This window comes from Lolium rigidum, chromosome 2 (assembly GCF_022539505.1).
Source record: "Lolium rigidum isolate FL_2022 chromosome 2, APGP_CSIRO_Lrig_0.1, whole genome shotgun sequence".
NCBI lineage: Eukaryota > Viridiplantae > Streptophyta > Magnoliopsida > Poales > Poaceae > Lolium > Lolium rigidum.
In genome coordinates, this window is record NC_061509.1 from 273,789,081 (window position 1) to 273,850,028 (window position 60,948).

General features: G+C 46.3%; 2 protein-coding genes and 1 pseudogene across 2 annotated transcripts; 2 read left to right on the plus strand and 1 right to left on the minus strand.

Moving 5' to 3' along the window:
* Nucleotides 1-36,798: 36,798 nt before the first annotated feature.
* On the plus strand, nucleotides 36,799-41,670 carry LOC124693459 (clathrin interactor EPSIN 2-like). The gene is made up of 13 exons (XM_047226934.1): nucleotides 36,799-36,915; nucleotides 37,022-37,073; nucleotides 37,202-37,281; nucleotides 37,377-37,455; nucleotides 37,543-37,626; nucleotides 37,759-37,904; nucleotides 38,010-38,309; nucleotides 38,449-38,490; nucleotides 38,571-38,669; nucleotides 38,746-38,930; nucleotides 39,132-39,331; nucleotides 39,699-40,644; nucleotides 40,750-41,670. The coding sequence occupies exons 1-13, from the start codon at nucleotides 36,881-36,883 to the stop codon at nucleotides 41,307-41,309; spliced, it is 2,808 nt and encodes a 935-aa protein (XP_047082890.1). The 5' UTR covers nucleotides 36,799-36,880; the 3' UTR covers nucleotides 41,310-41,670.
* A 9,417-nt stretch (nucleotides 41,671-51,087) lies between these two features.
* Nucleotides 51,088-51,839, plus strand: LOC124688816 (protein FD-like). The gene is made up of 2 exons (XM_047222442.1): nucleotides 51,088-51,432; nucleotides 51,523-51,839. Exons 1-2 carry the CDS (start codon nucleotides 51,088-51,090, stop codon nucleotides 51,604-51,606), a joined length of 429 nt encoding a protein of 142 aa, XP_047078398.1. The 3' UTR covers nucleotides 51,607-51,839.
* Nucleotides 51,840-56,113: 4,274 nt separating this feature from the next.
* LOC124690953 lies at nucleotides 56,114-57,685 on the minus strand (annotated as a pseudogene).
* Nucleotides 57,686-60,948: the final 3,263 nt, after the last annotated feature.

Sequence of the window (60,948 nt, forward strand, 5' to 3'; positions counted from 1 at the left end):
ACTGATGGATACCTGATCTTTGCAAGGTTAATTTTCCTGGATCTGAACAAGGTTAATTCACAAACTCTGAATCCTGATCTCTGTGCTGGTCATTTTCCTCAGAAATTTTGTCAATTTGTTTCTCATGTGCTGAATGAATGCTGGAAGCAGTGTTTGGAACTTTGGATCCGTTCATATGTGGTGGAGGCTCGTGGCTTATTTCACATGCATGTGGCATTTAGAGACGTGTTTTTTCCCAACCGAGCTAGACCCTTTCCATTGATCGCTGAACAAAAATAAAATGTTCTTACAAAAGCAATAAGAGGATAACTGGATAAGGTAAGCAAATGGGATAGCAAGGCAAAGCACCAATTGAATATTACATAGATTTGGTGTGTTCTTTTGTGCTACCACAGAACTATCAAGCGTTAGGAGAAGATAGGATTTGTTCAGTATCCATCTATTGTTTGTTTGCACTGATTTGCCACGTAGAAAACACATACATACTTGTTTATTTAATTTAATATGGATGAGCTGTGGTGCACTTATATCCCAAGAAAGTTACCGTACATCATAGAGGATGGTAGGTTCAGTACCCATATGCTCACCCACTCACTTAATCAGCTTGAGACCACTCTCTTTCATTTATCCTGCTCAGTGGGTACCCGTAGTTCTGGAGAGGGCCCGTACCACCAAGTGGAGAAATAAGGGGCTCCTCGATGGATAACCGGAAACCTTGCATGGTTAGCTGCAGAAGGAATGAGATGACTACAACAAGTCCAAAGCAGAGACGTAGGCATGCTATGGTAGAAAGGGGAAAGAGGCAGTTGTACCATAGCAATACAATTCTCCTCCTTTCCCCGTCAATTTTTCGTGATGCCTCCTATTCCTACATACGACGACACGCGGCAAAACACCATGGTTCTTGGTTGTGTTCTACTTCCATCGTTTTAGCTTCTCGTTTTATCACAGACCACATGCATTTCTTTTTCTTCTTGAAAATAGTTCGAGTACTACCGTATTTGTCAACGTTGAGTAGAGAAAGTGCAAAGAGCCCTCTACCATCATCAACAAATATGTACTTATTAGGTGTGCTTGGTATGGTGCTCCCTTTCTGTGGTGGTTGGTGATGTATATACAGACGACTATATTTGTGAACTGAACTGGATGAAACTCTTCTCGATCTTTGTTGCAAGGCTAATATGCGCCTGTCTCTGAAGGTTAATTTTGCAAGCTCTGAAACTTGGTCTGTATGTTGCACATTTAGGTAGAACTTTGTAAGTTTGTTTCCCGGGTGCTGATGAATGTTGGAAGTAGTGTTTGAACGGAGTTGATATGTGGCGATGGCTGGTGACTGATTTCACGTGCATGTGCCACTAGTACATACACAACTCAGTGAGGAGTTAGTGCGATGCTGGCGATTGTTCATCGGCGACTCGATCTGGAACTGTGCCCATGCTGGCGGCAAATGTGAGGGAGATAGACTGTGTTTTTAGTGTGTTATTTGTATTTCTCCATGTAAGTTTATCAAGTGAATATTCAAGCAGAGGGAAAATTGATCATCGACCAATACTGGTATAATACTCATGTGCTCACTCAATCAGGCCGAGACAATTCTCCATCAGGTATCTTGCTCAGTGTGCAAATCCAGTGGTTCCGGAGAGGAGGTACGACCACACGGAAAAATAAAGGGAACATTGATAGGAAAACCGATGGTCATGGGTGGTTCGCCACCAAAGGAATAGCATGACTACACCAAGTCGAAAGTAGATGCGCATGCGAACCGTTGTAGAAGAGGAAAGAGGCAGCAGCACGCCAGCAATACCGTTCCCTACCTTTTTACTCTAATTTTCCGCAATGCCTCATATTCATATGGAGACACACCTTAGTCCTATGGACACATGGAAAAAAAAGCTCTATGATTGTTGGTTTTGTGTTCTACTTTCGCCATTTTAGCTTCTCTTTTCTGAAACGACATGCAGGTTTGTTAGACTACTGCAGTACTACTTCACATTACCAATTTCTCTTATTGTTACTTGCTACATGTGCTGGCACTTCGCTTGTATATATGGTGATGAAGGTGTGCAATGAAAGCTCCATGTATGCATTTCTTTTTATTCTTTAAAATAGTTCGGATACTACTACCGAATTTTTTAACGTGAGTAGAGCATGTGCAAAGGAACACTCTACCATCATCAACAAATATGTACTTATTTTATTAGGTGTAATTGGTATGTTACTCCTTTTATGTGGTGGTTGGTGATGTATATATAGAGAAATGTTATAGGTTTGTGAACTGAACTGAATGGAACTCTTCTCGATCTTCGTTGCAAGGCTAGTATCTTTGTTAATTTTGCAGGCTCTGTATCCTGGTCTCTTTGTTGGCCTTCCATGTTCAGACCTTACCCAAATTGTTTCTCACGTGCTGATTAATGTTGAAAGCATTTTTAGATACACTGATAAGTGGCCCCTTATTTAACATGCAAGTATAATATTTGGATATGGAGAGATAAGATGGAACATTCCATACATACATGCATACCTGAGTGAGGAATCGGTTGGGTGTAGGGTGTTGATGATTGTTCATAGGCGACTCGATCTGGACGGTGCACGTATGTGCAGGCGGCGCTGGTAGAAGTGCGGTGTCATGCGGCGAGGCAACGTTTTTTGTGCACATGAGCCATGCGCCTGGGGGGCGTGCGATGCGAGTGTCAGTCGTCACCACGACATCGGCGAGTGGAAATGGGAGAGAATAGCGGCAACTCCGAATGGCGTTGGCTGGCCGTGGCGGGCCATGTTACTTGGGCTGCTCTAATGAGCCCATGGATAGTATGGGGCCTTCTTCTTCCATTTACTTCTGAACTAATCAATAGCAATTTCGCAAAAAAAAGAACTAATCAATAGAAGCTTGTGGAAGTAAGATGTATTGAACACAATTTTTTCCCCATTGATATACATCCGACACTAAGAATTCCTCAGTTGTGTCTATTAGAGAGACTGTTGCCCATGGATGTACCACTGATACCCAGAATTCCGCTCAATTGAATCATTTTTTTTTACCAATTTTGTTCGAACTTTGTGAGTTTGTTTCCCGTGTGCTGATGAATGTTGGAAGCAGTGTTTGGATGGTGTTGGTAAGTAGTGATAGCTGGTGCCACAAAGCAGTGTTTGGATAGCGTTGGTACGTAGTGATAGCTGGTGTCATATGCCTTCCCGTGTGCTGATGAATGTTGGATGCAGTGTTTTGATGGCGTTGGTATGTAGTGAAGAAGTTGCATGCTGAAGATTATTCAGCGACTTGATCTTGAATGGTTCTTGTTCTATAAATGCGAGGTGGATAGAAAAAAAATTACTCCCTCCGTTCCAAAATGTAAGGCGTCTAAGGATTGGTCAAAAGTCAAACTTTACTAACTTTGACCAAATATTTAGGAAAATGTATTTACATCTACAATATCGAATGGACATATTAAAAAATATATTTTATTATGAATCTATTCATATTGATTCAGTACTGTAAATATTTATATTTTTGTGTATAAACTTGGTCAAACTTAAAAAACATTGACTTTTGACTAATCCTTAGACGCCTTACATTTTGGGACGGAGGGATTAGCTTATTGTTTGTGCTTCCATGTACTTTTTCTGAGAGAAGTATCAAAGTAGCGGGAAAATATAGGATTTGTCTAATATCCATCCATTAGTTGTTTCCATTACTTGCTACATAGCAAACCGAAAATTGCATGGCCTTTTGCAATTAATCACCCATCCCAAGAAATATTCAAAACCAAAAGATTGTAATGCCAATACGCACTACGGATATTCTCACTTACTTAATCAACTAGGCAGAGACCAGTTTGAATTATGTCTCTTGCTCATCAGGAACCCCTAATTAATGGGTCCGGAGAGGGGGTACAACCACACCGAGAAATAGAAGTCTCATCTCATCGATAGGAAAATCAAAGGCCTTCTAAGGTTAGCCGCAAAAGGAATGGCATTACTACAACCATGGATGCAAAAGGAAAAGTCTAAGGATGCATTTCTTTTTCGTGAATATCTTTAAAATACTTGAGTACTTCTGCATCTCACAACATGAGTAGAGCATGTGCAAAGTAGTATCCTCCCATTATCAACAAATATGTATTAGGTAGCAAACCTAATACAAATATTCATTAGGCCCGGTACTGGAGTTCATCTTCTAGATTGTGATGTTACGGTGGAGAAGGACCCAACTGCATCCAGAATTTTAGTTCATGCCACTTCGCTATCATGTATAGTTCAATGAAGATATATAGTACATAGAGAAGACCAAAGTTTGTGGTGGTATAAAAGACAATAAGAAGGTGCCTTCATTGATGAGGGGGCAACTATTGTATCCATAGCCGCTCAATGGAAGGTGCATTCGTCAATCTTTTTAAATTATTTTAATTACTTGTGCATCTCACAACATGAGTAGAGCATGTGCAAAGTAGCACGCTACCATTATCAAGAAATATGTATTAGGTAGTAGACCTAAAACAAATATGCATTAGGCCCAGTACTGAAGTTCATCTTCTAGATTGTGATGTTGCTGTGGAGAAGGACCCAACAAATATGAGTAGCTCCTTTGTGTGGTGGTTGGTTAATGGTGATGTACATAAAGAGAAGGGTTGGCATTAGTGAATTGAACCAAATCAAACTCTTTTTTATTTTTGTTGCAAGGGTAATCTTACCCTGTCTCCAAACATGGTTAATTTGCAAGTTCTGAAGTTCGTGCACCTTCCAAGGCGCATTCTCGTTATTTTTTTTTTCAAATTCTGTAGCTTGGTTTCTTTGTTGGTATTATTTTTCAGAAGTTTGGCATTGCGTTTCCTTGTGCTGTTAAACATTGAGAGCATGTTTAGAAGAGTAGACAGTTTGGGCTTGATTTAGCAGGCATGTAGCAGATTTGGATTTGTTGAGATAGCTGACGGAACATTACATACATACCTCAGTGAGGAATCTGTCGGATGGTGACGATTGTTCATCGGCCCCCGATCTGGATGGGCGGGGCGGCCCTGGTAGACGCGCGACGTAGTCCAGCACTGGTGCGGTGATTTTCGCCATGCGACGGTGGGGTTGGCGTGCGCTGCGATCGCCGGTTTGTCACCATGGCGCCGGCGAGCGGTAAGGGGAGAGACAAACGGCGGACTCGGAACAGCCGCTCTGGTGGGCCGTGTCTGGCTGCCGAAGATGTCACTGATAACCATGCGCGCAAAGCAAACCATGTGTGCAGTGTAGGCCGTTGTTTGGGCCTCGAAGAGCCCACGGGCAATAGTAGTACGTTGGATGTGGCTGTCGTTTCGGTTAGCCGGCTGCTGCTGACGAGAATGCTTCAACGGCAGCAACAGTGTTCTAGGCTCTGCATACTGACGAAGTGACGATGACGAGATACTGATAGCCATCGATCCATACATGCGAGACGAAAGCACTGACATACCCGATTGTCCTAGTTCTAGCTCATTCTATTTTTTACACCTGTATTTCCAAATAGTACTAGCGCAGGAAAAAAGTTAATGACCAGACTCCCTCGTCTGCAGAAAAATACCTCTAGATACTGCCAATGAATGGTCAGGGAGACTGAAAAATGGAAGCGTACACGGCTGCTGGGCGACAATCAACGTCGACGCGGGCTTTGTGAAAGAAGCTGGTGAAGCAAAGCCGAGGCCTGATACTGTCTGTATTCAGGACATTCGTTCATCCAGCAATGTTCAGATGTAGCAGAAACTACGGGAACCAGTCAAAGTGGTGACGGCTAGAAACCATCGGCACAGACCAATTTGGCCATCGGCGGCCACCGTCTGCACCTCGCCATCGGTACAATAAAGTCTAGGCACAGACCCATTAGCCATCGGCACAACAACTTGCCCCGACGGCTAAGTCATCGGCATAGAACTAACGGCCGTTTGGGAATTCTAGCTTGAATTTTTTCAAAAAAAAGTTTATTTTTTTCAAATTTTCTTAATCCCTCACATGAATAATTATTAACTCTAACTACACTTAATCTTAAGTCAGTTTACACTAATGGTTTAACTTCCCAACTGCTCACTCTCCCCACACTACTCTAACCCTACCACGCTTAACATCTCCATTCCTTCTGGTTGAGATTCCAAAAAAAAAAAAATACCGCCTTGTTGATAATACTATCATATCTATCATATTAACCCTTACACCGTAATAACACAACTCTTTATAATTTTGAATTTTAAACAATTATTTAAATTAACATCAATGATTAAGTAAAAATAATCTTAATGCAGAATTAAATTATTAATTTATTTTAAAAAAATATATATATAATCCTGATTTTCTGGTAAAAAACTAAAATCTTCCTGCTTTCATATTTTCATTTAGAATTTTGAGAATCCGAAAAATGGCAACCGGGACTGTTTTACCGATACATGACGCAATTTTGCGAAAAAGGTTGAAATTCATTTTTGTTAAATTCTCTTGCAACTAGATGACATGACACATGGAAATCTCGAAGGATTTTATTTTTTGATTTTTCATCATTTTCTGTTATCTAGTTAAAACTTAAAAAGGCGATCCACGCAGGGGGTGGGGGTGGGTGAGTGGGTGCATGGAGGGAAAAAAAATATGTCGGCGTCACCTCCCGTCACGGCGGAGACCCCTGTGTCGATGGCTTTACTGTGCCGACGGACTGACCAAGCCTGTGTCTACTACAGTTTTTTGTGCCGATGGCCACCATCGGCACAAGCTTTCCTGTGTCGATGGCTTTGCTATGCCAACACCCTTCTTTGCGGCCTGCCTTATTCGGGGCCTGTGCCGGCGGCCCCAATAAAAAGCCGTTGCCACCTTGACATGTTTCTGTAGTGAGAAGTTGAATCCCTTGCTTGTTTAGCTGGAGCTAAAGTGGCGGGAGAGAAAATTCACATGCATGTGATTATTGAATCAGAATCTGTGGAAGTAATAAAAAAATTGCAGCTCCAAGGAACTTCTGGCCACCATTTTTCGATAAAAGTAATATATTAATATCGAGAGATACCAATTACACCCAGCCTCTGCAACAACACAAAACCCTAACGGTAGTACGGATGCACACAACCAAAAAGTAAAAAAGAAAACTAAGAAATAAAAAGTCCTGCTAGAGTATTCAGCCGTAGCAGCAATAATACATTCGCCACCAAGATAACACCTGAACTCCAGGCTCTCTAAAGGCAATGCCTCCAAGAAGGAAACTATGCACAAGCACCGTCGTCGTTCGATCAAAAGACCTTAGGTTTTCACCCTGAAGATAGTCTCCGCTCTCAAAATAATGCCTTCAAAAAGGCCATTGCCAGACACAACCAATTAAAGACAAACATTGAATTTTCACTCTGAAAGGTAAGACTCTGAACTTCACCTCTGTAGGCGCCCCAACTTGCATACTACTTCCGGCCACCATGGATGCAAGTGATTGAGGAAACTGTACGTGTATGTGTTCGGATGGTTTAGGTGCAATCAACAGTAGGTGCGATGGCACAACATAAAGAAAAAAACAAGTCGGTAGCTCATCAGTTAGAGCAGGTCTAACAGACCCCTTAAAAGCCCCAACCCCGTAAAATAACCGCCGATATACGGGGTAGAGCTCTACCCGGCCGTCTAGCAGACCCCGTAAATCCGCCCCCGGTATCGAATTTTTACAGTTTTGGGTACGGGGCGGCTCCTCGCCCCTTACAAGTACAGGGTGGGAGGCTGAATACAGGGCGAACCCCCTAGTCGTGGCGGGCTGAATTTTCAGGAAATCAACTGTTCATCGCGCCGGTCGCGGCCGAGGCGGCGTCGCGTGACGGGGCCGTGGCGGCCGGAGGCCGGTGCATGGCATGGCGCGACGAGCAGCAGCAGGCCGGAGGGCGCGACGAGCAGCAGCGAGGCCGTGGCGGGCGGGGCGGCCGAGGCTCGGGCGGCCGAGCGGGGCCGAGGCGTCGCGGGGGCGGCCGGAGCGTCGCGGGGCCGGAGCGGGGCGGGGCCGGGACGTCGCGGGGGCGGCCGGAGCGGGGTCGGAGCGTGGCGGGCGGGGCCGGGGCGTCGCGGGGGCGGCCGGAGCGGGAGACGAGGCGGCCGGGCCGTGGCGGGGCGTGGCGGGCGAGGCGGCCAGTGCCATGGCGGGCGGGGCGGCCGGCGGCCGGTGCGGGGCGGGGGCGGCCGGTGCGGGGGCGGGCGGCGGAGCGGGGCGGGGGCGGCCGGAGCGGAGACGCGATTTGGCCATGGCCTGCAGTGCCCAGAGGTGGAAGAAGAAGAGAAGGAAGATGAGGAAAGAAAAAAAAATTTAATGTGGCATATTCTTGGAATATGCTTTTTTACCGTTTAGGGATACGGGGTCTGCTAGCTTGTCCGAGTTTTTGGCCGGCGAAAACTGGATACAGGGCCCTCTACTCGCGTTTTAAGGGGCGAAAAAATACGGGGCCTGTTAGACATGCTCTTAGCCTAGCAAAACATCCTGATCACTTGATCGGTTTAGCAGGAGCGAAACACCCGAGTTTTCGACAGGTGCTCCAAACCCACCAATATTCTCATAGAGAAGTTTTAAGGCGGAAGCAAACGGTCACCAGCAAGAAAGGAGTCGCCTGACGAAACTGCAACCGTTCGCTCCCCTCGGGTCGTCTCCTCCAGGCGACCGAGGGGGCAAACCCTAGCCCGCCGCCGCCCAGGCCCCCCTCCTCCCACCCCCTCCTCGTCCCCCCCGGAGGCGCTGCTGGCCGAAGGCCACGGCGTCGGTGAAGGGGGCGGCGGGGATTTGACCCCGGTGCTCCGGCCTCGGCCCTTGGCAGCTCGGCGCGGTCGCGAGGAGGGAGGCGGTCACGTCGAGCTCGCCATGTCTGAGGATGCTGCTCGGCGGCTCTTCGTCCTCCTCTGCGTCTCTCCCCAGGCCGGAACCCAGCGGCCGGCCCTTCTCCTCGTGGCGGCGGGTGGCTCCCGGGTGTGGGTTTGGATGCGGTCTGGCGGCGCGGAGTTGCTGCAGGTGGTGCCCAAGGTGGGGGCTTTTGGACGCCGGAGCGGCGGCTCCGGGTGGTGGCGACGGCGTCGGCTCTACGGCGAGCGGCGGCCGTGAGTGCTGGCCTGCGTCCTCGGCCGTGCGGGCGGCGGGGTTGCAGCGAGCGGATGGCGTGGCGTGCGGGCCTTTCCGTCGGCCTTCGGCGTCAGATCTGGGAGATCTCCGACCCCGACCTATGAAGCTCTCGTTCCCCGACCGGATCTGCGATTTGGCCGGGTGAATGGTGGTGGGGTGATTGGGACCGGGGGAAACCCCTGGCGGCGGTGGCCACGGCGGCTGCCGACGCCATTGGCGTCGGTTCCCTCCTTGGAGGCTTCGTTGAGGTCCCCGTCTTCCCCCACCCAACCCCCGCCTTGGGTGAAAACCCTAACCCCTACGTGGGCGGTGGCGGCGCCATGGCGTCGTTCCCCTTCTTGAAGGCACCGTCCGGGGCTCGTCGGGATGTTGGCGAGCTCCCGTTTGTCGGTGTTGGTTCTTGGCGTTGCTTCATCTGCGGTGATTTGTCGGGCGGGAGGTTGCTTGTCAATCTCCGGTCCCGTGGCGGTTGTCGCTTCTCGTTTGCCGTTCTTCCTGATGCGTCTTCGTTCGTCGGCTTGCGTGTTCCTGGTGGCGGTACTGTGGGTTGGAGGTGCTTGTGGTGTGTTGTCTGATGCAGCAGCTGATCTCGATCTCTTCAATGGACCTCAACTCTGCTCTGGAGGGTTCTTGGGGGAACCTCTCTGATTCTCGACGGTGCGGCGCTCGGCGATCATGAGCGAGAGGGATGGGATCCCTCTTCGGAGTCAGAGACCGTGAGCGGGTGGAGTTTATTCATCTCGAAGCGATGCGAGGATTTCTTCCGTTGATGGCGCCTCCTATGGTCCCTCCTCCCATGTGTCGACATTCCGGAAGACGATGGTCTCGGCGCTTCAAGCAAAGCTTCTTTCTTATCTTTCGTGTGCTTGTTTCTTTGAGGCTTGTAAGCTGTGTAAGCTGTGTAATGCACTATGTATCTGCCGGAAATGGCCTTATTAATTTAAGGCAGGGCTACGACCTTCTGTTTAAAAGGAGTCGCCTGAATCTACCAGGGGTTTAATTTAGCTTTAAGGGTTTAATTTAGCTTTAAGTTTTCCTCAATATTGCTACCCAGCCTGCTGCTATTGTTGTCATTGTATAGTGTTTTTTCTTCATCGAGGGATAGTTCTCACCAAAGATAACCTGCAAAACTAATTGGTCGGGAAAATAAAACGTCTGTATTTTGTCCCCCATACTAGACTATAAACCTTATACCAACCATTTAGGGTTGCGAATATATTTGGCAACTGCCTCAATGGTGTGGATCCTAAGTTTAAACTAGTTATTAGGATGGAGCAATTGCCCTTATTTGTTCACTTTAGATGTTACTCCCTCCGTTCTACAATACTCTAAATTCTAGGCCAAAAATTTATTCTAAAATACACTAGCTTATATTCAACAAGAGGAGAGAAAAGGAAGCGGTCCTCCATTATCTATTGGATGTCTCTATTTTTAATGTAGCTTGGATTGGTTGCCAGCGATTTTATTGGACTCCTGCGTTGGCGCTTTATTGGGCGCGCCGGCGTGAGACCAATTTTACCACCGGCCCCCAAATTGCTATTGGGGGCGCTATTCGGCTCCCCGGTGGAAATGCTCTAACATCACACATTTCAAAGATGAATGAGTCCACAAATTAACTATTGTGGCATTCTATATTACTACATCCATGATACTACTCACTATGGAGGTAGTAACATGCGCATGTTAATATCCTATGTTACACTCCACTATGAGTAGCCTAACATCCTCCAATCGGTGATTACCTAGATCGCGACACTGCCTCTAGTAAGCCCAATAAACCGGTATGGAGAGAGCATAAAAAAGGAGAAAATATGCATTTATTACCGAGTGTGTGGTTATATTTGTTTGGTGTACTTTATATGGTATCCTCTCATATTGTATATTTGTACTGCTTCCTCTGTGCTACGAAAGTGTAGAGATTCGTAGCATAGAAAATAAACATTTTCTACCACAAGAACGAATAACAAGTCAAGATCTAATCTAGTAGATGGTAGCAACGAGGTGAAGATCAACATACCCTCGAAGATCGCTAAGCGTTAATGAGATAAATCTCATGGTTTGCAAAAGAGTGTAGAAGATCTTGACGGTGCCACAACCGGGCAGCACCTCCGCACTCTGTCACACGTACAGTATTGATGACGACGTCCTTCTCCCCGTTCCAGCGGGCAGCGGATGTAGTAGATCCTCCTCCGAATCCCGCCAGCACGATGGCATGGTGACGGTGGTGGTGGAGATCTCCGGCAGCGCTTTGCCGTAAGCAAAGGGGAGAAGAAGGAGGGAGTAACTAGGGTTTGGGAGAGAGGGGGCGCCGGCCTGGGAGCCCCTTGGTGGTGCGGCCAAGTGGTAACCAGCCCCTCCCCTCTCCTCCCCTTTAAATAGGTGGAAATCCTAGGGTTTATCCCAAAACCACATTGGAGTCCAACTCCAAAATTGTATTGAGCCTCTCCTTTTACTGAACCCTGAAGCACCGAGCAAGCTTGCAGCCACTAGTTATGCACAGGTTCAAATCTCTGCAAGCACGACCTCTTGTAAACCTGCTCAAGCAAAAATAGAGCTCCATATGATGCTCACGACAACACAACCAGAAAGCAGGTAGAGTTTGCGGAACACGCAGGTCTCATTGTGAGGTAATCCCTGTTTCGCGAGTCTATGTGATGTCCATACACTGCCACGGATGAACAGCCAGGTTGCCATTTTGCCGAAGAACGGATATGTGGATGGTCCATGGCGGGCTTCCAGGTAGGTCTGTGTTACTTGGGCCTCGAGGAGCTCATGGAGTCTGGTATGTCGACCTGGTTGAAATTGAACTAGACCATAGATTGCGCGCGTTGCCGCGCCCGTCCTTCTCGAGGGATGAGTGATAGAAATGGTAGAAAAAATTGGACAATAGAGACATTTTATAAAATCTGAATAACTGGAATTAGCATGCCTTAATACATGTGATGGCACTATGCAAAAAGTTAGAACATTCTATCCTTTAAAAGGCTAGCATCTCGTACTCTTCCACACAATTGAACTCTAGGAAGACAGTGTAGAAAAGGCCAGCATAAATATACCACTAACAATGACTTTCACAAGAAATTGAACTCTTGCATTAAGTTAACTGCCTCCTCAAGTTTGTACGGACTAAAATACTAAATTATATATTCGAAAACGAACTGACATCATATTATAAAACCAGCTGATCTAGTAAGTACACTGGCTTGCTGAAGCATGTGATCATCCATATCTAAGGAGGGCATTATATCCTCAATTTCTAGAGGAGGCATCAACTAACCGGCAAAGAACATGTGTATCCTCTCGACTTAACCGATGTTCCCGGGTACCTATCATGCAACAGTTAGTCTGGATCATATATGTAAGCTCTATACTGTAAGAAAGATCATACATGAGAGAAAAAAAAAGATTACTGTGAAGATTGTATGGCATTGGTATAGTTGCAGATAAGAGGAACAATGTGGAAAGTAGTAATAGTTGTAGCAGGACAATTATTACCAGTTCATCAGATTTAAATGAATATTGGAAGCGTTGATGCGCACGATGCACTAATACAACCTAATTTAGTAGCTAAAACTGAATGTGAAAATGAAGTGCAATACTTGAACTACTGATGTCTAGAGCTGCTCTGTTTACCAACCTGTTTAGAGTTTGGGATCTTGTACGTTGTAGAAGGTAGGCTCAGGTGTGCAAGTTGAACGAACACAAGTTACTTCATTCCAAGAAATTTCTCTTATATCTTCTCCAAGATTATTCTGTGTCAAAGTAAAAAAGTGAGAAATTTAAAAACTTCTATATTATACACAAAAGCACTTCAGAGATATTGTATAAGACACACCATATTTTTTGTAAGACGGTAAATGGCAGTAAAAAAGGCATACAAGATGTGACACTCATGACAGAAGAAACGCAAGTCACTGCAATTGTTTCAAAAAGAAAAAACACAAGTCATTGCAATTGAAAAATCAGGGGGCATTGTCTTCTTATTCATAACAATTATTTCAATTCACTTGAAGGAAAAGTTGATATGAGAATGATTAAGTCTGCTGGCAACTAAAGATACCAATCAAGCACATACAATACGTGTTAAAATTTCCCATGTGCACGATTCACGATTGCACACACCAATTGGTTTGGAAGCTGAAAGCCTGAAGGTGAATTATTTACAATAATAATAATGCTTCACAATAATTCGATGAAGTCAGTTTGTTTAGTCCTCGTGTCACAGAACGAATATATGATAAGTTGGTACCACATACTGCGCATGAGTCATGACTCATGAACGAATATACTGCTGGGAATAATCGTGGACAACATAATTCAGTGGAGAGTTGGAGACTGAAGTACAAACGACGCACAAATAACAAGCGTATAGCCCTTATTAGCAAAGTAAGAAAGCAGAGCAGACAAAAGACTTCATCTTCCTCATGAGTCATGAAGGTGTGTGCTAGCTGTACCTGCGGGTGGTTAGGAACTGCTGCCGTCCTATTTTTCCTCACCTCTGGTACGAAGAGGCTAAGGCGGTAACCATCCCCTCTTCGTCCTTGACTCCTGGGAGTCCTGGTTACTCAGACGGACAACAAAAGATGAGCCCGAGAGAGTCGTCGAGCATGCTAGCTAGCCCGGCAAAAGCCTTCGCCTCCTCTACACCAGCGAGACGCCACGTCTCCTCTTGCACTGGCGAGACACAGCCGTCATCTCCTCATCAGCATCCTATGCGGCCTCGAGCCGCTAATGCCTCCGCCTCATCGCCCACCGTCGCAAGACGCAACCGCTCTCCCGCCCGTCCTCACCGTCTCGCCGCGGCCGTAGCTCTGGGATAATCACCAACAAACAACAGGGTTAGCACCAATGGTCCGAGATAAGGAAGGGGGAAATCAAATTCCTGCAAGTCATCAAGCATGGCTTATGGAAGAGGAGTTGAGCGGGCCAGAAATAGCCATCGATACAACAGAAACGGCAGGGAACATAAAGGACAGTGGAGGCTCACCTTCCAGACCATTAATCGCCGTTAATCAAACGAAGAAACGGCTGCGCCATCATGTCCTTCGGCTGCGCCGCCACAGTGTCAATATTCGCTGGGGAGAGAAACAGAATATGGAGACTCTGGAGAGGGGCCGCATATGGTGCCCATATCGAACGAAGGCCTGGTTAATAAATGGGCTATAAGAAAATCCAACGCTACTTTAACTGGATCTCGGCCCGACTCACCAGGAAGCTTCTAAATCGGTCCCAAGAGTAGCTGCCCATCGACGTTTGGCGGGCCGTTCCGTGCAGTGAGGAGAGAAAATGTTCTGGGACGCGCGCTGATGGCCGAGAGATCATGGCCGTTAACATATGGATCGGACGGCCGACGACACAAAATCACTGTGGTGGCTCCTAGCTGCTTACGTTTTACTGTTACTTAATAAGCTGGATGTGGACGGAGTGACGGCCGGTTCGGCTGGCTGGCTGCTGCTGACGGGAATGCTTCAACGGCATGCAGCGGTGTTCTAGACTCTGCAGACCGACGAGATTACGAGCCCCTGATAGCGATATGTACGTATATGCACGCCCTGACACACACGGTTGCCCTCTTCTTGCTGAGCTCGTATTCTTTTCTTCTTCCAGACCCGTATTTCCATGTAGTACTACAGGTACAGGTCGATGACTAGACTCCCTCTTCTGCAGGAAACAACCAGCACATACTACCAAAGGCATGGTCAAAATAATTTCTATCGTGATCCACAAACAGATACTACTAGAACTGGTACAGATTGCAAGGCACGAAGACCAGTTCGGTAGATATATTTTTCATTTGAAGTCGCTGTTGCGGGTGCCGCTCCTCTACCTACTACGTAGTACGTACTGACCTAGAGAGGCTGCTGCTAGTCTACCACTTCGAGCGCAAAATGAAATGATGATCACGTTAACTACACACATCACCGCCCCCATCAACCCATCACATAAGGAATCCATGATCGTCCTGGCTACGCGCGCAATAAACAAAAGTAAGAAAAGGGCAGCAACTGGACGTCGATCCCCGGCTATAACCAAATTGTTTTTTTTTTTCAGCAAGGAACCCTGACTGGCTTAGCTTTATAGAAGAAAGGTGCGCGAGCACCCGTCAATCTGAGGATTCGAGCCCGGGTGGGCAGCACACGCTCTCGCTATGCTAACCAACAGGTCAACGCCCTGCTCTTTTTTTTTCGAGAGTACGCCGAAGGCGTATCTTATCTTTATAGAAGGCAGAATTTGATTACAAGACAACTACAACTCGCTGCGAACAACAAGTGCAGCGAACTCCACTCCGGGCTAGTCCGAAGACAGCCACACCCGAAATTACAACTCCGACACAAAGAGCCTATCCTAAGAGGAATAACCAAACCACGTCTCGCACTACGCCGGTCACCTCCGAAGACCACAACCCCAACCGAACCCTCCTCATCAACGCACCATCAAAGTAGAAGATGGCGGAACTTGGTCGGTCTCGTGAAAGGTGTTGGCTTGGACTCACCGGCGACGTCGTGCATAGTGCCTCGGACGAACCACCATGGAAAGCAACGAGCACTAGAGGATCGCAACAAGATGTCGCAGGCCGTGTCTCCAAACACAAAGCTCCAACGGAGGAACGACAATGAAATGCCGCCGATGCGCCGATTCAACCGAACCTAGGCTTTCGCCCGGAGACAACACCAAACCAAAGTGGAAGCGGGGAAGCCATGGCATACCTCAGCGACGCCTCCAAGAAGGGGAACGACGCCCACGGGCGCCGTCGCCGCCGGCACCGACAAAGCGGGCTAGACTTTCGTCCGTATAGCCATGCACCGCCCATGCTACCCACCTAAATCGGGCCGCCGAACTTGTCGATCACACCGCCGCCGCCGCAGCTACTCGCCATCGGGGCCACAACCTCGCGGACCACCAGCACCAAGCACGACCGGGAGGACGCGCTCTACTCCTATCTCCTTCCTCCAACTCCGACGAGAAGTACACAGCCTCCGGCCACCCTCTGCACGAGCCAGACCGCCCACAGCAAAATGTCATCCACTCCTGGACAACCGCTATGAACCGCACCCGGCCCTCGGAGCCCAGAACGAGCCCAGGAAGGACCCAAATCGGGCCAAGAGGAACCCAGATCGGCCCCTGCGCCTCCGCCTCCCGCTCCGTCATCAGCACCACCGGAAAGCACCGCCGCGCAGCAAGCCGGCTGCTGCGCCAGGGAACTCCTCCCTGGGCGCACTCCATGGCCGCCGCCGCCAACGCCTTGGGCACGCGCGTCCGTCCCAGCCCGCGCTGACGAGCCACCTCACTCCCTCTTCCGCTGCACCCTCCGCGAAGCTACTCCTCTGCGCCTCCCCTCCGTGCTTCGGCGGCCCCCTCCAACTCCACGCACACAGCACCCTCTCCAACTGCGCCGCCCCGGGGACATCTCCCCCCGCGCGAGGGGAACCCGTCAGGGCGCGCTGACTCCTGCCCGCCTCCTTCGTCGGTCGGGCGCGGCCGCCACCGCCGACGGCGGCGGCAGCAGCTGGAGGGAGTAGATCAGGCGGGCTTCTGCTTTAGGGTTTGTAGCGGCGCTGGAGCGGCCCGCGCAAGCCGCCCACGCCCTGCTCTCAACTATAACTAAATTGTTACTACCAACGCCACGAAATGTCAGGTAGTTTCACAGCAAAACAGAATCTTCGGTGATTGTTTTAGAATTATAACCATTCGGTGCTTACGGCGATACGTTAATCAGGTCACCAAGAAGTAGAGCTGGATGCCTGCATTGTGACCTCTTTTGCCAAAAGAAAAAGAAAAGGAAGAACCCGATGATCAATCCCTAATCATGGAGTCTGCGTCGATCGGTGCTCGGCCGCGCGCAAGGACAACACCTGATGGTACCGCGCGCAGAAAAAAGAGGAGGAACAAAACGCGCGCCTGCTATCATGGTATCATGCTATGTCTTTGTCTGGGTGTGACAAAGAAGCGAATCGAACGTGTTTGTCCGAGAATAGTGTGGGGCACATACTGCTATATTTCACATGCAAGTAACATATTGAGCATGGAGAGATACAATGTAACATTTCATACATGCCTCAATGAGGAATCCATTCGATGCTGACAGCTGTTCATTGGTAAATCAACCAGGAATGTTGTCCGTGCTGGCGGTGCTGGTATATGTGAGGGGGTTAAATGTGTTTTTCTAGTGTGGTCTTTGTGTTTCCTTCTAGCACTTACTTTTGAGGGATTTCCTTCTTGCAGTTTTGTCCAATATAATGTTATTCTACCAAAGACCAATGAAGTAGCAGCCGCGATAGGGGATTTGTGTAATATCCATCCATGCATTGTTTGCGTTGCATTAATTTTTCAAGTGACAAATATATATAATTAACAATGCATGTCTTCCCGGGTCGTCGTGTGCTCACGTAATATTGTCATAGCTCACTGAAGCAAACAACAAATGTGCAGTTTACATCATCTGTCTTTCCTTCACATTGTGGAAGTGCCGGCACGAGGGTATCGACATGTGGAGACACAAGTGACTCCTTGATTAGTAAATAGAAGGTCTTGTTTGCTTTCTCGCGGAAGAAATTGTATGAGGACAACACAATAAGCAGAAGTAGGTCGTCCAAAATAGAGGTGTAAGCGATACATGGAAGTAGATGCAAGAATGAGGAGCATGGTAACAATGTAGTTCTCTTTCTTTTCCCGTCAATTTCCCACAACGCCTCCTATTCTTATGTACCACATACCACTAAACTCTATGGTTCTTAGTTGTTTTAGTTTATGTTTCTGGCACGACATATTCGCTACTACTTCATAGCACCGTTTTCTCTTCTCTAGGGTAACGAAGACCGACCAAAACATGTGGTGGTATAAAAAGAGGAGAAAATATGCATTCATTGTCAAGGGAGTAGTCAGTGTACTCCTAGATGTTCAATTAAAGATCTATGGATGTATTTCTTTTCGTCAAAATAATTTGTGCGATTCTGCACTTGTCAACATGGGTCAAGCATGTGCCAAGTACCATACTATCACTATAAACACATAGCTACTAGGTGTACTTGGTTAGTCATAGTCCAACTAGTATTATAATGCTAGCTCCATTGTGTGGTGTTTGGTGATCTACACAAAGAGAAGGCTATATATTTGAACTGGACCGAATAAAACTCTGAGTTAATGAACAAATGGATATTTCCTGGATCTTTGCTGCAAGGCTTGTTTGCCCCTCATCTCTGGACGTGGGTAATTCGCAAGATTTTTTCTGTCTTAGTCTTTGTGTCGTTGGTACGTGATAGCTGGTTCATGATATTACATGCATGTGCCATATGGAGAGACCGTTGATGGAACATCACACACATACCTCGGTGGATCTAGGGGGTACATGCGATTGCGCATCGACAACTTGATCTAGTGCAGTGCCCCATGTAGCGGCCCTTGTGTCTTTTTGCATTCATGGGGCCGTCACTAATGGGTTTGGGCAACGATTCGTGCCACGATGGAATGGCGCAACGATTTTTTTTTTTTTGGCTGAACTAGCTTTCACCGGAACCAGCAACAAAGGGACCAACATGCGCTGAGATGGCCGAAGTTTTTCACCATTGCACCGACGTGCGGAAGGGGGTGAGAAAAAGGGCAGCTCAGACATCGTAGGCTCCAAGGTGACACGGGTGGGAAAGTGTGCAAACCAGACGAGATGCGCAAGGCCCATGTTATTTGGTCCTAGCGAAGCCCATGGACACTGATATGACCTGGTTTAATACATGAGATGCTAGGTTCGGTGGCGAATTCTATACACCAACCAGGTCGGTGTTTACAAGCACTGCACCCCCCCTGCGGGTGTCGCAGGTATGTTTTCAGATTCGAAAATATTAAGATTCAAGAAATGTTAGGATTCAAAAAATGTTCAAATTAAAAAAATGTTTAGATTTTTAGAAACATACAGATTAAGAAATATTCACTTTCAAAATATTAATAAAATGTTTATAATAAAAATATTTAGATATTCGGAAAAAATCATTTTGAAAAATGTTCAATCTAAAAATATTCAAATTTCAGAAAAGTCAAATTTTGTGAAAAGTTTCATTTGAAAATGTTAATTTTTTTAAAGAAAATATTCAATCAGTCACCGCGTCTACTAGCACCGCCACCAAATACAAGGTCGAAAGCGAGAAAGGATAGCCAGCCACACTCGTACGTATTCGAGTTCTACCTGGGCCGCTTTCATCACAATAGGACAAAAAAAGAAAATGGAGTTTTTATTTATTTATTTATTTATTCAATCAGTCAGGGCGTCTGCGTCGGTGCACAGCTACAGCGACAGTTCACTAGCTACGGTAACTAGTGCGGAAAAAGAGGAGGAATAAAATGCCTGCCTGCTTCTCTGCATCCGGATGCGATCTGACCTCAGCTGGGATCTATTCTATTCTTCCACCGGGAAAAGACAAGGGGAGATCCCATTCCAGCCTTCCTTTGATCTCGCTAAAACAGACACAACAAATGTGCACTTCATTTGATCTGTCTTTCCTTTACATTGTGGCAGTGCCAGCGAGAGGGTATGTATGTGTGGAGATATAAAGGACTCCTTGATTAGTAAATCGAAGGTCTTGCTTGCTTTCTCGCAGAATAAATTGAATGAGCACAGCACGGTAATCACATGTCGGTCGTCCAAAATAGAGGTGTAAGCGATACATGGAAGTAGATGCAAGAATGAGGAGCATGGTAACAATGTAGTTCTCTTGCTTTTCCCATCAATTTCCCACAACGTCTCCTATTCTTATGTAGCACACACGATAAAACTCTAGGGTTCTTAGCTGTTTTAGTTTATGTTTCTGGCACAACATATTCGCTACTACTTCATAGCACCGTTTTCTCTTCGGTATGCTAACGATCACCGACCCAAACATGTGGTGGTATAAAAAGAGGAGAAAAGGTGCATTCATTGTCGTGGGAGTAGCCAGTGTACTCCTAGATGTTCAATGAAAGATCTATGAATGTATTTCTTTTCGTCAAAGCAATTTTTGCACTTCTGCATTTGTCAACATGGGTCAAGCATGTGCAAAGTACCATACTATGACTATAAACACATAGCTACTAGGTGTACTTGGTTAGTCATTCCAACTAGGGATATTCACTTTGGCTCATAGGAGCATTTGCTCCCATTGTGTGAATTTATATAAGTGTCAAAAAATGTTAAACTAAAAAATTTCATGTACATCTACACATTTTATGTTCGTACACAAGTTTTCAAAAAAAAACTATAAAAATGTGTGGCTCCAGTAAAAAGGACAAATTTTTATGCTATAACACGATTACGTACAAGACATTTTTTTGTCTTTTTTGTACACACCACATAAAATGTTATTTCTCCATGAAAACTTGTGCACCAACATAGAATGTAACGATGTACGACAAAAAAATTATGTCAGAATTTTTTAACATTTTTAAAATTGTTTTTTAATTATTTTGTATAATAGGAGCATTTGCTCCTATGAGCCAAAACGCCACCTCCATTCCAACTAGTATTATAATGCTAGCTCCATTGTATGGTGGTTGGTGATGTACACGAAGAGAAGGCTATATATTCGTGAACTGGACCGAATAAACTCTTAGTTGATGAATAAATGGATATTTTCTGGAACTTTTCTGCAAGGCTTGTTTGCCCCTCGTCTCTGGACATGATTAATTTCCAAGTTTTTTGACTTGGTCTTTATGTCGTTGGTACGTGATAGCTGGTTCATGATATTACATGCATGGCCCCATATGGAGAGACAGTTGATGGAACATCGCACACATACCTTGGTGGATCTAGGGAGGGTACATGCGATTTGCGCATCGGCAACTTGATCTAGTGCAGTGCCCAATGTTCAAGAAATCGTTAATCTTAACTTATCGAACGGCCTTACAATGGAGACTAATCGCTTATCGGCCAATTAATCGATTTTATCGGTCGGCCATTTATCGGCTTAGTTTTTGTAAATCTTAAATTTTAACACTAAATTTTCTATAATATGCTATACAAAAATAATATTGGAACATTGAATAGAAGTATTACCTTGATTTCTTGCATTTGAATCAATAAAAATAAAATTTGAGCTAATGCATAGTTCTACAAAATAATAGGACGAAAATATCGACTGCCATAACAAATTTCATCGAAATTTAACTAACAATCGGCCGAAATATCGGCCATGAGAGTGAAAATCGGGCGAAATATCGATTCTCGGGTAGAAAATCGGTCGAAATATCGGTGGAGCGATAAATTAGCCGATATGCCAAAATCTTATCGGTTACCACCCGATTCACGATAAATCGGGCGATAAATCGGTATCTCGACCGATTTTTTGAACAGTGGCAGTGCCCCATGTAGCGGCAACTATGGCTTCTTGCATTCATGGAGCCGTCACTAATGGGTTTGGGCAATGATTCACGCCACGATGGAATGGCCCAACGATTTTTTTGGCTGAACTAGCTTTCACTGGAACCAGCGACGAAGGGACCAACATCCGCTGAGATGGCCGAAGGTTTTCACCATTTTTTTTTTTTTTTTTTTTTTTTGACAGAGAAACGGCACTTTATTGATCACATAATATCAATACAAAGAGTCTTCCGAATAGACACCGGAGCAGAAAGGGAAATAAAACCTTGGCTAGACAAATCGCACGACCTAGCCAAAATATGTGCCGCCTCATTACAGGAACGCTTAGTATGTTTGATAGCAGCCGATGCAAAGCCGCGCAGCAGTCGTTTGATGTCAGAGACAACCACGCCTACCATCGATCGGTCTCGCTCGGCCGAAAGAGAACGTTGGACAAGGGAAAGGCAATCCGACACGAAGATCACATTGTGGAAGGCCCGATCAGATGCAATTTGCATTGCCCGCCTTAATGCCAACGCCTCAGCCATCTCGGGATCATGAAAACCCGGGATAGGCTCACCGACAGCCACAATGCATCGCCCCGGATGGTCTCGAAAGATCGCTCCGACCGCACAACGACGCTGCTCCGGGAATAAAGCTGCGTCGACATTCACCATGATCTCCCCGGCGGCGGCGGTGTCCACTTCGAGTATAGCTGGACTCACACTCGTGCCCCGGTTTGATCTTGTAGCAGTGCTGCACTATCATGTCCACATACGCCATAATCTTCATACTGGTCTCGCTTCGGATCGGGAAAGCTCTCGGTTATTTCTTGCATCATTTCTCGCCTCCCGGATGTACCAACAGCCGACAGCCAATACCGTAGCCTCCAGCTTCGTTGCACGCCGCAGAAACCGAAACAACCATAGTTTTGGCGACATAAAATCACGACGCGCAAGCTGTAGTCTGAACCTATCCTTCACGAACGCCGGACTTCATGTGCGAACGAGCAAGACAGAAAAGTGTGCTCAACATCTTCCTTTCTCGCCACGTGAAAACACAATCAACGCTCGCGGGAATGTGCCGTCGAACAAGCTGGACGCCGGTCGGCAGACGATCGTGCGCAAAGCGCCACAAGTGAATTTTCATCTTCCCAGGTGCGTCGATCTTCCAGACCATTTTCCATTGCTCCTCCTCATTAGCAGCCGAGGATGAGGAGCCCCCACCCTTCTTACTACGGGAGATAAAGAAACTGTCTGTTCTTGCTAGGTTATACGCTGACCTGACCGAATAAACACCATTCTTGGTATGAGGCCAACGTATAAAATCTCCCCATCCTTGGAAATTTGAATTTGCATAATCTGCTCAGCTGTCTCCTCATCAAAAAATGCATTGACAGTCTCAGGGATCCAAGTCCTTGATTGATCATCAACCAAGCAGTTTACAGATGCAACAGCGGGGATATCATTAATTGGGCACAACATATATGCTGGTCGATCAGGGATCCAATTATCGAAGTAATCTTCACCGATCTTCCATCACCAATGCCCCATTGAGCTCCCGGATCAACAGCTCTCGTCCGAACAATATGCTCGCGCCAAGTATAGGAGGCTGATCGGGGTTTAGTAGCATGCCGTAAATCGGTGTGGGGGAAGTACCTTCCTTTCAGTACTCTCGGCACACAAGGAGGAGGGTTCGGTCGGCAGTCTCCACCCTTGCTTACCAAGCATAGCTTGGTTAAATAAGACCATGTCCCGAAAACCCATGCCGCCGAGAGATTTGGGTGATGAGAGCCACTCCCAAGATCTCCAGTGTAATTTCCTTCTCCCTTCCTCAACACCCCACCATTGGGTTGCGACAGTAGATCTCATCTGTTCACATGTTGATACAGGGATTTGGAAACAACTCATCACATGTGTTGGGATAGCCTGGATGACTGCCTTGAGGAATGTCTCCTTCCCAGCTCTTGACAGCGGCCTATCCGTCACACCATTTACCCGCTTCCAGATCATATCATGGAGGAAGCGAAACGTTGCCGTGGGAGAACGCCCTACCGACGTAGGCATACCCAAATACTTATCATTGAGTATTTCACTTTGCACACCCAGGCTACTCTTCACTCTGTTCTTGATCAAATCAGCACAGTGGTCACCGAAGAATACTGAAGATTTGTCCAAATTTATTTTTTGGACCAGCGAGCGGAAAGGGGTGAGAAAAATTGCGGCTCAGACATGATAGGCTCCAAGGTGACACGGGTAGGACCATAGGAAAGTGTGCAAACCAAGCTGAGTCGCGCAAGGCCCATGTTAGTAGGTCCCACCCCTTTCAAAAGTAGGCCCATGTTGAAATATCTAGATTAAAAAATATTCACTTTCAAAAGTATTCATAAATGCTTATAATAAAAATATTTAGATTTTTCAAAAAAATCATTTTGAAAAATGTTGAATCTAAAAATTATTTAAATTTCAGAAAAAATAAAATTTTGTAAAATGTTAAATTTGAAAATCTTGAAATTTTTAAAGAAAATATTCAATCAGTCTCACGGCGTCTACTAGCACCGCCACCATACGAGGTTGAAAGCGAGAAAGTTATATTCAATCAATCCGTCAGGGCGTCTGCGTCGGTGCACAGCTACAGCGACAGTTCACTAGCTACGGTTAAGGGCATCTTCAACCGGGCGACCCAAACGGACGCGCTGGGCCGTCCGTTTTGGGCCGTTTGGGTGGCCGAACGGACACCCGGACAGCGCCCCGCGTCCGCGTGTCCGTTTGGGTCGCACGCTGCGCTCAACGCGCGGACGCACCGCATATGAAAATAAAAAAGGAAAACAGCCAAAAATAAATTTAAACTAGTGGGTAATTAAACTTAGCCCTATTTTGGGCAATTTTTACACAAAAGAAAGCCCTATATGGACTTTAAACTAAAAAAAAAAAACCTAGACAGGGTTTGCGAGCACGGTGGCCGCCGGCAGTACTATCCCCAGTAGTACTCGTCATCGTCGGCGTCGATGACGACGACGCCCCCCGGCGGCGACGCGGCTGTTCCGGCTCGACACGCCGGAGGGCACCGGGGACTCCGGCCGGGGCTCCCACTGCGCCCTTTCCCGGGCGGAGTGCGCGTTCGGCGGGCTCGCCGGCCCGCGCGGCCGTGCCCTCCGCGCGGACTCGCGTCGGAGCTGCTCCTCCGCCGCGGCTCGCGTGGCCGGCGCTCCTCTCCGCCGGGCGCGCGGCCCGGTGCTCCTCCTCCTCCCGGAGCGCCGCCCGACGCGTAGCCTCCTCCCGACGGCGCGCCGGCTCGAGGAAGGCCCACGCGTCCGCCCTGGGCGTCCTCCCGGGCCTTCCCGGCCGCCTCCTCCGGCGCGGAGGTGCGCGGCGTCTCGGCGAGGTGCGGCCATTTGGCCAGCTCGTCGAGGTCCTGCTGCTCGCGGGACGCCGCGAGCGCCGCCTCGCAGCCTCGGGTCGTTCTCCTCCTCCCGGGGCTGCGGCTGCGGGCCGGGGCCGGGGCGCGGGCTCGTTGATGTAGAGGCCGCCGGGGCGGCGGCCAGCCCGCCTAGCGGTTGTGCTCGGGCGCGCGCGAGGCCGCGCCGTCGCGGATGTGAAGCATGTGCGCCGCCGCGCATCGTGCTCCACCTCGAACCACAAGTCCCAGTTGGGACTTGCGTCGCCGTACGCGGGGTCCTGCCGGAGGTCCGCCGGCAGCTGAGCGCGGCGCCTCCGGATCTCGGCGTAGCGGGCGCGGCTCGACGCCGGGATGGGCGGCACCGGAACCCGATCCGGGCTCGAGTGCCGGCCGTGGGGAGGTGCACGTCCCCCACGGCATTGGGACGCCGGCGTCCCAGAACATCTGCGCCACCGCTACGGTGACGTAGATCCGCACGCGTCTGGGAGGCGCCGGCGGCCCCATTGCGAACGCCGGCGGCGCGACTTGCCGGCTGCTGCCGGCCCCGTGGTCGTTGGCGGAAGGCTCGAACTCGCGCTTCGGGGCCATGGCGGCGCGGAAGCTTCGAGCTCGCGCGTGCGGCCGGAGTGGAAAGTGGGGACCTGGATAGGGACCGTCCCCTTCCCGGTCCACATTTAATAGGACCGGGGCACCGACAGAGTGGGCCGGCCACGCGGACAGGGCGGACACGCGAGGACGCCGCGTGCCATCCGCGGCCACGCAAACCCGGCCCGGATTTGGGCCGGGTTTGCGTCGTTCCGGACGCCGCGGCCGTCCGCTTTTGCGGTGCGTCCCCGCGTTGGGCCGGGTTTTTATCCGGCTGGACCCATCCGGACGCGCGGGCGCGGGATGGGTCGCCCCGTTGGAGATGCCCTAACTACTGCAGAAAAAGAGGAGGAATAAACTGCCTGCCTGCAGCACCCGTGTGCGATCTGACGTCAGCTGGGATCTATTCCATTCTTCCTTCGGGAAAAAGATGAGGGGAACAGCAGCGCAGATAGTATAGATCCCAGATTCCCATCCCAGCATTTCCCGGTGTTCAGACCGTGCGATGGTTTGGGTACGTGGCCAGCTAGGACAGATCCGCGTCGGGAGAGATGAGAGGCGGTGGCCTGTCGGTTGTCACCTTCCGCCCGCTGCTTCTTCCTTCGGTTCGGTGGCCAGCCCAGCTTTCACTGAATTTATTTGAAAAGTACGCTTCTCCGACTCTGTTCATGCTCTGTCTTTATACTTCTCCTCGTGTTTTCTTCCTCCGCACGTGAGACACCAAGACGAACCCCCTTTTCTGTTCTACGCAAAAAATTCAAGCTCGCCAGACCGACCTTCCATTTACACAGCAAAATGTAAACACCAACACATTTCCCCCTTCTCTCCAGAAGATTGTAGAGTACTACTAGTAGTCGAAAGAATTTGTAAACAACTAAACCCAAGACATGCTGACCTGACATGTTTGAAAGTAGACACCGTCCAAGGCTCCACCTGTACGCATGTTAGAGCATCCCTACTCGTTGGCGCTTCCCACGCCCAAATCCGGCGAAATTTTCGTCCGGATTGGAGGAAGATTTGGCGTGGGGAGCGCCGAAGTTCCAGCCGTCCCCCCGGCAGGAAACCCCCAACCTCGACCATTTGACATATTTCAAACAAATTTAACATAAAATTTAACAAGTTCGGCGACCAAGAGTACGAAAATTGCTGAAACAAATTCGGCGATAATCGGCACAATGTTTAACAAGTGCTCGAAACAAATGAAGCACACAATTTCACAATTTTTCAAACAAATTAAGACAGCACTAGTTGGCGTCGGCGTTGACGTTGCCTCGGAGCCGCCATATGTGCTCCACCGCATCATCTTGCAGCAGCTGATGCATTGTAGAGTCCCGAATCTCCCGGCGCATAGCAATGAAGGCGGCCCATGATGGAGGCACCTGGTGATTAGGCCGTGCAAGAGGACCCTCTCTCTCATATGGTGCTTCTTGCTCAGCCGAGAGGAACCGGATGCTTTCGCTCATTTTCAATAATCATATTGTGTAGGCACACACAACAGTTCATCACCTCCCACATCCGATCTTTGGACCAAGTCATAGCGGGGAACCGGACGGCAACAAATCTCTCGCTGGAGGACACCAAATGCACGCTCAACGTCTTTTCGGCAAGCTTTGTTTTTTGACAAACTCGCAAAGTTTGGGGGTGCTAGGGTTGGAGATAGTCTTCACAAATGTTGCCCACTTTGGATAGATACCGTCCGCAAGGTAGTATCTTTTGTTGTAGTGCCGACCATTGATCACATAGTCCACCGGGGAGCATGACCCTCAACAAGCTTGGAAAAGACCGGGGAGCAGTTTAGGACGTTGATGTCATTGTTGGATCCAGGCATACCAAAGAAAGAGTGCCAAATCCAGAGATCATGGGTAGCCACTGCTTCAAGTATCACAGTGCAGCCTTTTTTGTGACCCTTGTACATTCCCTGCCACGCAAACGGACAGTTCTGGGCAACAAGCCGGCGGGGTGGTGCCGGCGGAATCTGGGCAACAAGCCGGCGGGGTGGTGCCGGCGGCGAGAGAGATACGAGGGGTGGGGAAGATTTTGAGCGACGTGGCGGTGGGGTTCGTGCGTCGAGTCACCGACAGATCGGGCCCTTCCCCGCTTTTCACTCGTCCGGAGTCCCCGATAGGCCCCCGGGGGCCGGGGATGGCGTGGGCTCGCCGGATGGATGAAGGGCCAAATCCGGACGAAAACGAGGAACCGGGGGCGCGACTGGGCCGAATTTCGCCGTCCGGATGGGAAAAACGTCGCTCGGGGGCCTCGTCGGGGGGACGAGTGGAGATGCTCTTAGAACTATTGGATGGCTGTCAATCTCATATAACCTGTCGTCCTTGTGTCTCGCTAAAACCAACTCTCCGCAGGTGATGATAACAGCTTCGTTAGACATTTTTGACGTGACTAGCAATTTGTTCAAGAAGCTAACTTAACAAGCATGTCCATATATTTCTTTGAGACGGGCCCTACTGCCTCCGTCCTCAAATAAGCATAAGTCTAGATCATAAAATTTAAAGTTTGATCAATTTTACGGGAAACATGACAACATTTATGATACCAATTTAGTATCGCCAGGTTCATTTTTAAAATTCGTTCCACATTATACCGATTTGAATTTACATATGTTATTACTTTTTTCAAAAAGTTGGTCAAAGTTTTAACAATTTAACTTGGGACAAGAGTTAATAGTACACTTATTTGAGAACGATATTGTGCAGACCTTAACAATTTCTATCCTTCTCATTATTCAACTAATTTCTGAATTAGCTCGTTCTCATTCCAAATCCAAATGAACGTGTCCACTGATCTTTTCAATCGAGGATATTCACGGGAACGCGAACCTGGGTTCCTTGACCCTGGAGCTACTCGACATTTACATGTAGACGTTGTGTGGGGTGCATGCTTATGTCTGTGTTGTGTTCCATGTTTGAACATGGTATGACTATGTACAGAGATAAGGGGTTCCCGATGAGTGAATCGAAGGCCCCACATGATTTCTAGCAGAAGAGCTAGGATAAGCACACCATGATGAGCAAATGCAGATCATCGAAACTAGAGGTATATACGTCCGTTGACTCTGGAACTAAGAATGGGTAGCATGAGAATACTATAGTTCTCTTGCTTTCCCCGTAAACTTCCCATGATGCCTCCTATTCTTATGCAATATACACCACAAAACTCTATGGAGCGACACATCCGCTAGACTACTACTTCTTCGCACCACCATTTTATCTTCTCGTTGCTTGCTATGGTTGTCGCTGCTTCACTATTACGGTTGGTTTGATGAATATATATTGTATGTAGCCAAGAGCGAAACATGTGGTTGTATAAAAAGAGGACGAAAGTGCATTCATTTCCGAGGGAGTAACCATAGTACTCTTAGATGTTCAATGATGGGTGATGTATCCCTTTTCGTCTAAATATTTTGTGTGTACTTAATTTTGTATTTGTCGACATGGGCAAAGCATGTGAAAAATAGCGTACTATCAACTATCATTATCATCGAATATGTACTAGGCGTACCTGGTATTGTACTGCTAGCTCCTTAGTATCATGGTTGGTATAATGGCCTAGATAGGGTATATATATTTGTGAAATAAACAAGACCGAGCTGCGTTGAACATCCTACCAGTGCAAAATGTTGATCATGTTGCACACATCATTGCGCACCGTCTCTCCTCGGATCTCAGGATCCTCCTCGCTAGACGTGGCTACGCACACACTAAAAAATAGCGAGAAAGGAAACAATCCGAATCCACTAATCTTCTAGATTGATGAGATTCATGAGGATGCGTACATGATTTTTTTGACCGTGGAACTAGTCTACATTTACAGTAGACGTTGTGGGAGTGCATGCTTATGTATATATTGCACTCCATGTTTTCAAAATGCGAAACGATCTTGTTGCGATGTTGAGTCCCAAATTTGGCGTGACATTTGAGGTCAACAGGCGACCGTCTAGGTAGAGGGGGCTACGAGACGGTTGGTCCTGTGACGCTTCGGTACCGAGTGATGTAAGTCGTGACGACTACCCCGGAGCTAGAGGTGTGTATTTGTTGCGTTTGGTGGACTGGCGTCGTGTGGTTATGAATCTCCTCGCTTGTATTTTTTTGTCCCGATTTTCCTTATAAACCAGACATTGTAGGGTTCTTATGTTTCTTTGGATATGGACTTAGTTTCTCCCATTAACTTGATAACTCTCTTCTGTCTAACCGATCCGCGAATTTAACCGCTTTTGCCTTAAAAAATAATGTGGCTGTAATTACGCACCAAAAATATATACAGTATGTAAATTAAGGAGCATATAGAAAAGGAAATAATATGTATATATTATCTTGATCAAGTAGTAGAAAGAATAAACAATTCCTGCCTGTCCTTTCTCTGTATAGCTCAAGTCCCAGCTCACTCAACCATTCTTGTTTTAGTGCGCCTCTCCGACTCTGTTCATGCTCCGTCTTTATACCTCACCCCGTGTTTCTTCCTCCGCAAGTGAGACACCAAGACGAACCCCCCTTTTCTACGCAAAAAATTCAAGCTCGCCAGACCGACCTTCCCTTTACACAGCAAAACGTAAACACCAGCATTCTTTTCTCCTCTCCAGAAAATTCTACAGTCTAGTAATAGTAGTAGAAGTCTGTAAACAACTAAGCGCCTAACACGCTGACCTGACATGTTTGAAAGTTGACACCGTCCAAGGCTCTGCTAGTACGCATGTTAGAACCATTGGATGGCTGTCATGTCCTCGTGTCTCGCTAAAACCAATCCTAGTCAGCTGATGATAACAGCTTGGCTAGACATTCGTGACATGACTTCCAATTTGTTCAACTTAACAAGCACGTCCTATTTCTTTATGGTGGGGCCTACCGCCTCCGTCCTCAAATAAGCGCAAGTCTAGATCATATTTTAATTCAAATAATCTAAAGTTTGATCAATTTTATGGGAAAAGTGACAACATTTAGTATCACCAGGTTCATCTTTAAAGTTGTTTCATATTATACCGATTTGAATTTACATATGTTATTACTTTTTTTTTCATGAAGTTGGTCAAATTTTTAACAATTTAACTTGGGACAAGAGTTAATAGTACGCTTATTTGAGGATGGGGAGAGTGTAGACCTTAACAATTTCTATCCTTCTCATTTTTCTACCAATTTTTTAATTATCTCATTCTCAGTCCAAATCCAAATGAATGTATCCACTAATATTTTCAATCGATGAGATTCGTGGGGATGCGAACCTGGCTAGAGCTACTCAACAATTACATTAGACGTGGTGGGAGTTCATATTTTTATCTATGTTGCACCCAATGTTTGAAGATGGTATGACTATGTATAGAAATAAGACGTTCTCGATGAGTGAAACGAAGGCCCCGCATGCTTTCTAGCGGAAGAGCTGTGATAAGCACACCAAGATGAAGACACGTAGATCATCGAAACTTGAGGTATATACATCTTTTGATGGTAGAACTAAGAATGGATAGCATGAGAACATTATAGTTCTCTTGCTTTTCCCGTAAACTTCCCCTGATGCCTCCTATTCTTATGCAGTACACACCACAAAACTTTATGGCGCGACACATCTACTAGACGACTACTTCTCCACACCACCATTTTGTCTTCTCGTTTCTCGCTATGGTTGTCGCCGCTTCACTATTACACTTGGTATGATGAATATATATTGTATGTAGCCAAGAGCGAAACATGTGGTTGTATAAAAAAGAGAGGACGAAAGTGCATTCATTTCCTAGGGAGTAGTAACCAGAGTAGTCTTAGATGTTCAATGATGGGTGATGTATCCCTTTTCGTCTAAATATTTTTGTGTGGACTTAATTCTGCATTTGTCGGCGTGGGCAAAGCATGTGAAATATAGCGTCGTATCAACTATCATTATTATCAAAAAAATGCACTAGGCATACCTCGTATTGTACTGCTAGCTCCTTAGTATCATGGTTGGTATAATGGCCTAGGTAGGGTATATATACATTTGCGAAATAAACAAGACCGAGCTTCTTGATCAGCCTACTAGCGCAAAATGATGATCACGCAGCACACATCATCGCGACATTCAAGGTCAACGGGCGGTCCTCTAGGTAGAGGGCCTACGAGACGGGTTGGTCGTGTGCCGCTTCGGTACCGAGTGGTGTAAGTCGCGACGACAACCTTGAAGCTAGAGGTGCGTGTTTGTTGCATCTGGTGGATTGGCGTTGTGCGGGCCATGAGTCTCCATGGTTTTTCGTCCGGGTTTTCTTATTAATCGGGCATTGTATGGTTATGTTTTTTTTTATTTAGACCTGGTATTTCTTCTTAACAGGATCACTCTCTTCTGTCTAATTGAATACGGCCGAAAAAAATGATGTGTCTCTAACTACACACCAAAAAAATATACGATATGCAAATTATGTAGTAGAAAGAATAACTATTCAAGGAGGAAAGAATAAACAATTCCTGCCTGTCCTTTCCCTTTCCCAGCTCAAGTCCCAGCTCACTCAGCCATTCTTGTTTTAGTTAACTCCTTCACGCACACAGAAAAACACCCCACAAAATTAAACATTAGATCGGACCTTGGCCGTTCCCCTTTCTCCCGTCCACAGGAAAGGCAAACTTTTGGGCGACCCGAGTCTCCCCACCTCGCTCGCGTCGATCCGTGGATTCCTCCGCCTCCGGCAGCCGCTCCGGCGGCGGGAGGTAGGGGATTCCACGGATCTAGGCCTGTATATAGTGTAGGGGTAGGTTTGGAGCTGGCCGGTGGCGTCTTGGAGGCAGAGATGTCGTCGGCTGGTGTTTGGTTTGCAGGTGGCGGATCTCCTCTCCGGAGTCGACGTTCTGTGGAGCTTCGACGCCGATCCGTCGTCAACCTCGCCCTCGCTCCTCTGTGGAGGTGCCGTGGGCGTCTTCCCCGTGTTAAGCTCCGAGGGCGGCGGAGTTTGCGAGGTCAAGATCTTGAAGAAGAAGATGAGGCGCATCGGACCGACTGCGGCGGCGCTCGACGGTGTAGGTCCTTTGGGGCCGGCGCTCGGCGACTTCCCGCTCGCCTGGGGACTGCCTCCGATCCAAGGCATCGAGGGAGGCAGCGGCGGCGGCGCGCCACCGACGGCAACGGCGTGTCGACGACGTGGTCAACTTGCAGAAGGACAAAGCTGTATTTTTGTGTTTGTTGGGTTTCTTTCTGTAATATCTTCGATGTAATTCGTCTTCTTGTTTCCGCAAAAAAAAAAAAAAACCCCACAAAATTATATTATACAGAGCAGCATGTCCGCCAGATTTTCAAAGCGCGCAACTAATCAGGCGTCGCTAACCCGCCACTTGCCAATTAAACCAGTTAAAAATGAGTTAACCAACCGAGCCACCAGCAGGCAGGGCAGAGGAAGCGCAAAGCGCAAAAGAAACGAGATAATTATTCTGCTGCACACCTCCCTCGTAGGCTGGCTGGCTGCGACAACTCAGGGAGAAGAGGAAGAAGAAACGAGACCCAGAGGAAAGCGCCCACCCCCATTCCTCGCTCGCCGAACTCTCTCCCCCGCCTCGCCGGCGCGCGCGTGTCGACCGCCAGCGCAGCTGGACCCCGATCCCGCCGCGCTCGTCTTGCCTTCTCAGGTTCATCCCGCTGCTTGTTTGCCTGCTTCTGTCTCGCGTGATCCACGCTACATCACCCGGGGGGCGAGGAACGGCCAGGTCTCCCCCCGGGGGGCGCGGCATCGGAGCTTGTCGGCGTCGCTGCTAGATCTGGGCCGCGAGCTGTGCACGTGGATCTCCAATCCGATTTTTTTGCTGTTAGGTGGCGCCCCCGATGGCGCACGACGCCAGGAGGGATGACAAGTACGACATGCGTGGGAAGGAGATGCTCGCCAACCAGGGCGTCCGGATCGCCTTGCTGAAAGCAACCTATATGGCGAAGAAGAGGAACACCGACCCGGCGTTCCTGATTGGCGGCAACGACAGCAAGATGGATGAGGAGATGAGGGCTTGGTACGACGCCCATCGCCAAGATATCCTCCGGCCTCCGTCGACTGCTTCGTCCTCCCCTTCGACGTCCACTCCCACGACACCGGCGGCCGACGATGCATCGCCGCCCGATTCCGCGCCAGACAAGCCGCAGGAAGGGACCACCGATTTGCCTATTATCGTCTTGTTTCTGTTTCGATCACCGGAATGTGGCTGATCCGATCGCTAAACTATTGGGCGATGCTTTTGTGTTGTCACCAACACTCTTTTTTCATTCAATCCGGCGTTTGTTAAGTCCAGATTTGGTCCGAGGGGTCTCAAACTGCTGGAGAAGTGGAGATGCTCTAATTACTGCGGAAAAAGAGGAGGAATAAAATACCTGCCTGCAGCATCCGGGTGTGAACTGACGTCAGCTGGGATCTATTCTATTCTTCCACCGGGAAAAGACGAGGGGAGATCCCATTGCAGCCTTCCTTTGGGTGCATTTCCCGGTGTTCAGACCGTGCGATGGTTTGGGTACGTGGCCAGGTAGGCTGCGTGGGAAGAGAGGAGAGGCGGTGGCCTGTCGGTTGTCACCTGCCGGGCGCTATTCCCCTTGCCTGTTTCTTCCTTCGTTTCGGTGGCCTGGCCGAACCAGCTTTCACTGAATTTTGAAAAGCACACTTCTCCGACTCGCTCTGTCTTTATACTTCTCCCCGTGTTCCTTCCTCCGCACGTGAGACAACAAGACGAACCCACTTTCCCACACAAGAAATTCAAGCTCGCCAGACCGACCTTCCATTTACACAGCTAAATGTAAGAAACACCAGCAAATTTTTTCTCCTCTCCAGAATTCTACAGTCTACTAGTAGAAGTATGTAAACAACTAAGCACTTGACATGCTGAACTGACATGTTTGAAAGTTGACACCGTCCAAGGCTCTACCAGTACGCATGTTAGAACCATTGGATGGCTGTCAATCTCATATAACCTCCTCGTGTCTCGCTCAAACCAACTCTCCTCAGGTGATGATAACAGCTTCGTTAGACATTTGCGACGTGACTAGCAATTTGTTCAAGAAGCTAACTTAACAAGCATGCCCATATATTTCTTTGAGACGGGCCCTACTGCCTCCGTCCTCAAATAAGCGCACGTCTAGATCATATTTTCAGTCAAATTTTTTGAAGTTTGATCAATTTTACGGGAGAAGTGGCGACATTTAGTATCACCAGGCTCGTCTTAAATGTCGTTCCACATTACACCCATTTGAATTTACATATGTTGTTACTTTTTTTCCCCCATAAAGTTGATCAAAGTTTTAACAATTTAACTTAGGGCAAGAGTTAATAGTGCACTTATTTGAGAACGGATATTGTGCAGACCTTAACAATTTCTATCCTTCTCATTATTCAACTAATTTCTGAATTAGCTCGTTCTCATTCTATATCCAAATGAAAGTGCCCACTAATCTTTTCAATCGAGGATATTCACGGGGATGTGAACCTGGCTTCCTTGACCGTGGAGCTACTCGACATTTACATGTAGACGTTGTGTGGGTTGCATGCTTATGTATGTGATGTGTTCCATTGTGGACCACGGTATGACTATGTATAGAGATAAGGGATTCCCGATGAGTAAATCGAAGGCTCCACATGCTTTCTAGCGGAAGAGCTGGGATAAGCACACCGGGATGAACAAGCGTAGATCATCGGAACTAGAGGTATAGGCATCATGTGGATTTAGATCTAAGAATGGGTAGCATGAGACCTGTATAGCTCTCTTGCTTTTCCCGTAAACTTCCCCTGATGCCTCCTATTATTATGCAGTACACACCACAAAACTCTATGACGCGACACACTGCTAGACTACTACTTCTTCGCACCCCCATTTTATCTTCTCGTTTATCACTATGGTTGTTGCCGCTTCACTACTACAATTGGATTGATGAATATATATTGTATGTAGCGAAGAGCGAAACATGTGGTTGTATAACAAGAGGACGAAAGTGCATTAATTTCCGAGGGAGTAACCAGAGATGTTCAATGATGGGTGATGTATCCATTTTCATCTAAATATTTTGTGTGTAATAATTCTGTATTTGTTGCCATGGGCAAAGCATGTGAAAAATAGCGTCCTATCAACTACCATAATCATTAAAAATGTACTAGGCGTACCTGGTATTGTACTGGTAGCTCCTTAGTGTCATGGTTGGTATAATGGCCTAGGTAGGGTATATATATATATTTGTGAAATAAATAGGACCGAGCTTCGTTGACCAGCCTACCAGTGCAAAAATGATGATCACGTATGTTGCACACATCATCGCACCGACGCAGAGGCCCAAATTTGGCGCGACAACAGACGGCCGTCAGGGTAGAGTGGGCTACGAGACGGTTGGTCGTGTGGTGATGTGGCTCGTGTGCGGGTTCGGTACCGAGTGGTGTAAGTCGCGACGACAACCCCGGAGCTAGAGGTGTGTATCTGTTGCGTTTGGTGCACCGACGTCGTATGTAAATTAACGTAAAAATATAACTAGCTCTAATTAACACACACAAAATATACTTGTAAATTAAGAAGCATATAGACAAGGAAAGAATATGTATAGACTATCTTAATCAAGTAGCAGAAAGAATAAACAATTCCTGCCTGTCCTTTCTCTGTCTAGCTCAAGTCCCAGCTCACTCAGCCATTCTTGTTTTAGTTAACTCCTTCACGCACACAGAAATATACACCCCAACTTACCTTGTACAGAGCAGCATGTACACCGGACTTTTTAAAGCTCGCAACTAATCAGGCGTCGCTAACCCGCCGCTTACCAATTAAATCAATTAACCAACCGAGCCACCAGCAGGCAGAGGAAGCACAAAAGAAACGAGATAATTATTCTTCTACACATTGTAGGCTGGCTGGCTGCGACAACTCAGGCAGGAGAAGAGGAAGAAGAAACGAGACCCAGAGGAAAGCGCACCCCGCCAGCCCCCATTCCTCGCTCGCCGACCTCGCGCCCCCGCCGCGTGCGTGGAATCCCCTTTGACTCCCGCCGCCGCCGACGCCCGGCTCGCCTCGCCGGCGCGCGCGCCCGCGCGTCGACCGCCAGCGCAGCGGGAGCCGCCCGATCCCGCCGCGCGCGCTCGTCCTGCCTCCTCAGGTTCGTCCTCCTCCCGCTGGTTGCTTCTTCGCTTCTGCCTCGCGCGATCCACGCTGCATCGCCCGGGGACGAGTACCGGCCAGATCTCCCCCCGGGGGCGCGGCGTCGGAGCGTGTCGGCGCCGCCGCTAGATCTGGGCCGCGAGCTGTGCACGCGGATCTCCTCCTATTCGATTTTTTTTGCTGTTGAGCGCCGCGCCCGCTTTCCGTGCCGGATTGCCTCCGCTCCGTTTTGGTTGTTGGGATCGTTCGTTCGTTCGTTCGTTCGTTTCGAGCTTTGCTTTTTCTGGTGTACGTCGATGCTTTGCGATGCTTCATTTGGGAACCGGAGTCGAAATGTTTGGCAGCTTGGATCTCACCGACGGATTGCGCAGGGTTCCTGCCCGCCGACGAGGAGGAGGGGGAGGAGAGCTGGGCGCGCAACAACAAGCCAGCTAGCTATATTCGGAGGGCGCCATGAAGAAAGTGTTCGACCAGACGGTCCGGGACCTGTACGTGCTTCCCTTCCCATCCCATCCCATCCCCCGTGTCCAATTCCGAGGTTCCGCACCTTGGCCCGTACTAGCACTCATCTGATTCTCGTCCTCCCCGTCGCAGGAAAAGAGGGGTGAACAAGAAGGTCCTGAAGGTGCCCGGCACGGAACAAAAGGTGAGAGATCTCATTCATACATACAGCTGCAAGCATGTGTTCAGCATGCTGTTGCCGAATTCGATTACTCCTGAGCTGCTACGAAGCATGATCTTAACATGCGCCCGCTCTCGATGGCCTGAAAACAGATTCTGGACGCCACAAGCAACGAGCCGTGGGGCCCGCATGGATCCCTCCTGGCGGAGATCGCCCAGGCCACAAATAACTAGTAAGCTCTTCAGGTTTTTGTTGGTGATTGATTGGCGTGTTGCTGAGCGCAGACCTGGTTTTCTGTTCTTACATGCATGCTTTATGTGTTTGCAGTCACGAGTATCAGATGATCATGAACATTGTGTGGAAGAGGGTCAGTGACACTGGCAAGAACTGGCGGCATGTTTACAAGGTATTATGGTTTTATCTGCAAATATCAGTCTCATGTTAATAATGCGGTGGACAGACGAATCTGATGCTATCTCTTGCTGAGACGTAGGGATTGATTGTGCTCGATTACCTGGTTGCGCATGGCACTGAGCGAGTTATTGATGACATACGGGAGCATGCTTACCAGATATCGGTAATGCTATTGATCCTCTTTTCTTTACCATATGCTTTAGCGTGATACCTGTTTCAAGGCCATATAAGCTTCTCATCTTAGGTTTCTGTATCGTACTTGCTTGATGCTCTAATAATATCATTGAATTTGCAGGCACTGGCTGACTTCCAGTATATCGATTCTAGTGGGAGAGATCAGGGTAGCAATGTACGACGGAAATCCCAGAGCCTCGTTAGCTTAGTTAATGATAAGGAAAGAGTACAGGAAGTTAGGCAGAAGGCACTTGCTACCAGAGACAAGTGAGTGTTTAACTTGCATTATGTTTGCTTCGAATGTCTGATCGGCGCGTAGTGTTTTTTGCACATGTATTGTTGTGCTGATTTGCTTCCGCTGTTCCTTTATAGGTATCGGAGTTCATTTGCCACGAGTGGAGCACACAGGAGTCCAGGCGGGTATGACAATGACCGCTATGAAGGTGGTAGATATGATAACAGGAATGGCTATGGGAGGGAAAGAGATGGATATAGAGATGACGACAGATACAGTGGTGCTGGAGATACGCCCAACCGGGAAGGAGACCGCTATTCCAGGGATTCTAATGATCGCAACAGAGAGGATGAATACAGAGGAAGTAATAGCAACCCTGAATATGCGGAAGGATCAGGTCGCAGGAGCTATGGCGAGGAAGAGGCTTATTCATCCCGGTCTGTTTCATCTCTTATATTGACCTAAAATTCTTCCTTGCTATTTTTGCATGGCCAGAAGATGATCTTCATCACTGTTATTTGTGTATCACTAAATTATAGATCCCTTTTTAAAAACATTTTCCTGTTTCTGTTGCAGGGGCCGTGGCAGCAACGCTGACGCGCCTACTCAGGATGAGAGGTAAGAAATGAGTTTTATTAAGTTCTTACTTTTTAGCTTGTTCTGGACCTAGTTGTCTTAAGTTCTACCTACTCCATCAGGCCTATAGAGCGGAAGCCTTCTAACCAGCAGATTGCTTCACCACCACCGACCTATGAAAATGTCACAAGAGATGCCCAGGACAATCATCATGAAGAAAGGTGATGATTCTAGCCTAAATGTAAACCCATAGATCGAATAATGGATTCTGAAACCTGTGTCATCCATCAATTTCAGAAATGGAGTGAGTGTGCCAGCTGCTGCACCAAAGTTACCTTCTCCATCTATTCCCAGAGCAAGCTCTCCCCCAGGGCAAGTTAATGGTGTTCATGATAAGCCTGTCGAAGTTGTAGCTGCACAATCACCTGCTCATGCTGAACCTAATGGTTTTGATGAGTTTGATCCACGTGGATCAGTGCCAGGTATACTTTACTCTTTTGGCAGTCAACTTGCTCATCAATAAACCAGTAATGGAAAATATATGCATGCAAGTTTTTATTTCTTGTTTATTTATATGCAAGAACAGCTGCATGGAGGAATTGACTAAGCTAGCACATCTGTTTGCAGTTTTGATTTGTGGTGAAGTAAATACTATTTTCTTTTGCTTATCTGTATCCTTTCAGATGCTTCACCTCCAGTGAACCCCTCACCAGCAGTGAATAGCTTCGAGATGGATTTATTTGGGTCAGATCCTATTGGTGAGCTGGCTTTGGTTTCTGTGCCTCAGGCAACTGCCACCCCAAATGTTGAGCCACCAGCAAATTCAGGATTCGAGACAAATAGTTTCATGGGCATGCCACCAGCTTCTACTGGATTCAGTGAGGTATTGAGCTGCAAAATTTATTTTCATTTGCACATATTAGTAATCCTATTATGGGATTGTGATGCAATTTTACAATAGACTGATTCTTAAATTTGTTTGTTACTGGCCTACTTGCTTACGATTCCATGGATCCAGCAATCTGGATAAATTAAGCACTAGTACTGTATATAGTCTTCTGTCAAACAAAAAGTCTCCATGCATCAGGAGTGATGCTGGCTAAATTTCAGTCAGTAGAACTGTTTCAAATTAAAATGTCAAGTGTTTTCTTCTGATTGATGCAATGACTGGTTTGTTTCCCTTCTAATATAGTCGTAGTAGCTAATGCAAGCAAACATTCAGATCTCCTTTTGTCTTTTAAACATTGTAGGAAATTGATGCTTCAAATCCTTTTGGTGATCCAACTCCTTTCAAGGCAGTTCATGAGGAAAATCATGGAGTTCCTCAGACAAATGCGGCACCTGCTGGTTCATTCCAGTCCACTGGACCTGGTGCAGATGCAAATCCTTTCCAGCTTGCTTCAGCCGCTAGCTTTGGTTTTGAAGATACTCTTGGCGATCTCAGTTTTCCATCCAACGCCGCACCTGGACAACAGGATATTTTTGGAAGCACATCCTCCGTACCTTCCGGCGTTTCTCATGCAAACCCTTCTGTATTTCAAGCAGCAGCGCCCAATACTCATGCTGCTCCCACGTTTGCTCATCCACCAGCACATCCTGCAGCCACCAACCCATCTTCATTTCCGCAACCTGCTGCGACATCATTTGCTCCTGCACAGGCACCTCAACCTGCAGCTCCCAATCAACAATCAGACCCGTCAAACTTTTTTATGCCACCGGCTTCAGGCACTGGCCTGTCTGGGGTTCCTTCACAGAATGGAGCACCATCCTATATGCCTCAGCAGCCTTCTCATCTTGCAGCTTCACAGAATGGAGCACCATCCTATATGCCTCAGCAGCCTTCTCATCTTGCAGCTTCACAGAATGGAGCACCATCCTATATGCCTCAGCAGCCTTCTCATCTTCCAGCTTCTGTGAATCAATATCCGCCTCAGCAGAGCTTCCTCCCACCAACTGCAGCAGCAGTGCCACAGCCAACATCAATTTCTCGAGTGGCATCTCAGCCTTTTATTGCCCCAAATTCGATGCCTTCTGGTGGCAACATTCCGTTGCAGTCAAGTTCATCAGCTCCGCCAGAAACAATCATTTCAGCCATGCAAGTTAGGCAGACTGAGCCAGTGAAGAAATTCGAGCCTAAATCTACAGTTTGGTCTGATACATTGACTCGGGGTCTTGTCGATTTCAACATTTCTGGATGTAAGTGGCCTGTCTCTGCATCCTGGCCTCTTTTTTCTGCAATGCCCATATTCTACATCTTTTGTGGTGATCTGATCTGATTTGATTGTATTTTTTTTGTTACAGCAAAAACCAATCCACATGCAGATATTGGAGTGGACTTTGATTCAATGAATCGGAAGGACAAAAGGTTTGAAAAGAAAATCTCTCAAGCACCTGTAGTATCTACGATCACCATGGGCAAAGCCATGGGCTCTGGCTCTGGCATAGGTCGGGCTGGTGCAAGTGCTGCGGCACCTCCTTCCAACCCAATGGGTGCCGGCAGGGGTGTTGGTGCTGGTGCTGGTTATGGTGGTGGAATGGGAATGAACCGACCAATGGGGATGGGAATGGGAATGAACCCACAGATGGGGATGGGTATGAACCAACAACAGCCCATGGGAATGGGGATGGGGATGAACCAGCATCCGATGGGGATGAACCAACAACCGATGGGGATGAACCAACAACAAATGGGAATGGGGATGGGGATGAACCAACAACCCTTGGGGATGAACATGGGCATGAACCAGGGGATGGGGATGAGGCCTCCCATGGGAATGGCTCCTGGCGGAATGCCTGGCGCTGGCTACAATCAAATGGGTGCTGGATATGGCGGGCAGCAGCCGTATGGTGGGTACAGGTGAGATTATATGGTGGATTACACAGCGATGGTTTGAGGAAACAGTTTAGCAGGCATTTGTATTTTGGTCACCTGGGTTTTCCATATGTACGATTTCTTTTGTTTGGGGGGGTATAATTTTCATCACTATTCTTTCTTCTTTTCTATCCATGTTGGATAATGTATCTACTGAAATGTATTTTGATATGAGAATGCGGGCAGTGCCACAACTGTCCCGTTGTGTCGGATACAAAACCCGCATGATATTACAAGCTTGGCTGTAGTTGTATAATTCCCAGTAGGCTACTCTTGTCAGTGAACGTATACTATTTGTTTCAGCATTCTTGCTGGATAGACAATAAAAGGATGTACCATTTTGTTGGATCTGTCTTGGATTTTCGCTGAAGTATATTTCCTGTACTTCGTTTTGTTTGTCACCACAGTTAGAGTTGTACCAACGAGGCTTTGTAACCACAGTAGACAACCCCTCAAGCGTCTTCGTAAGGTGAACTGGGATCTTCTTTGTAGGCCAAAATTTTGGGTGGTCTTGGTGTGTTGGATCTTCCAAAGTTCACACGTGCTCTTTGTCTAAGATGGCACTGGCTTGAATGGGCCACCCTGACGCATACATGGTTGGTACCGGAACTCCATGCGACGAGGTTGACATAGACCCTTTTTACAACCTCACAGACCATAAATATGGAAGATGAGAGCATTGCAAAATTTTGGCACAAGCTGTGGTTAAATGGTTTAAAGCCGAAGGTGCCCCTTCTATCTCTTTTGGGTAGCGAGCGGGTGAGTAAAATTGACTCCGCATGATGTTTAAATGTGCATCAACTAACGAAATTTGTCTCACTTTAAATGATGCTCCAAAAATACCCAACTCCTTCATGCATCCACGACCCATCATTTGGAACCGCTTGACCTCCGACACTATTTGGATCATCGGCCTGCTATGCACCATTTGAGGGTGTGTCGACAACATCTATGAGGCCGACTTTGTGTGGCAACTAGGCCAAACCAAAGTGTAACTTCTTCACTTGGTTGATTTTGCAAAACGGGATCTCAACCACACTCATTACGTCAGAAGGGTTGGCCAAATTGTGGTCTTTGTCAGTTTTGCATGCGAAAGCAAGAGATCGATGGTCATCTTATTTTTGGCCGCTTATACTCCATTCACATTTGGGGTATAGTTCAGCGATGGCTTGGTTTCCTGGATTGGTTCGTCAGCCTCTGGATCTCCATCCTCAACGTCAAAGATTGGTGGGTTAGGATTTCGGGGGGGGGGGGGGGGGGGGCTCTCATTTCTCTCCTCTCTCTTTCTCTCTCCTCTATCCGTTGAGAGTCCACCACCTCTCTCCGGCTCCTCCCCCCTCTCGTCTCCGGTGGCCTCGCCGGCCGGAGAGGCGCAGGGGAGGAGGTCGGCTCCTCCTTGTTCATAGTAGCAGTAGGTTAGCTTTAGGTGTTGTTCACTCTATGGAGTATAGCGTTATGCCGATGGGGATTAGGTCACCGGACCTCTCGGGAGGTTCATGACGGCTGGCGGTGGTGGTCTTCCTGCTTATGGTGCTCCAGAGGTTGGAGCCAAAGATATGCGGCGGGGACCTCGCGGTCTACCCTTTGAATAAGCCCGTCGTTGGTGCTGCTGGTCAGCTTCGATCTGGTGGAGTTGCTCCTCTTCTTCTTCTTGGCTGGCATGGTGACGGAAGGAAGATGAAGGGAGCAACTGCTGGTGCAAGATCAAGGTGGCGCCGGAGCTGTTCGCGATCGGAACACATGGTGGCCGATGCTGCTTCCGTGATCTTCGCTCGACATGGCGGCCTTTCTACAACCTCCACTACAGAGGTTGTTTCTTCAATCCCTCGCCGGAGCTCGGTGCCTCTAGGAAGCCAAGTGGTTCGTCCCCGGGTTCTTAGAAGTGGCTGATGGCGGGATCTTGTCGTCGGGAGAGGGTTTTCGAGCATCCAACCCTCTGATTTCGGTGGCAACACCTGAAGATCGCCGACGACTGGTGGCAGAGACACATGTGTCCTTGATTGTATTTTTTTAGACATTGTGTTTTTCGCATATTTTGAGGCTCTATCTTCAAATACTAGGTTCTATAGGGCGAATCTTGTAAAGGGCCTCGATGTAAATTGCATCTGCCACATGTTCATTGAATGGAGCTCCTCTGGGGTCTTCCTTAAAAAAAGTATTGAATTTCATTAGGGTTAGCTATGTTACTTGTGATGTATTCTTCCACTAATAAGAAATCTTCAAAGACTAATTCAACGAGGAAAAGTTTCGTTGGGTTCAGTTGAACCCAACTCTTCTATATGAGCTCTGCCACTGGTTCCCATCACAAATATTGAAGGCACCCACAAGATCTCGATTAAGTCGCTACTCATGCTTGTTTGTTGGAAAATTTAGTATGAGATCGAGGAACACGTGGGTTTTTAGAAGAATTTTCCCATGCTAGCGACCATCTCCGCCAACATAAAAAAATCAACTATGTGGAGATCCCTAAGGGCAAAGCATTTGGGAGATATAATGTTGTGAGAGTAATTTCTTGTCTTTTTGGGCCATCTTTTTGGCCATATGTTGTAAACTATCTTAACTTCTCGCTTAATTAATGAAAATACGCAGAACTAATAACATCATTAATTAGTTGTAGTTTGTGATTTGCTTAGCTCGATTGTTCATTTCGATGACCACTGCTTTTAACATGATAAAAACAAACATATAATAAATGTTCAAGTTCTTATAATACATGTTGAATATTAAGACCATAGTTTGGTTGGAATAACAATATCTTAACTACTTAATGAACTGAAATTATAATAATTTATACTTGTAGATAGGGAAGACCAACTAAATGTTGATAACTTTTATTTTACTATTTTAGATACTTTCTTTCTAGTATCATTACACAAATTAGAACACTACAGTGGAGAATACCATTTTTTATTTCATTTACTTTTGTCCCATTTGAATAGTCTATTCATCTAATTTTGACATGGATGTCATGTATGATCTTGTTTCCACTATCCTCTACTCTTTAATCGAGTCATTATGTGCTCTTGCTCGTAGGTATTTGTTTATTTTCCATAAAACATGACCACACAAACTTATAAGTATTCAAACCGTAAGATAAAACATTATATCGACACTAGACATGCGATAATATAAGGATATCCAAATGTGTCACCGTCAGCTATTGAACCTACGAGAAAATAAGAGTCTTACTAATTTTGAACAAAAAAGAGCAAAGAAGAGAGGCAATGACGACAAAATCAACATGAAGATGGTTCGCCCTACAATCAACTATTTAGTATAGGTAATCTTCTCTACATAAAGTCACCGAAAATCCTCACATGTAAAAATGTACGAACCCCCCTTGGGAATTAGCATTATTTATTAGTCTCATGTGTTGTAGAATCCTCTAGTATATCAACACATAATAAAATAGGAAAATATGCATATAAACATACTGCGATACACTTGAGTGACAGTAATTAATCCCCGTAGAAATGTGGTTTTGTCATCTTCTTTTCTTGCTCTGCTTAGATCTAGAAGAAATTCATTTCGCACAAGAATCTTATACATATAGCAAACCAAAACTGAAATACTCGCAACATTTCTATGATTAACATTGTTCCGTGTTAGGAATCGTGAGGATAAACGTTAGAATCGTATGTTATTTTCAAATATATGTTGTTAATGGTGCTACATATAAAAAATGAATATTAGATATATTTTATGTGAATGCTAACATAAAAAGGTAAGCACAATATTTTCCCTTAAATAAAATCAAAAAATAAGTAAAAAAGATCAGTATAAATAGGTGATACCCGTTTGTCTCTATGGTCTAACCTTGTCATAATGCAGTTTAATTAACACGGACTGTAATCAATGAGTAATAGAGAAATTTGACCTTGATCGGAAATCTATGGTGTAGTTGAAAACTTGGCATAGTGCAGTTTAATTAAGAGGAAGCATAATCAATGAGTAATAGAGACATTTGAGCTTGGTCGGAAAGCTGAAATGAGTCTTGAGTTTCAAAGAAGACATGAGTCCTCACCCTCTTTCATCTTAATTGTTATTTGAAAAAAAAACATCACAATAAACTTTTGGTTAAAGTTCTCTCTTGGTCGGAGTCGGGATCCCAAACACCTCAGAGATAGATATAGAGCTAGGGATTTGTCGAACGAACCACACTCATTTGTAGACATCAGGAGTCCATTGATGAAAAGGGTATAAGATTAGAAAATTAACACAACAACAATACATGTTTAAGTGGAATCCATTGATTTATACTGATATTTTATACTTATTTTTTATTTTATTGAAGGGAAACTAATATTATCTTGAAACTTTTGATTTCACTGACTGGCCCTTTCATTGATGATGCATTCCGTTCTTACACAATAAATGACAAATGTGAATATTTTAATGCCTATTTAGAGACATATTTTGGCGATATTTGTGAAACCCAAAATACAACATGTTTTTTGTAACGAATGTTTGCACCCTCATAGCAATCATGCATGTTTATGCATCTATAAAGAGGAATTAATATTATCTCGAAACTTTTGAATATGATTATCGATTTTTTTTTTATATTTATCGCCCCTCTCATGTAACACTCGATATTTTGTGTGCATGGATGTACCTCACGTCCTCACTACAGCGAGTCACAAGCAGTTGAGTGGCACGGCCGCGATATGTATGCCGCATGCAGTGAAGCAACCGAATTCTGTGAGCTTGGTTTTCAAGCTGGACCGCGTCTCTTCCACTCTTGTTTTTTTTGATAAAGGATGCTCTATTACTTTGGAGAAGCAATTACATCCAGCCTCTGCACAACCAGGGTGCACACAGCCGTTTTATGAGTCTTTTTGGTCCATAAAAGGTCTAACTTAAAAAAGGAAACTAGGCGAAATACATATCGGAACGATGAAATCATATATCGCCTAAGGTGTGGGTGGGGCTTCAATCCGTAGACTATGCTGCCACCCATGTAGGGAAAAAGTATCCCTCGCCGTAGTCTCCAACCGTGTACAGACCTCCGTAAATAGGTCTCGATTCTCCATGCGCTGAAGAGGTAACCACGAACGGAGAATACCTGTACATCTGTAGATGACCTGCAACAAAGAGCAATTTTTATCATTAAAAATCTTGTCATTTCTACTTAGCCAAAGCGCCCAGATAACTGCTAGCGCCCCCACCCTAAGAAGCAACTTAAACCTTGGCTCTATACCATGAAGCCAATTGCCAAAGACATTGGCCACACTAGTCGGAGGGTACAAGGTAGACGCTACTTGGATGACGGACCAAATAGACCTCGCAAGCCGGCATTGGAAGAAGAGATGTTTGATTGTTTCATCGTGTTCACAAAAAACGCATCGCTTACTTCCCCGCCAATTCCGCTTAACAAGATTGTCTTTGGTGAGGATGACCCCTCGACGAAGATACCATCCGAATATTTTTATTTTTAATGGTATCTTCATCTTCCAAATTTTCTTATTATTATCCACCGGTATATCAGAATGGAGTATAGCATTGTACGAGAGATTTGACGGAGAACGAGCCATCTACGTGTAGATTCCACCTAAATTCATCCGGTTCAGATGATAAATTAATATCCTCCAGCCTTTGAATTAAGGTGTTCCACGCTAATAGCCTCTGTCCTAGCAAAACTCGTCTGAACGTCACGTTCGGAGGAAAGGTAGCCATTACTGTAGCAATGGTATCTCCTTTACGATGAACGATACTATACAACACAGGATACTGTTCACATAGGGGTGCATTGTCTAACCAAGCATCTTCCCAGAAACGTATCTGTGCTCCATTCTTAATAGAGAAAGTTCCATGGCGGAAAAAGACATCTTTCGTCGCCAGTAGACCAGCCCAGAAGTGTGAATCCCGGGTTTCCAAACCACTTGGGATAGCGTCTTGGAGCCGATATATTTTCTCCGAAGAATAGTTTGCCAAATCCCATCCTCGGTAAGGAGCTTAAAAAGCCATTTACCCGGCGAGCGCCGAATTCTTGACCTCTAAGTCATGAACTCCAAGGCCGCCTTGATCTTTGGGACTACAAACTATACTCCATTTAACCGAGTCGATACTTTCTTTTCTCGCTGTCCCCTTGCCAAAAGAATGCGGATCGATAATAATCGAGTTTATGCAGAATTCCTTTTGGTAATAGGAAGAATGATAACATATACGAGTACCATATTTGTTAGTACCGAATTAATGAGTATCGGTCTTCCTCCCGGGGACAGCAATTTACCTTTCCAACTTGCTAAGGCGTTTCGTAATCTTTCTTCCACTATTTTCCATTCGGCAATTGTAAGTCTCCGATAATGAATCGGAATACCCAAATAGCGAATAGGAAGCTGGCCTTGCCCACAACCAAACAGCTCCGTATAGAGGGCTGTATCATCTTGGGCATCACCGAAGCAGAATAATTCACTTTTATGGAAATTTATTTTCAATCCCGACAACTGCTCAAATGCCACCAAAATTAATTTCAGGTTTTGAGCTTTATCGAGATCATGATCCATAAAAAGAATTGTATCATCGGCATATTGAAGGATAGATAAACCACCATCAACCGGATGTGGAATCACTCCTTCAATCCGACCATCAGACTTGGCTCGTTCTATGAGTATCGCCAGCATATCCGCCACAATGTTGAATAACATGGGTGATAGCGGATCCCCTTGGCGTAACCCTTTTCGTGTTTGGAAATAATGGTCGGTGTCATCATTAACCCGAATTGCCACACTACCTCCAAACACAAAATCATTTATTAGAGCGCGCCATTCAGGAGAAAAACCTTTCATCCTGAGTGTCTGCTGAAGGAAAGACCACTTGACCTTGTCGTAAGCCTTTTCGAAATCTAATTTTAAAATAACCCCATTTAATTTCTTAGAATGCATCTCATGTACTGTCTCATGTAAAACCGCCACTCCATCAAGGATATTTCTCCCTTGCATGAAAGCGGTTTGCGATGGTCTAACGACATGATCCGCAACCGTATTTAGTCTAATGGTGGCCACTTTCGTGAAAATCTTGAAACTGACGTTTAAGAGGCAAATAGGTCTATATTGTTGTATCCTTTCTGCCTCATTAACCTTCGGTAACAAAATTACTTCACCAAAATTTAGACGAAATAGTTCTAGTTGTCCTGTGTGGAGTTCACTGAACAAATCTAGAAGGTCCGATTTAATAGTGTCCCAGTAGGTTTGATAAAACTCCGCTGGAAAACCATCTGGACCCGGTGCTTTGTTGCATTCCATCTGGAAAATTGCCTTCTGAACCTCATCCTCAGTGTAAGGTGCGGTTAGTAAGCCATTTTCCTCAACAGAAACTTGGGGTATGTCGTCTGTTAAGTCCTCGTTTAGAGAAAAAAGGCTTTCATCCGGAGGACCAAACAGACCTTTATAATAATTAGTAATGTAAGATTTGAGTTGCTCATGGCCTTCAATCAGTCCTTCATCCTGATGCAGAGAATGAATACGTTTTTTCCGATGTCTCCCATTGGCAATACCATGGAAATATCGCGTATTCGAGTCTCCTTCCAAAATGAATTGGGCTTTAGACCGTTGATACCATTTGAGCTCCTCTTCGCGGAGGAGACTCGCCATCTGCGCATTAGATTGGTTCTTAATTTCAATCTCATGCGTAGTCAGCGGTCTTACCTCCGCAAAAGCCTCCAGCTCATCAATCACTTTTGATAAGCGAGCCTTTTCTTTTTTAAGGATACCAGCTGTATGGGCCGCCCAACCAGAGAGATGTTTGCGCATTGCACGCATCTTATTATTCCATCTCAATATTGGAGTGCTGCCACTAACCGGTCTCTCCCAAACCGTCTTAACCATCTCGTGGAACCCTTCTCTGTGTAACCAGCCAAGTTCAAACTTAAAAGGCCGTTTACACATTGGACGGGGATTCCCAGTGGTTAGAAGGATCGGTGCATGGTCAGACAATTTTTCAATACGTTCTAGTGCACGAACAGACACCATAGGGTATTTATCTTCCCACTCAGTGTCCATCAACACGCGGTCTAGCTTCTCATATGTGGGATCAGGCAAGCTGTTGGCCCAAGTAAATTGTCGACCGGACATAAACACCTCTCTTAAGTCAAGGCTGTCAATGACAGCATTGAACAAAAAAGGCCAATGTCCATCGAAAAGACCTTTACTTTTCTCATGAGGAAATCTTAGTAAATTAAAATCCCCTCCGATTAAAATTGGATGGGGATTATCTTTAGTAAGATTTACCAACTCACGCAAAAAGTCGGCCTTAAAAGCATCTTGGGCGGCGCCATACACAGCGACCAGACTCCAAATGAATCCATCCGCTTTATTCTGGATGTCGAGCTTAATGTGATACTCTCCATCAGAACTAGCTAGAACGGTCATTGTGTCTATTCGGACGCCAAGTAATATACCCCCGGACCTACCACGAGGCGGGCGAGAATACCATCGAAAGTTAATCCCGCTCGATAAACGGTCGAGAAAACTCGTGTGAAATTCCGCCTACCCGTCTCGGATATAGCAATGAAGTCTAAATCATAATCTCTACAACCAGCAGCAATGTGGGAATGTTTAGCCAAGTCACCAAGACCTCTGCTATTCCGAAACATGCCATTCATTGAGAAACTATTTTAGATTTCGAATTCTTGCCATATCTACGAAACTTTTTCCCAGCCGACGACCTAGAACCCCGAGCGGACGCACTTAGATCATAAACTGAACTAAGCTCCGCGTGCTCTAAGTCGACTTCTGAGACAGCACCAACAATAGTCGAGAGAAGCTGACCATCTAAGATGTCATCATCTTCTTCATCGTCTATGGAGGAAGTTTCAAGCCTAGTGGAGTCATCCGGAACAACCGTTAAACGGTCAAGCTCCGTCTGTCTCAACACATTAGCCGAAACCGAGATCTCATCAGGCCTATTACCCATCGAGATCCCAAGACTACTCAAATTTGAAGAAATGCGAGAATCTGAAAACGAAGTGAAAGACTTGGAAGTTTGTTTAGTACCAGCCGTGTCGAGGTTCTTCTCCGCCTTGCGTCGCATAGCTCGCTGCATAACGTCCTCATCCGTCACCCCCGAACCATCCTCCGCGAGCGCGTATCTCCCACTCCGCCTCACCGTCGGTTGAGCGACGGGAGGAGCAGCGAGAGGAGGCTGCTGTGCGGTGGGGGCCGGCGTAGGAGAAGACGAACGCAGTGAAGAACCCGTCTCTTCCACTCTTGTACGGAGCTAGTAGCGAATTCAACCACGTGGGTGGTGCGCGCGATTCATCGGTGGATGCCCAACTTGGCAACTTGATGCTAGCTAGCTACATCGTCTTTATATCCAGTGACAGAAGAAGGGCATCGGCATCCCCAAGGAGAGCAAGCAAGCATGTCTCCGCAGCTTAGCCTGAGCGCGGATTCATCTCCCTCATTTAAACGTGTTATCTACTGTAGTGGTTAGTGAGTCACGACCAGTTGAGTGGCACAGACGCGACGATCGCCGTACGACGTCGTTGTAGCCAGCCAATTCTGCGAGCGTGTCGTGCGTTATTGCCTCACACAGGACCAATCATCCAAGTTCTGACGTCGTTGTAGCCGGTCAATTTTGCGATATCGGCTGGACCGCGAATCTTCATCTCCTGTACGGATCATTCGCAGCGATCGAACTCCACTCACGTAGGTAGGTGGTTGCTGTGATCCATTGGTGGATCGCCCAACGTGCTGCTACGTCGTGTTTATCCACTCGCATAAGAAGGCATCGGCATCGCCAGGCACCACATCGACAAGCAAGAAAGCATGTCCGAGGACGAAGCCGCTGGCAGCCCGCAGCTGAGCCTTAGCGGTTTCAGCTCCCTCTTCTCCATCTCCACCACCACCCCGCATCCTCACCACCACCACCACCACGACCTGCCGCCGCCCTCTCTCTCCCTCAGCATCGGCACCGGCGGGGAGGAGCATGAGGAGGAGGACCAGGTCGTCAGCAGCGGCCAGCAGGGAACCACCGCCCGCGTCCGGATGATGAAGAACCGGGAGTCCGCGCTACGCTCCCGGGCCAGGAAGAGGGCCTACGTGCAGGAGCTCGAGAAGGAGGTGCGCCGGCTCGCCGACGACAATCTCAGACTGAAAAGACAGTTCAAACAGGTACGTCCTACTATTCCATGTCTCTTCAGTTCCTGACTTGCTTGCTTCTCTGTGGCTGATTAACTCAAACTCTCCTCCATGCTGATTCAGCTTAAAACGGAGATCGCCGCACTCGTCCAGCAGCAGCAAACCAACGGCAGCCCACACAGAAGAACCTCCTACACGCAGTTCTAGCCTTCTAGCTAGGCCACCGCTGCTGGCTGCTGCGTCATTTGAATTCCACCACAATCACTACTATATGAACTGCTCCCACCGTTTCTGAATATGAAGACGTTTTAAGAGTTCAATCTAAATTCCCATTACGTCTTATATTGAGGATTGGAGGCTGTAATATTTAGCACTTGTCGGATTTGTTAACTCGACTGTTTGTCCGAAAAGCCAATCAGGGGCATGTTTTTTTCTCGTTCTCCAAAATATTTCGGTGGGCACCAGTATTACCGGTTACTGGAAGGCGAAATACCATGCGAGATTTTTTTTTAATTCTCCCAAATTTATCAAGATTGTTTAAATTCGAGCAAATTATACCATTGGCTAGCATTTTCTTATGCCAATGGGTGCTGGAAAATACGATTACCAGGGAGATATCGAAAATTTTGGCGAGATTAAAATCCCTGTCAAGGGCCTTAAAACGGTGTGCTATAGCCAATAAAAATGGTCACTGTCGCTCAAAACATGGATTTTCGCGGCATCGGTGTCTTGGGGTCCCTGAACAATATTCATGCTTTTTTTTCCATACGAGACTCAAAAGAGCCTCGAGTTCCACTATCCAAAGATAAGTTTGGTGCCAACTGGCAAAGTAAAAAAAACTTAACATCCCAAAGAAACACCTCTCTTTAACCGACCGTAAGGTGGTTGTAGGGACACCGGAATATAGGTTATATATATGCAGTATAAATAGGGGTTTTCGGTTGCGTAACTTTATCACATCGTCTTCGGAAGCTCAATCATATACGTACTTCACATCCCCTTATTCTTGTTGCTCCTTGATGTTTCTCCGTGTGAGGTTCTTAAGCTTGTTGCTAGCTTTTCAACAACCCCAAATTCATCGAAAACATATGCATTTTCTACAGTGTTTTCGAGTTTGAACGTTTTTACTGTCTTTTCATATAGAGAGGTTTCACCTCTAAATTCATGGTAAAATATCCTTTATTGGTTTATAATATTCCCCTTTTTGTTGGAATCTATTTTCCATTATCTTTCCAAAAAAATTTGGCTTCATCCTAGTTGGAGTTCAAGAACATTGTGAGAGTTCAATTCTTTTGAGAAAAATACACTTTGAAGGAGCTCTACAAACCTGCGTGCAAACTGGCGTTGCTGGGCTCATCGGTGGAACCAATCGGCAGCTGCTAGGATTTCCGGTATATGCAGAAAGGCTGTACGGAGCACTATTCTAGCGGCCGGTGAAATGGATCCGGTTTGCAGGAATCAAACTGGTCAGGAATCTGGACTGTCGAACTAGGTCTGCCCAGTCAGCCTTGTGTGCTTGTGGCCATTCCGGTTCGCTGGTCTGTGCATCGGATTGTCCGGTGGGTGGCTTAGCTCCGCCGAACTTTTCAGTATTTCCGTCAAATGGCTAGTTTTCTTTCTTTGACTATAAACAACCTTCCTTCCTCCTTGAAGAGCTAAGGTCAACCATTCTTTGAGCTCTCTCTCTCTCTCTTCAGTTGACATCTGGTTTCTCTAGGTTAGTGAAAATGTGAAAATAAGATGACCATGGTAGAGTGTGCCATGTAAAAGAGCACAGGTCAGGTCAAAATCTACCTGGCCCCTGCATCGTGGTCGTGGGGATGCTAAGCTTAAAACCTGATCACATCTGCAGTGAAGATTCCATATCATGGTCCAAGTTTCAGGCCTCTCCGGTTCATGCGAAGAGTAGAGGAAAAACATCACATAGGAAACTTCCTTTTTGTGACACCATTCACTCGCTTTTTTCAAAGGAATATGGTAAAGAAATGAAGTTGTTTGGTCTCAGGACCTGTTTGTTTGAGCTTTTTTTTTTGGCTTTCCACTAAAATAAGCAGATGAAACGAACCGAGGTGCTTTGGCTGCAGGCTTTTCCAAAGCCACCGAGCGAAATACACAGGGAAGAGAAAGCACCTCGGGAGATGCTTTTCCCGGCTTCTCGCAGCTTCCTCACTTAGACTGAACCGGTATATCCTTTTAATCCTTTTGTCCATGGTATTTACAAAGAAATGCCACTGAGCTTGCTAACCGAAACTACACGCGCGTCACTCAGCCAACAGGACATTGCAGAGTTGCTTCTCCCAAACAATTAGTAAACAAATAATCACTATAGCTAATTATTACGCTGGCCCACTGCATGTAGCTGCTACTAGCTCTTGATTAGGCTGGCCATAGTGCTAGTATCATAGGTAGTATCATGCATACTAGACCCACAAAAATGATGATATGGCATGCAATTAAGGAGGAAAGATAGGATTAGAGTAACATAGGTGGATACTGTATCATAGCGCACGTTACGAGAAAAGTAAATGCCAAATTGATCTTGTACATAGATTTACATTGGGATTCTAGAAAACAATAAATTTAAAAGTTTATGATACTACTCTATAATACCACCCACTATAGAGATAGTATCATAGACAAGTATCATATGCATGATACTAGTATATGATACTATGCACTATGACCAGCCTTAACGCACAGTGCATGAGAGAGACACGAGAATCTGCCACGTAAATTTATAAGTAAATTTTAGCATGATGCCACATACAGATATAATACAAATGTTCCAAAATCAATCAAAAGAAAACCGTTTGGTGATTCATATTATTCCTTTGTGTCGAAGGAAGTATTACAAATAAATTTGAAAAATTGTATGTTCTCATGGCCATGAAGGGTATTTCGGATAATTTATCTATTCACAGCCAGCTAAGTTACCAAACAGTAAAAATCGGAACAGCAGTTTTTCCTGCATAGCGGCTTTCCCTACACAACGGCTTTCCTTGCATAGCCAATCAGCTACAGCTCAAACAAACATGCCCTCAGGTTCAGAAGAAAAAGAAACGAAGTTTACAATCCACTTGAAGCCCCCTTTTGGAATTTCAAACCGAGCTTTTACTTAAAATACGGTATCACATACATTCCACGGTTATTTAGCATACATCAGTGGGTGATATAGATGATTCAAACTCATCTTTCACTTCACGTTGGTTGTTTACCATACATTAGTGGGTTTCCAACAGATGGTTTTAGCCGAGCTTTCACTTTAATATCCCTTTCGGTGTGGAAAGCTAGCACAAACTACGTTAAATTGCTGCTAACCATACATAAGTATTTATCAACATATCATCACATGAGATGCATCGGGCTAATTTTTGGTCCCCAGCAAATCATATGACTCCATAGCTAAATACAGAATGGAACCGCGCCAGAAATTCATATGTTGGAGAATGACAATAACCCTACCATGTATTGCAAGTAACAGGGAAGCATGACACTCTTGTACACCTCTACAATGTATTTAAAGAGCATCCCAGCCTTTTTGTACACAGTGCCATAAAAGATAACAAAAACAAGATTGTAAAACCAAGCCTCACCTCTCTCATGAGAAAGCACAGGCAGTTCCAGAACCCTTGCGCCGCCCCAGCGCGCAAGTAAACAATTGCTATTACATCCAACTAGACGATAAATCTTTTTAAGAAACTGATGAGACAGTCGATTTACATGCAAGGGCGGCAAGGAGCTCGAAGGGTATCCTTGTGGTCAGCAAGCCCCTGAATGAAAAGGTTTTCTAGTTTCAGTTAATCAAGAGAAGACACACCCTATTTATAGATTCAAATTTCAGGAACTGCTAAAACCAATAACATGATGATGGACTGATGTTGCAGGGAAATCAAATATATAATATGAAGCGGTAGCTAGAGAAGAACATGAGACAGAACAGTGGGATCCTATGGTTTGATTCAAATGGGGTCCACATATGCTCGATTTATATAAGCCATAAGCCTATTATGGCTTATATAATAAAAAAAGACATAAGCCCCTTTGACTCGCTGCATATGCATTTTGGCGTCCTACTTCAATCTCGTCTACTTCACGAGCAGGAGGTATATGGGGGGTGAACTTGATGATGGCGGCTGTGATGGACTTGTCGGGGCATAAGAAGGTGTTAGAGCGCCGGCGTATTGACACATATCTGAAGGAACTATTATCCCACATCTGGAGAGTATGCTAGTTAAGTAAGGCTATGATACGAATTCAATTGCAGGCACTACAGGTTGACAATACAATGAATTAACATTTGACGGGAGCTAGAGAAGGTCTATCAGTATCAAGATATGATATTGCAGATATTTATAACACATAAGGAGAGTTTTTTCCACTATCTAAAAAGTAAAAATAGACACCTAATAAACCAAGTATCTACCTAAAGTGAAGGATCTACCAGCCACAAAACAATACAGTTTAGATCAAGCATAAGCACATCTATACCTGTTTAGTGCAGCCAAACTAAGCCAAACAAGACATCAAAGCATTGATGGTACGATGATCACAATATAGAACGCTTGGACTTCATACGTGGTCATCCTTGGACATCAAAGCTGAGCACCTACATGAGCTCATTGGACCCAGAGACCAAGACCTCACGATGGTAAGATAAACCGGATATATGCCGGTATATTCCATCATACAGTGATGAATATAAACGACTTTTCCATTTCATGACATAAACATATAAAGTCAGATGATATGGACTACTACAAACCAACAACAAAAGACTGAAGCAAATTATCTTAGGGAACAGATAACTTAGAACATACTATTGGCTACATCTAGCACAACTATTGGCTACATATATCTTCAGCAGCTTCAGATCAGGCTCTTTCTCAGGCACCATACACATAACTTGCAGACGTGGCTGGTGGAGCTCACTGAACCAGTTTGGTGATGCATCAGTCTTGTTTTTCTCGATCAGCCTGGACTTCCCGCACAGGTCTGATAAACTCATTTGCCCCATTAATATTGTTGCAGTTATTCACCATGTCGTTGAGAAAGTACCAGCAAACTGTGCTTTGCGGAGCGACCCCAGCAGCAGCAGCGGGAAGGCAAGGTGTAGACCTCCTGGTTGCCATGTCAAAGACCATGCCCTGATCCCTACCCCTCCCGCCAATCCAGTAGACACAGTTACCCTTGAACCCCGGAACACCTTCAGCAGGGGACATGGACACCGCATTGTTCCTCCCGAGAAACACCGAGTAGCCCCCCAAGTCTGTCACAGCATCCCAGCATGGTTGGCGCTGCGGAAAACACCTAAAGACAAATACTTCATTCTGTGCTACACGACGATGACCGCCTCCTGGCAGCCGCACAGTAACCGTGCAGCTCGAGTTCCTCCATATCTGGTACAGATTACCCTTGCAGAACACCAGATTCTTGGCACCAGTGAAAACAGAGACTGTGTTGTATGGCGGGGCGAAATTGGTTGCAGGGTCAAACGGAAGGGCCGTGACGTTGGCCGCCGCATTCAGGTCTGGCCCCAAAGATCTCCTATGAATGAAATCATGCTGTTGTAGGATCCCCCACCTAGCAAGTTGAGCATGATTTGCCGGACCCGAGAGTGAAGGTGGTATCGCTGGCAGTGATGATGGGTTGTCGACCGTAATAGAATCCCTGCGGCGGCGCTCCGGTAGGAGCAACACGTGGACGTCTCCATAGTGTGTGAGGCAGTAGACTCTGTTCTTTTCATCATGGTAGACGATGTCAGCGAGCTGGTCTCCGTGGGGAAGGCGGATAGGATCGAGGATTGCCCACCTCCTGGCCCCGGCGGTGACGTAGGCGAGCCTGTTGAGGTCGCAGATGGCGACGGCGGTGAAGTCGTCGCTGGCGGGGTTGCGCGCGAAGACGATCTTGGACTTTGGTACCCACCTGCTGCTGTATATCAGTGGCGGCAGGAGGATCTCGGTGGCGGTGATAGGGTTGAAGAGGCTGAACATGATCTGGCCACCGTTGATGCAGAAGGAGAGGGCGAGCCATCCGTAGCTGGAGCCTACGCAATGTGACCCGAAGGGGATGGGCTTGACTGCTTGAGCTCGAAGGAGCGGCGCGTGGGGACCGAGGCGGCGGACGGGCGGCACCTGTCGTGGTCGGGGACGACGAGGAGCAACGGGAACGGCTGTGCGAGCGCGCGTCGCCACGCAGTGCAGGCCCCCCGCGCGCTGGCGTAGCCCTTGAGGTCGAGGCTGTCACCGATGAGGCAGATGAGCTCCGGCGGCAGCTCCTCCCAGAGCATGGCGGATTCTGTCTGAAAATGGTGGCGGCGCAAGTGGAAGGGGACGGACGGGAGCAGGAGAATGGGTTTCGGCGGCGGGTGAAGAGGTGCGATGGAGGAGCGGCGGCGGCTGGGAGTTGTAGTGCGGTGGAGGAGAGTGAACCTAGGTCTGATCCGCCGCCGCCGCCTCCATGTAACCGTCGGGAGTGAGGGAGTGTGGCTTGCCGGGAGTGATACTTGGGCTGGGCCGACTAAACAAGATGGCCCACGTAGGCTTAGATCAGCAAAAAAAAAAGGTGTGATCTATTTTCTTCAAATTATTTAATAAATACTTTTTTCCACTCAAAAAATTTAATCAATAATTTTTGTAATCCTAAATATACTTTTTTTTTCAGGTCGTTTTCTCCACGTACCTGACTTCAAAGAAGAAAACTTAATGTAAACATCGTGAAAGAAAGAAAAATTGATGAGTATAGTTTCTGATAAGTGCATGTGTAATGAAGTAAAATACTCACTCTGTCTCATAAAACTTGTGTGAAGTTTGTTAAAATTTAGATGTATCTAGATGCTATTTAGTGTCTAGAAACATCCTAATTTAAAAAAATCTCAGACAATTTTCATGGAATGGAGGAAGTGCATCTTTAACCACATCACACAAGGAAATGGACATTTTTCCAAAAAGTAACAAGTCATTGAAATATTATTTTAGAGCTCTGGAATCTTTCCATGATATTAGAGACAAACTGAACCTCAAATTCTCAATGGAAATTATAATTATAGCTGCCTAGAGTAAATGGATAGTGAGAAATAATAAAAATTTCAAGAACCAGAGGCCTACTTTTCAAAGCTGGAAAGCAATATACACAGAAGAACTAAGAATGGTGGCTCATAAAATGAAGAAAACATGCATAAAGTTTCAAGGAGCGGCTACAATCACAAGTTTAGTTTTTTTTGTTTAAGGGTTTTGGTTTTTTTATTTTGTTTTGATTTTTAGTTCTCTGTAACCTTTTGTACTGATTTTACTAATAAAAATTGATGTGGGATTTTTTTCCACTGTTTCACCCTCAAAAAAATATAATTTTTGATATGCCTTGATTAAATATATTACAACGCAAATACATAACTCGAGTGAAAGGATATCTTCTCGCAGATGCTCCACATCTCTTATTTGCTCTCTTTTCTTTCTCTTAAAGTAGACACTGCAACACAGTGATCGACACAGTTATCCACATTCCACATATTCTTTTGGGAGCAAAACCTTAAGATTCTTGTATCGTTGGGCGAAGCTCATGCTAGCATGCATTACTACAACAATTTGTAATCCTGATGCGATCGAAGCCTTCTCAGGGCTCTATCCCTCCGTGCACTCTTTCTGCGTAAGCTGCAGCTGGCAAGCGGTGCGTGGCCTCGCCAAAGCTCAAAGGCAGCGTGCAGCGTCTCAAACTCATCTCCTCCCCGTCCCTAGGGTTTCTGCCGCCGCCGTCCCTCACCTCCCTCGCCGCCATCCCCTTGTACAAGTACAAGTGTCTAGCGATCGATCAGTTACCAACACTGCACATATGCCTAACACGCTGCTCTTGAGTCTTGCCCCACGATTTGAAGCTTTCTATACTGGAAGATGAAGTGCCATGTAGCTCATCTCTCAGCGCCCAGGATGGCTAAAAAGAAACGCGCTACCGGCGGGCGCAAGTATGCTCGATTCGTATAAGCCCCTTTGACTCGCTGCATGTGCATTCTGGCGTCCTACTTCAGTCTCGTCGACGCGTGTTTTCTCCTTTTGAGAAAATATACCCCAGTGTCACCACAAGTCCACGCCTCATAAAGTCAGCACAGAAGCTAAGCTGATTAGAATTAAAGGAAAAACGTAGCTAGCCTCATGCTTGCACGCTAATGCATACGGAGTACAGTGGTACAGTTCACGTATAGTGTCTCTAGGTGAGTGAAATAATTACATGAGCATGGTAGATCGTGCCATGTTAACCAGCACAGGTCAGCTCAAAATCTATCCGACCCCTGCATCGTGGGGATGCTACGCTTAACAATGCAGAGCGCTGATGAAACCCGACCCTTCATTCATTTGCAGTGAGGAATTCACACTCGTGATGCAAATTTCAGGCCTCCCCGGTTCATGCAAAGAGTAGAGGAAAAACATAGATATAGAAAAGTTTCCTTCGGTGAAGAATTATGATAGAGAAAACACAGAGTCTCGGCTTCAGAAAAAAAACCCTGAATTTTACAGTCCACTTGAATCCCTTTTGGAATTTCTACACAAGGAGTAGGAAAAGATCTTTGGCGGCTTATAGTAACATCTTAGGTATACCGGCCATTTCGTTTGGTTTGACTTTTATCTTCGTGTTCTCCTATTCATGCGAATCCAACATATCAGCAAATTTTTGGTGTTTCCAATCCTTCTTTTGCACATGCATTTCTATCTTATTCCTATGTTTTTTTTTCTATTCACGCATTTTCTGAATCTTACGAACAAAAGAGACCATGTATCTAAAGCTAGATTCAGGTGGCCAATTGTCATCTAATTCTCGTGATGAAATACAAGCTCTCCCACACTTTGCACCATGTGACAAACACGACAAAAAAAATCACATTGTTTGCAAATGTTTCAAATGGAAAAGAGCACACCAACAATGTTCAAAAAAGAAAGGACCGATACACTACATAGCACATGCCGTATTCATCTAGACAAGGACATCAATTTTCTCATAGTCCTATTCAGCTCTATAGCCTCGTCCATGGCTTCTTCTCGTCCTTTTAAGGCCCTTATCTTTAAGTGAAAATGTACAAGAGAATGAATGAAGAATTTTAAAAGGGGTTTCATAGAAAAAAATTCCTATGGACTGGAAATCTCCATCCTCTTTAAATAAAATCCTTCAATTCAAAGGGACCCTTAAGGCTCCTTTGGTTCATGGGAGTTTCAAAGGAATTTTGAAGTGCTGACCCTACGGAAATTTGCTTGTAGAAGTCGTCTAATTCACAGGATCAAATCCTATAAAAAAATAATCTCATGGGAATCTTGTAGCGTAAATTTCATAGGAAAATATCATTAATTTAGACTCAAGGTAAATTCCATCTCTGAATCAAAAAGAATTCCTCTTCCTGTAGGATCGAAGTTAATATGGCATCTCTATCCTATACGTTTTCTATCCCTACACATTTTATATCCTATGAATCAAAGGAGCCTTTATTGTTTATTTTGCTGTTAATTGACATGTGCTCAACGAGACGAGATGAAAGACAAGAATGATAACAAGAAATGTATGATTCTACAA

Bases quoted from the DNA above. Each gene is read 5' to 3' on its own strand.
- LOC124693459 (XM_047226934.1), top strand. From the start codon at position 36,881: ATGAAGAAAGTGTTCGACCAGACGGTCCGGGACCT. The intron at 36,916-37,021 runs GTACGTGCTTCC...TCCCCGTCGCAG, and splicing joins GACCAGACGGTCCGGGACCT to GAAAAGAGGGGTGAACAAGA. The intron at 40,645-40,749 runs GTAAGTGGCCTG...TTTTTGTTACAG, and splicing joins CGATTTCAACATTTCTGGAT to CAAAAACCAATCCACATGCA.
- LOC124688816 (XM_047222442.1), top strand. From the start codon at position 51,088: ATGTCCGAGGACGAAGCCGCTGGCAGCCCGCAGCTGAGCCTTAGCGGT. The intron at 51,433-51,522 runs GTACGTCCTACT...ATGCTGATTCAG, and splicing joins TGAAAAGACAGTTCAAACAG to CTTAAAACGGAGATCGCCGC.